Consider the following 72,089-nt stretch of genomic DNA (forward strand, 5'->3'; position numbering starts at 1 on the left):
CACTTTTGTTGACAGCAGTTAAAGACATTAATGGCTGTGTTGAGATTTTTAGGGAACAGCAAATACAAGCTATGCACTAATGCCGCATACACACGATCGGCGTTCTCGTCGGAAAGAGCTCTGATGGTTTTTTTTTTTTTTTCGTCGGAATTCCGACAGAATTTCGCTCAAACTGTCTTGCCTACACACGGTCACACCAAATTCCGACATTCAATTACACCGCGACATACAACACTTTCGTCGGCACTATAAAAGGGAGGTTTAATGTTTCCGAGAATGCGTCCGAATTTTGCGTGTCGGAATTGCATACACACGACTGAAAAATGCGATAGGTTTTCTGGAAAAATTAAGAACAGGCTCTCAATCTAAAGACCGTTGTAGCAAAGTATCATTTCTTCAGCGTTGTCACCTGAAAAGATATAATAAAATATTTACAAAAATTGTGAGGGGTGTACTCACTTTTGTGAATTGTGAAATACTGTGTATATATACAGTATATTTCTTTTCAATTTTGTGGGATTTTTTTGTAGTTTGGCTGAGCTCTGTATTTGTATAACTTTTATATACAAAAACTTATCAGTATTCATTTAGAAGTAGATGTAAAATATCTGATCTGTCCTCATCCATTGTTCTAATTCTTTAGGCTTCTGTTGGTTTCCTAGTCTGTAGAATTACATTTCATGGACACCGATAATAGGACTTTGTGTGACAAAGACTAGTTGTAGCTGAAGGCTGTTTGTTCAGATGTAGGTGAATTGGTTATAAATGACGGGGAATTCATCTCTTGTTTATGAAGGTCTAGCCCATTGCCACACCTGGTTTTAAAGTAGAAAACGCCCTTTAGCTGCATTCGATATAGAAACCACCGTACCTGAGCTGTATTGTTAACAAAAATATTATCCTGTTGCCAAGGTTGATTTTAGGGAAAGAAAGACACTACAGTGCAAAGAATTACTTTTTAAAGTGGTACTCAACTTTTAGAAAAAGAAGCAAAAAAAGATCTAAAAACTAGTCTTTCCAGCATAAGCATCGCTAAAAATGACAAACACATTAAGTCTAAGCCCTTGTACACACGGTCGGACATTCCGACGGAAAATGTCCAATCGGACCGCGTTGTCGGATAATCCGACTGTGTGTGGGCTCCATCAGACTGTTTCCGTCTGAATATCCGACCGACAAAGTTTTAGAGCTGGGCTATAAAAAATTTCCGACAACATGATCCGATCAGACTTTGTCTGATCACTTGTAGAGAATTCCGATTGGACAAAGTGCCACGCATGCTCAGATCAAATTCCTAGACCAAAGCTTTTGGCTACTAGCCTGAACGTAGTCCCGTCGTAACGAAATAACGTCATCACGTTACGAACGATCGGATTTTCCGACAACTTTGTCCGACCGTGTGTATGCAACACCAGTTTCGGACAAAAGATTTTGTTGTCGGAATGTCCGACCGTGTGTACAAGGGTGAAAAGTGGTGGTGTATAAATCCAGGTGCTCAGTGATTTTAACATGCCAATGCGACGGTTCATACCAAAATCATCAGCCACGTAGACATTCAACCATCATCACGCCATGTGATTTCGCTCCCTCTGGGAGTTGCACTCACCAAGTTCCTAATACACAATCGCCTTTGTATAATATGTTCAGCCTTTGTAACCAATATCAAAAGGACATCAGCATGGAAATCCATTATCCATCAACCATAAGTCGCCAGACCAGACAAGCCACAATCCTTTCATACAGCTAGGGCATAAGGAAGGAAAGGAATACTCATGGTGTAAAACTGTTTATTCAACACTTATAAACATATTATCAAAACAAGCATTCAATAGATAATGTACTGCATATATTCAGTATTCAGTTCTGATATTCTCACGACCACTTGTGGAGATAAGATTATCCGTGGTGGTTCCCAGAAGAACTCGGAGCCGATAACAAATGCAGCCAGCCATGTGGTCACGCCTAGACGTGTTTCGTCATTACGTCTTTGTCTGCCTATTGACAAAGACGGAATGACGAAACACGTCTAGGCGTGACCACACGGTGTGCTGCATTTGTTATCGGCTCCGTGTTCTTCCCGCACCAGCTGCATCTAGTGGGAATATCTCCTAAAACAGTGCACCTTTTAGGATATTTTAATTTTAGCTACAGCTATGCTTTATTATAGGCTTAACTGTAAGTACTATATAAAAAAAAAAAAATTAGTTTACTACCGATATTTAAATTGACTGCAAACATTTTAGTTAATTTAATTAGAGATTCATTTTGTTTCTGTTGGGTAGACACTAAAGCTGGCAAAACATGGATTGAAAATTTGGGGTTCAGCAAGAACTGTCCGAATTTCGATCCATCTAGGGCTGTTTCTTTTCACGAAAAATCGATCTATATGAACAGTCCAGCTGGAAAGTTTCCATTCGATCGGCATTTGCAGACAGTAAGCTGCAGAGCTGATCAGTGTATTCTGACGGTGGGGGAGCCCTGCCATCAGAATACAATGACACAGCAGGGAGGATTACTGCATCCATATCAAATATGTGGATAGGGGAACCAAGTCTGTTTTTCTCTTCAGTCGGTTTACCGAACAAACAAAAATTAACCATGTATGGCTAAGGCTTAGTTTACAATTGCAGTGGATGGTTGAGACACATTTTCGCTGTCCCCAAAACTGCCCCCCCTCTTGAGTTGCAAATGCAGCCTGATGGGGTGTACACATGAAGCAGATGTGATTCTTTGCGGAATAGCAAAATGATGCCCCCTGTTGTGTTTGCCAGATGTGACATATTCAAGAGATTGGGAACGTACAACGACTACAAGCCAAAATGCTTGGCTTGCGATTATGGCGTGGTGTTCCTGGCCTGTGTGGCTGTCAAAAAATAAATAAAAATCCTTCTACCAATTTCATGCAAATGTCCTGTTGGGGTTGTCAAATACATTTTGTGGATTTCAACTCAAAACTTTGTAAACCTTTTTACAACTGATCTTCATGCAGATAGCAATCAGGATAATAATGAGGGCATTAGATGGAAAGTGAAATGTTGAGCACATTCAGTATGGCATAATACTGGCTAGGGATGAGCTCGGTGTTCGACTCGAACATTGGCCGTTCGTCTGTTTGGCGAATTCAGAACTTTGTGGACCGTTCGCACCAAATTTGTGTGGCACGAATGGCCCACAATGCATTACGCCATCGCAGTGCATTGCTGGCTCATGATTGGCCAAACATGCACTGTGAACCCACATGCTTCGCCAATCACAGCGCCGGCAGCGAGGAGAGCCATAATTGGCCACAGGCAGGATGCCTGTGGCCAATTATAGCTCAGGGGGTTTAGTACATGCCCCACACTATATATAAGGCTGCCAGCACGGCGGTCTTGTGTAGTGTGTTCCGGCGTGCAGGGAAAGAGCTAGATAGGCAGGGACAGTGTTCTTTTCTTAGCCATCTTAAAGTTAAAGTGGTGTTGTGTGCCTCCAGCACAGTATACACCTGTATCTACCCTTTATTGCTGGTGTTCTATAATACAGGCATCTGCAGGAGTTAAAGTGGGTGTTTTGTGCCTCCAGCACAGTATACACCTGAAGATACCCCTTATTGCTGGTGTTGTCTGTTGCATATCTTGCATATTAGCCTTTAAAATTAGCACTTTTGATTTCAAACGTTCGAGTCCCATAGACTTTTTTTAACCACTTGGGTACCGCGCTATTGCCGAATGACGGCATTAGCGCGGACCTAGATTTCCGGGACTACGTCTATTGACGTCATCCCGGTTACGAGCGGCCTGCGCGCCCCCTGAGGGGCGCGCGCGGCGCGCTCTGTGATCGGCGAGTCCGTGAGACTCGCCTGATCACCGATCCGTGTAAGGGGTCGATCCCGACCCCTTATCACGTGATCAGCTGTCAGCCAATGACAGCTGATCATGTGATAGAACGGAGCCGGTAATCGGCTATTATTCCTCCTCGCGCTGACAGCGCGAGGAGAAAAAAAAAAGCCGATCACCGGCGGCCGTGATCGGGACATCAGTCCCGATTACGGCCAGCAATGCAAGGCACCACATGCCACCTGCCAGTGCCCACCTGCCTCCCGCAGTGCCATCCTGAAGAATAACTAAAAGTAAAAGTAAGTGCCCCCCGTCTGTGCCCATAGTGCCCACAGTGCCACCCACAGTGCCACCCACAGTGCCACCCCACAGTGCCACCCACAGTGCCACCCACAGTGCCACCCAATCTGCCTCAAAGGTGCTGCACCCCAGTGCCGCCCATCAGTGCCCAGCAGTGCCGCCCATCAGTGCCCAGCAGTGCCGCCCATCAGTGCCCAGCAGTGCCACCTATCAGAGCCACCTATCAGTGCCACCTATCAGTGCCCATCAGTCCCATCTATCTGTGGTACCTATCAGTGCCCATCCGTGCCACCCATCCGTGCCACTTATCCGTGCCACCCATCCGTGCCATCTTATCTGTGCCCATCTTTGCCCATCAGTGCCGCCTTATCTGTGCCCATCGGTGCCGCCTTATCTGTGCCTATTAGTGCCGCCTTAACTATGCCTATCAGTGCCCACCAGTGCAGCCTATCAGTGCCCACCAATGCAGCCTATCAGTGCCCACCAATGCAGCCCATCAGTGCCCACCAATGCAGCCTATCAGTGCCGCCTTATCAGCGCACTTCAATGAAGGAGAAAAATGACCCGTTTGCAAAATTTTATAACAAACTATTAAAACATGATTTTTTTTTTTTTTTTTTTGCATCTTTTTTTGTTTGTTTAGCAAAAAATAAAACTCCGAGCTGTAACTAAATACCACCAAAAGAAAGCTCTATTTGTGGGAAAAAAATGATAAAAATTTCATTTGGGTACAGTGTTGTATGCCCACGCAATTGTCATTCAAAGTGCATCAGCGCTGAAAGCTGAAAATTGGTCTGGGACTGAGGGGGGTTTAAGTGCCCAGTAAGCAAGTGGTTAATAGGGTTCTAAAGTTCGTATGAATTTTAGGTCCGTTCAAAGGTTCTGGTGCTAACCGAACCGGGGGGTGTTCGGCTCATCCCTAATACTGGCAAAGTGATCATGATTTTAGCATGTTCCTGATGACCACATGGGAATGACTACTAGAGTACTGACATGTGAATCTGCACTGAAGAATGTCCGAGTTGGCGGTCTCACAGCCTTTTCATTTGTTGTTTCTTGATGCACTCATATACTCTGAATATTGTATGTAGTGTATAGCAGAGAGAATTTCTCTATTATCAGTGCCAGAGATGGGTAGCTAAAATATTTTAAGTCCAAAAAGAGATTATTGTTCACACAAATATTTTTAAAATTCCAAGGTTTAATGGACTCCCTTCATCAGGGCTTGAGAATCCACAATTGAAGAGAATCTGGACACAGGATTGAAATCTTGAGCATGTAATATTACAAAGACATGTAACCTGTTTCGATCTCTGGTTTTCACCATTGACCACCAATGTGGCTGCTAAACCAGTGAGCCAAACAGGTTACATGTTCCTCTGATACTATTTGTCCAAGATGGCTACCATGTGTCCAGATAATCCTCAGATTTGGAATCCCAAGCCCTGATAAAGGGGGGGGGGGTTCGACTACAAAACACATTGGCATTTTTATATGAATTGTGTAGACTAGATTTCTGGACCAAATATTTTTTGGTGCTCTATTAACTCTACAGAAATTACTCCAAGGACAGTTTTGACCATGGTGTAGTAGAAAGCTGTCGGTATAAAGCTTCTACATCATTTGAGATGCCTATCCGGCATGGGTTCAGCACACTGCCACTTTATTTTCCTATCAAAGGGATAGATAGATAGCTGTTTGGCATTTTTTGGTTTGTTTTTTTTGGAGGTCACATCAGTGTACTCTGGAAATTCGCTGATGTTTTACCTTATTCAGCGTGTTCATAATTTGATAATAAACAATTTTGTACAATTTATATAAAGGATCCTGACTAATGATTCTTTATCTTTAACAGACATTCTAACACAATCATAGAATAACACATTTCATCACATCATGAGTTACAGTTCTACATTTACAAGTCACAGCTTGCGGCTAATAGATACGAGAGGGTATACATTAAGGAAGCCAAAAATAATCTCCAGTCTTGCCACATTAAAGCTAATTAAATAAGCCTGAGGTTACGTTCTGGAACGAAAAAGCTCCCCACACTAGTTTTTTCAATTGGGATAGTGATCTTAATTGTGCTGTAATTGTGTAACTGTGCTGTAATGATATGGATGTACTTTTGATAATATTACAGCCTGTTTATCATTTTGCTTTACCAGTGACTTTGTGGTCTGTTTAGCATTGCAAGGGTGCCCCACCCTGCTACCAATGTAAGGGCAAAAGTCCCCACTGGCCTCAATCATATAGGGGGCTTTCTCCACTCACCACTAAAGTAGGGGGGACATCTTTACTGACCACCAATTGGGGGGGGGGGGGGGGTGTTTGGCAGGCATTGTTCCACTGCCCATAAATGTAAGAGGGCGTTCTTAATACCACTGACCGCCAACATAAGGAGACACTTCTTCATTACCATTGCTGTAGGGGTAAATTTCTCCACTGTCCACCATGGTAAGTGAGCGCTTCTTTATTAATCATCAATGTGGTGGTGCACTTCTCCACTGACCACTATTGCAAGGGGGCACAGTTCCTCTGACTATCAATGTAGGAGGACACTTCTTAACCTATTAGTAATGTAGGGGGATATTCTTTGTGCTGCTAGCCACCAATGTAAGGGAACACTTCTTGAGTAATTACTGTGGTAAAGGGACACTTCTCTCTTTATTGCCATTGTGAGAGAGTGCTTCTCCACCGACCTCCACTGGTGGCACTTCTCCCACAGACCACCATTTTAACAGGGCACTATTACCATGAACACCAATGTAAGGGGCATATCTTTATTGGCCACCAATATAATGGAAACATCTCCAGGGATCACCAATGTAAGGGAAACCTTTCTATGAACACTCCAATGACTACCAATTTACAGGGCACATCTCTACTAACCACCAATGTTAGGGGCAGTTCTCCATGTACCACTAATGTAAACTACACTTCTCCACCATCTACCCTTCTAGGGGGGACATAGGGGATCTATGGTGGTGGGTGGAGTTTGAGAATAATCACCTCTAATCAGAATGTAAATACTTTTAATTTCAGGTTTAGGTAGAGCTGACAAAATGAGAACTGCTACTGAGCATTAAGGAGACTGGTCACCCAGCACAGAGCACAGCAATCACCCAGTTGGTCTTCTCCATTGGAAGTCATGTGATCTCACTAGCAGAACACAAAGTAACATTTCTGCACATTGGAAATACAAATCTGAAATCTGTTAAGTAAGGGCACATAAGCCATTCCCTACTTTTTTTTGTATTGTGCCCAGAGATTACCTTTTAAGGAAAGATTGTTTAGTACTTTACTCAGGATTTCTCTAAAAGGATGCAAGGGAGAATCAGAATTACAATTTTGTTACAGAAGTCTCAGCTAGAGTCCTAAAATTTGAACTTTGTTTATTATCTGTCCCTTTCCAGTTGGGAGGATACCATTCTTTTACTTTGACATTAAATGAAAATATCATGACCAATAAATCCTTTTTCCTCACCTCTCAATATGCCTCTGTTCTATAGACCAGTGGTTCTCAACCCTGCCCTCAAGTACCCCCAACAGGCCATGTTTGCAGGTTTTCCTTTGTCTTGCACAGGTGCTTTAAATCAGAGTCAATGGCTTGGTATTTTAGACAGCTATTTTATCTAAGAAAAATTCCCAAAACCTGATCAGTGGTCATCAACCCTGTCCTCAGTGCCCACTAGCAGGCCAAGTTTTCTAGATAACTGAAATACATCACAGGTGATATAATTTGCTGCTCAGTGATTGCAGTATTCTTGTCTGCATCTCCCCAAGGTAATACATAAAACCTGGCCTGTTAGTGAGCCCTGAGAACAGTGTTGATGACCACTGCCTTAAATAAAATGGCTCTTATCAATACCATGTCATTGATATTGATTTAAAATAGCTGTGCAAAGTAAAGGAAAACCTGCAAACATGGCCCATTGGGGATACTTGAGGACTGAGGTTGAGAATCACTGGTCTAGGGCATTCAGAGACTGTCCCTGACAAAACTGGGGACAGCTTTAAATTTAAGTTTTGTTATTGGTACGTGTGTTAAAGAGGAAGTAAACCCTGATGAGTTTACTTCCTCTTTCATTCCCTGCAAAGGCAAAGCATAATGGACTACTATGCATTGCATAGTAGCCCATTATGTGTCACTTACCTGACACAGGAGCCAGCGAATTCACCGCCGTCCCCTGTAGTCCGCCGCATCCATCCTCTGTGGGTCTCGCAGCTCCGCCGCTGTCATTCGGCGAAGCCGCAATGACGTCACTCCCGCGCATGCACACGGGAGCCGAGACGCGCAGCAAACTTTTGTTATTGAGGATGCCAAACTCAGTGCGCCTGCGCGCCGCTGTCTACGGCGCATGCGCTGTAGACAGCGGTGCCCATCTTCGGGCAAATATCTCCTAAACCGTATAGGTTTGGGAGATATTTCTTGGACCTACAGGTAAGCCTTAATCTAGGCTTACCTGTAGGTCAAAGTGGTTTGTAAGGGTTTACAACCACTTTAATAACATATGTTATTTCATATGCCCAATGAAAGGGAGTTGGATACCTTGCAGTTCTTTTCTCCATCCCTCACTTTTAATGACCACCACCTTACAGACACTTCCACCCAATCGTTCCTTATCGACCTAGACAAAAGAAACATTTTTCATATTTTTTTTTCTTTGTAACATATAATAGTATACATGTTGGGAAGCATAGCTGTACAGTAACAGGGAAGAATTGGTGGTTGCTGAAATTCAGCCTCTAGTTCATGGATAGAGAATGGACTCGAAAATCGGCCGTTGGTCTGGTCGAATTCAGAACTTTGTGGACCTTTCGCACCAAATTCATGTGGCACGAATGGCCCACAATGCACTACGCCATCGCAGTGCATTGCTGGCTCATGATCGGCCAAGCATGCACTGTGACCCCGCATGCTTGGCCAATCGCAGCGCTGGCAGCGAGGAGAGCCATAATTGGCCACAGGCAGGATGCCTGTGGCCAATTATAGCTCAGGGGGTTTAGTACACACCCCACACTATATAAGGCTGCCAGCGCGGCGGCTGTGTGTAGTGTGTTCCAGCAGGCAGGGAAAGAGCTAGATAGGCGGGGACAGTGTGTTCTTTTCTTAGGCATCTTAAAGTTAAAGTGGTGTTGTGTGCCTCCAGCACAGTATACACCTGTATCTACCCTTTATTGCTGGTGTTCTCTAATACAGGCATCCAGGGGAGGGCTGGCAGCCTTAGGCCTGGGGGTAAGTCCAGTCAAGTGGCCCATTGAACCCCCGAATCAGCTCACCATCCATCTACACCACATTCCCTGTACAGAGAGGGAGGGAGACTGCTCCACATTGCCCCAGAGAGAGACTGCTTGACACTGCCAGTCACTCTCTCTGTGCGGGCAGAGTGAAGCGGTCGCTCTCTGTGCGGGCAGAGTGAAGCGGTCGCTCTCTGTGCGGGCAGAGTGAAGCGGTCGCTCCCTGTGGGGGCAATCATTTTGGAGCAGTCTCTCAGAGAGACTGCATGATTGCCCCCAGAGAGACTGAGAAAAAACTTGCCCCTCCCCCACACCCAGTACAAAGACCAATAAGACTGCAGGAAGATGAAGACTGAGGACTGTGCTGTCACTGCCACCACACTAAGTGCTACCTGTGGAGTGCGGAGCTTCTCTGGTGAGTGAGCTCCACACCACTGGGCAAGCCTGCAGGGATTGATATTTAGAGGGTTAAAACAGGCAGGGATGAAATGAAATATCAACTCCTCACTGCCTGTCAAATGCCACTGAAAAGTGACCTGAGCATGGATCACTTTTTAGAGGAGTGGCTGCTGCAAGCAAATACAAGCCTTTAGTGTGCTGCAGTGCGAGTGTACTGGAGGCATTCACAGTCCCCCAGACTTCTTTTAGATTGCACATTTTTGCTGCATTTTCTGGAATTGCACCAAAGAAGCAGCATGCAGGACGTTTTTGTGCACTTTCAGAACATGCAGTAAAAATGTGCAGCATCTATGGGACGATGGACAACATGCAGGAAGACTGCCAGGACACCAGCACTGCAGCCAAACCGCAGCATGCCAGTGTAAACCCACATCATACCACCTAGAAGGTACTGTTCAGACTGCTTAAAAAAAAAACAAAAAAACAAAAAAAAAACCTCTTTGGCTGCAGAGAGGGGGAGGGAGGAGCTCACTTACTTGGATGGTCCCAGCCTCCCAGGAGCCTCACTGGATTCCAGCCGACTTCTCAGATTGAACTTTCCCGCCCACACATCCTCTTCACAGACAGCACACTGGCTGCCCCGAGTGTGGGCGGGGAAAAAAAGCAGGTTCAGCCTCTGCCAGCCAATGGTGTGGAGTAGGGAGGGGCTGGGCGGGGCTGTGCTGTGTAACAGACTGTCAGCCCTGACATGAAGACATCGCTGGATACTGGACTCGGCCAGCTCAAGACCTGTGCATGTGTGCTCTTGAGCTGACGGCACAGCAGCCTTTGCCACAGCATATCAGAGCAGCCCAGGGGGCAATTGCATCCCTGCCCCCCAGCCCAGCCCGCCCCTGCAGGCATCTGCAGGAGTTAAAGTGGGTGTTTTGTGCCTCCAGCACAGTATACGCCTAAAGATACCCCTTATTGCTGGTGTTGTCTGTTGCATATCTTGCATATTAGCCTTGAAAATTAGCACTTTTGATTTTGAACGTTCGAGTCCCATAGACTTTAATAGGGTTCTAAAGTTCAGATGAATTTTAGGTCCGGTCGAAGGTTCTGGTGCAAACCGAACCGGGGGGGTGTTTCGGCTCATCCCTATTCATAGACCTACTTGTCCTTGGGACATGGCTGACACAAGGGTAACATATATTGCAGTCGTGTAGAAAGGTCAATCAGTTCCAGGATAGCAGAGCTTAGGACTCAAAACTTCTTTTTCCATAATCTCAGCTAACATTTCACAGTTTCATTATTTTACCATTTCCAGGCCTATCACAGCAATTACAGGTCTATGAACTATTTTCTCAAGTAGAGCAATCTTCAGATTCATGTTGCAGTAGACAAGATTATAAAGGGACACTTTTTGATTTGTGCATACTATGTTTAAAAATTTACATGTTGAGTATTTTGTACAAATTAGACTATCATTTGTATTGATAACATAGGAAAAAATGTGCCTTAGATGTTTGCTATGTTACAGCAGGCAAAACTTATTTTTTAAGCTGTGAAATTAATATTGAGTTCTTTGTACCTGCTGTCACGTATGAATCATTGCTTTCCTTTTTCTTGAACATCAGCAAAACTATATAAACTTGCATTAATAAATGAGATATGTACAGTTTATTTTACTATATGTACTGTATGTTTGTATAACATTTTTCACTGCCTGTCAACCTTTTGTTGGTAGATTAAAAAATGTGGTTAAAACACTACTCCCACCAGTTGCGTCTGGTGTTGCCAACTGTTAGTATTTTTACTGGCAGCCAATAAAAAATGGGCACTTTTCTCCTGCCAGCAAATGCCAGCGACAGGATAAGGTTGCCAGTAAAAAAATATGGCCGTGACGCTTGGCCTGGCCATGACCATTTGAGTGCCTTCTACAGTTATTCGGGCAGCGCTGGCGGGGTGGGGGGTCTGGTGGAAGCAGTGCCTAAGCATTTTGTGTGATGTCATGGTGCAAGGGAACCAAGCCAAGCGTCCAGAACCTTGTGTGAGCAAGGCAAGCTGGGAGTGGCATTGTCAGTGCTGTTTGCACTGGAGTGGACTGAAGGGACCATCTGGCGTAGACAGAGACTGTCACTGTGACTCAGGAGGGGACGTGTCGATGAGGTATCATTATCCTCTGTACTGCTGCACACTGCTGTCAGTGTTAAGGCCCATACACACGATCAGACTTTTTGACAACAAACATGCAAATTAGCTGTTTTGGAGCAACATCCGACTGTGTGTACGCTCCATTGGACAAACTTTTTTGGTTTTCATCTGACTTTTGTTGGCTGTGCGAACGGACAAATTTTCTGGCAACAAAAGTCCAATGGAGCAAAGTCTGATCGTGTGTACAGAAAACCATAGGACTTTTGTACAAAGTACAAACAGGCATGCTCAGAACCAATGCAAAAGATCAGACAACAATACAGAAGTTGACCAAAGGTAGCGGTAAAGAGCAGAAAAACCGCATGATTTGGTGAAAGTTGGCTGAAAAGGTCCTGCTGTGTGTATGCAATACAAGTTCACGGCCGACGCCCTTTGTACAAAAATCCAAGGGAAAGTTTGTACAAAGTCCTATCGTGTGTATGAGGCTTTACTGTGAGTCATTTTCATGTGTGTGTGTGTGTGCCGCCTATTCTAATTTCTACATGAAATCACATTGCTAATTGTATATTGTATTTTCTTGTAGCCTAAATACTAAAATGTGTGCTTAAAACTGTAATTTTGTTACTTTTGAAAATACCAGTACATTTTGGGTGTTGTGTCGGTAAATTTCAATCTGGTAGGTTGGCAACACCGTGCTAAAGAATGACATTAGAGCACAACCAATCAAAGCACAACCGATCAAGTATAAGCTAAAGGTCATTTTAAAGAATCACACAAGAAAAATAGACTTAAGGCTTTATTTGCAAGTCATCATGATACATAATTTGGGATTTTGTACATTTAATCAAAGAAAATATATTTAAAATATTTTTTAATTTGATAAATCAGTTAAACAACAAAATGCCAGCTCTGTACATAGATTCACTTCTTGAAGCCACCTTTCACTTTTACTGTTGCCTTTTCACCAGCATCTTTTGCAGCCTGACATCCTTTGTCTATAGCTAGAGAGAGAGAAAAAACAGTGTTAACAGAGGCTGGGTGACTACCAATATATAACCAATTAGAGTTGCATAACAAAACGAAAACCAATAAATTCATTACTTAGTCAATTAAAGTTGAACATTTGCAGTGAAAAAGGTTTGGAACCCACATCGGGTTTTATTGTTGAACCCTGGCAAAAACTGAAAGGGGTTTTAGGTGGAGTTCCTTTTAATAAATAGCTGAGCCACACTTTAGCATTGTGGTATCACGTGTTTAATCCTTGAATTTTGTAGAGCTACCAGTAGTTGGATAACCTTAGGCCGCGTACACACGGGCGGATTGTCTGCCCAACTAAGTTCGTCAGACAATCCGACAGACAGTCCGTCCAACATTTGAATGAACGGACTTGACCACACACGATGAACAGACAGTCCGCTGAAAGCTTGCGCGATGACGTGTACAGCACGTATGACGGGACTAGAAAAACGACGTCCAATACACTGCAATGCAACCTTCGGCCGTGTAAATCCTTTCTGAGCATGCGCCATACTTAGTCCGTCCAACCTGCCTACACACGAGCGGACTGTCCGCTGAAACCAAGTTTGGACGGACAAAACCAAGTTTGGACGGACAAAATTACGAAAATTCCGAAAGACTTAGTCCGTCAGACTGTCCGCTGAAAAAGTCCGCTGAAGCCCACACACGAGCGGATTGTCCGCTGAAACACGGTTCAGCAGACTAAGTTGGGCAGACAATCCGCCCGTGTGTACGCGGCCTTAGAAGAACTCCACACCAACCCTGACCTCTCTAAATTTTTGGAGGCAATCCCAGTTAACCCATTTGTTCCACTCCCGCTTGAAACCTCACCAGTTTCTTAGGACTGTCTTTATATTTGAGGAGCTGTGCAAGGGGTAAGGTTCCATATAAAAGTCACTCTCTACATCTTTTTGTTGCACTCTTAAAGCGGAGGTCCACCCTAAAGTGGACCTTCCGCTCATTGGATTCCTCCCCCCCTCCGGCGCCACAATTGGCACCTTTTCAGGGGGGAGGGGGGTGCAGGTACCTGTACAGTACAGGTATCTGCACCCACTTCCGGGATAGCTCTCTGCGGAAAGGGGCGTAGATTACGCCCCATTCCGAAAGTCCCCCGTTGCCTGCTGGGAAACACACAGATCCCAGAGGCAGCGGGTCCATCCTTATTGCGCAGCGCGACTCGCGCATGCGCATTAGGGAACCGGGAAATGAAGCCGAAAGGCTCCACTTCCTGATTCCCATACCCAAGATGGCGGCGGCAGCACCCGAGAGACGATCGAGAGATCGGCTTCGGGTGCGGACATCGCGGGTGCGCTGGACAGGTAAGTGTCACTATTTTAAAAGTCAGCAGCTGCAGTATTTGTAGCTGCTGGCTTTAAAAAAAAAAAAAAAAACGCGGACTCCCGCTTTAAGCCTCGTACACATGATCGGATTTTCCGCAGACAAAGCGTCTGACTTTTGTCCAAAGGGCGTTGGCCAGGAACTTGTCTTGCATACTAACGGCACACAATTGTTGGCCAACAAACACGGACGTAGTGAAGTACTACATGGTTTTTCATCTCTTTAGCGCCACCCTTTGGGCACCTTCTGCTAATGTTGTGTTTTGGTGAGCACTGATTCCGAGCATTCGTGTTTGTACTTCGGACTTGTGTACACACACTCGGAAAATCCAACAACACGCCGTTGTCCGGAAAATTTATAAACCTGCCACCCAACATTTGTCCACGGAAAGTTGGCCAACAATTGTCCGATGGACCGTACAAACGGTTGGATTTTCCGCCAACAGCCTGTCATCACACAATTCCTGTCGGAAAATCAGATCGTGTTTACTGGGCTTAACTCCTTGCCAGAACTCTCATTCTTTTGATAGTGGGAAAAAGACATTACACTTACAAATTATCAAAAAAATTTAAGGCACTACTTTTTTTACCCATAAGGCATCTATCTGCAGTAAATATCATGAGATCAAGATTACAGCATCACTGATTTGTACAGGATACAATCCATTCTTTCCAAACTCTAGCCACAGCTGGGAGGCCAATGCTGGTGTTTCAGTTTAGCCAAAGATATCTCCTGGGGCTGAATTCTGACCAATATCATACACTAGTTCACTAACACATTCCCATCTACATATTCAGGAACAATTTCTTTGTAAGTGATATTTTTGTCTAGGAGCAACACAAAGTAATTCACAAGAATTTGGTACTATTGGATCCAATTCCAATACTCTCAAGAATATTTCAAATGTACAGGGCTTTTTTTCAGGGGGAACTTGGTGGAACTCAGTTCCACCACCTCTGGCTCAGACCCTTTGGTGCCTGCTCACCTCAATCACTTGTAAACACAGAAGTCTGGTTTCTGTGTTTACAAGTGACAGCTCTGCACTCTGTGTGTAACCCCCCATGAACTCTACACTCTGTACGTAAAGCAATCCTGATATTTAATGCCCCTTTAAGACCCTTCTACTGTTTGTGAAATATGACCACACCCATTATTTGATGTAATTTGGAGGGTTTGTTTGGGGGGAGGGGATTTGAGGGGTCATGGTTGAGTTCCAGCACTTATTGTTTGAGAAAAATAAGCCCTGCATATGTATAAACTCGGAAAGGGCTGTTGTGAACCGTTTTGAGTGCTTTGATTTTGCACACACTCACTGCTTCCCCCTTCCTTTTTTTTTCTTTTACTTAATCTCACCAATCCCCTTTCTCTCTTTCTATTTGTCTCCCATGCCCCCCTTTCCCTCACTTTCCTCTACTCAGGTTCTCGGCTCCCCCTCTCCTCAAGTTTATCCTATTAAGTCCTTGATACCGCATTCCCTCAAACGTATTCTTCTCCTCCCCATTACCCCATCCTTTTGTTGGCCACTATATAAAATATATGAAAAATGTCTTGTTTTCACAGTTTTATTGTTGCAGTCCATGGAACATGGCCTTCTCAGCAGGTCTTTTTTTGAACAATGTTAGCGTGAGTCTTTATTACAATACTATGCATGAAGCCTAGCCTGTTAGTAAATCAAATCTAGTTACAACTGATAAGGACAATCTGCTTGCACAGTACAGGCCAGGTTAATTATGACAAACACGGCTGGCCAGCCGCCTCATAAACAAAGAGAACCCTCCAGGATTTTTCCTTGCTGGAGGGTCCAAAATAGAGCTAAATATACATTTTTAAAGGTTATGTTATAGTATGTGAATGGGAACATGTAACAAATATAAAGTAGGTGTTATTCCAATTTGGCTGTAACAGTGGAATTACACTTTAGGCCTAGTTAATCTTTTCTAAGCCTCCATCCAGCGCCCTAAGCCTCTGAAGGATCTCATTATTTTTTTGAACTGACAGTTTGGTAAGCAGGAGGCTCTGCCTGATCTGCCTAACGGCAGACATGCGCAATGTATAAGTGACCAAAGGCAGAACAAACACAACAGCAATCTTTGTGCATGTGGGTCTTTATATTGACCAGAAGTGGCTTCCCAGCTTGTTCATACAAACTAAGCATGAGGTACTTTAAAGTACACTCACCGGCCACTTTATTATGTCCACCTGTTCAATTGTTTGGTAACAAAAATTGCTAATCAGCCAATCACATGGCAGCAACTCAATGCATTTAGATGTGGTCAAGACGACTTTCTGATGTTCAAACCAAGCACTATGAGGAAGAAAGGGGATTTAAGTGACTTTGAACGTGGCATGGTTGTTGGTGCCAGAGGGGTTGGTCTGTGTATTTAAAAAACTGCAGATCTACTGGGATCTCTAGGGTTTACAGAGAATGGTTGGAAAAAAACGAAAAATATCCAGTGAGCGGCAGTTGTGTTGACGAAAATCCCTTGTTGAGGTCAGAGGAGAATGGGCAGACTGGTTCAAGATGATAGAAAGGCAGTAACTAATAACCACTCGTTACAACCATCAAACCTTGAAGCAGATGGGCTATAGCAGCAGAAGACCACAAGGTGCCGCTCCTGTCAGCTAAGAACAGGAAACTGAGGCTAAAATTTGGACAATAAAAGATTGGAAAAATATTGCCTGGTCTGATGAGTCTCGATTTCAGCTGCGACATTCAGTTGGAAGGGTCAAAATTTGGCATACACAACATAAAAGCATGGATCAATCCTGCCTTGTATCAGAGGTTCAAGCTGGTGGAGGTGGTGTCAATGACAATGAGTTCACTGTACTCCAATGGCCTCCATAGTCACCAGATCTCAATTCAATAGAGCACCTTTGGGATGTGGTGGAATGGGATATTTGCATCATGGACATGCAGCCGACAAATCTGCAGCAACTGCGTGATGCTATCATGTCAATATGGACCAAAATCTCGGAGAAATGTTTCCAACACCTTGTTGAATCAATGCCACAGAGAATTAAGGCTGGTCTGAAGGCAAAGGGGGGGGAGGGGGGTCAAATAGGTGCCAATTGTGGGCACTGCTGGCAGTGGCATTGCTGGCACTTAATTGTAATCAGGGCACTGATGATCAGTGCCAGGATTGTTGGAAGTTGGATGGAAAAAAAAATTCTTGATTGATCAAATTTCTTTCTTTTTAAGTTTCTTATAAGCATCTTAAAAAAAACAGAAAAGCCTAATTCTGCTTAATTAAACAAAGATGTATAAACCAAAGGAATTGGCATTTGGTACCAGTACCCTAAGGCAAATCCAGAATAGGGTTGCCACCTGTCCAAGATTCACCCGGACAGTCCGAGTTTTGAATCATGAGTCCGGGTTTTAATCTGCTTGAAACCCGGGCACATTGTTCAGACTGGGCTGTGGCTCCCCAAGTATCGGAGATAGTTGCACAAAAATCTGCTGCTGTCTGGGAGCTGTGAGCCACTATCTGGGGGCAGGTTTGGCATCACTGAGGGGGTGCGGGGAGATGATGTCAGAAAGAGCAGTTTGGCCACACCCACTGTTCACCGCAGCGTGCTGCATTATTACTCTCCTTGGGTCACCCAAAGGTGTCCCCCAGGTCTTTATAATCCTATAGTATATACTAAAAAAACTAAATTTCAGTATATATTAGAAGTACTATGGTAAAGACTCAAATGGTGATATAAAACTATTTACAATTTACTAGAAGTACTAAGGTAAAGACTTAAATTGTGACATAAAGCAATTTACTATTTACTAGTAAATTAGTAATTTTAATTTACTGTTTACTACTATTTACTAGAAGTACTATGGTAAAGGCTTAAATTGTGATATAAAACAATTTACTATTTACTAGAAGTACTTTGGTAATGACTTGAATTTTTGTATAAAAATTTTGCCCTATAACATTTAGAAACCATGACGTTGACGGTACGTGTAAGAGGAGCTATTGCCACTTTTTTTTTTTTTTTTTGGTGGTGATAGTGGGGGAGCTACAAAATATTTTTGCAGGCAAAGATAAATAGTTTTAAGGAAAAATTTAAGCACACATAGGTTTAATATACTTATACAGAAAACCACTTTCAGACAATTTTATGTTCTAATATTATTTAGAAGTAACTTGCCTTCTTGAGCAATTTTTTGGCCCTCTTCTGCACACTGGTGGGCAGTTTCCTTCGCGGCATCTGTTCCTTGTTTCACTACAAGAATATAAGAACATTTATGCAAATAGAATTTCACTTTTCTTTAAAAATAAAATGTTAAGTAAAAATGAACACAATTAAATTTTTTTTTTTTTCCTGTTTATATACAGCTGTGTGCATCAAGCTGTAGCTGCATTTAACACTTACAACATGTTTTTATAGCATTTTTCATAAGAACTCCAAATCAAAATAAGGACTATAATGCTCTTCTTTTTTTTTTTTTTTTAATAGATAGCTCTCTGTTAGGCTGGATTCACACTTATGCATTTTTAGCGCTTTTTGGATTTTTCAGATTTGCACAACAGAACGCGTTTCCATAGGAAGCCATGGTAAATGGACTGTAGTGCAAATCTGCAAAAAGCGCTAAAACTGCATAGGTTTGAATCCAGCCTTAGGTGCATTCATTGTTCTACAGTGGTTTGGTTCTCAAGTTATAAAAGGAAAAGGAAACCTGTTGCAGTACAAACATACACAATGGCCTGCTCCCTCTGCTTTGAAAATGCAAGTTTCCTGGCTGCTGTGCTGACTTGCGTGCTTGCTTTTACAGTTTGATTTGTTGACTTGTCTTTGACTCATCTGATCTGTGTACTACTTATCAGGAGCTCCCCGATGGAAGCCCCAAGATGACTCTTATGACAGGTTTACTCTGCTGACCGCCAATCCTTTCAGATCACTGCAGTTTAAGACTGTAGTATGATGTATGTATGCACTGAAACTTCAAGAGGAAGTAAACCCTGATGGGTTTACTTCCTCTTTGTCTCCCTGCAAAGGTAAAGCATAATGGGCTACTATGAATCGCATAGTAGCCCATTATGTGTCACTTACCTGACACAGGAGCCAGCGATGTCACCGCTGTCCCCTGTAGCACGAAGCATCCAGCTTCTTCCGGGTATCACTGCTCTGGCCACTCACAGCGCTGGAGCAGTGATGACGTCACTCCCGCGCATGCGCAGGGAGCCGCCACTAACGGCATATCGCCTGCGTGCCGCTGTCTACGGTGCCTGTCTTTTTGTAAATATCTCCAAAACCGTGTAGGTTTAGGAAATTATTTCTTGGACCTACAGGTAAGCCTTAATCTAGGCTTACCTGTAGGTCAAAGTGGTTTGTAAGGGCTTACAATCACTTTAAGTTTAAATTTGTTATGCAGAATTCTAGTATCTGTTGATGTTTAGGAGCTGACAATTGTTATAGAAAAAAACTAAAAAAAACACACACACACATATATATATATATATATATATATATATATATATATATATATATATATATATATATATATATATATATATATAATAAATAAATTGTATTTTAAAATAAATAAATAAAATATAATATTTTTTTTTTAAAGCTATAATCAGTTTGTATCTATTTTAATTTACCAGTTCTAAAAAGACATGCATTACAGCAAATATTAAATGTCAGTATTAAATGTCTTGCTAGTTTTTATGGGTTCAGATGCTGTCTTTTGAAGCTTGCACAGGTGAGATAATGAATGTTTTAGTAGTACATCTAGGTGTGGTGAGAGTGAGTATGAGTTGCAGCATTGATGACATGGGTAGAAGGATGAAGAGCCAATACCATCGCCTAGATCTGGGTGCGGTTACACCTGCAGAGAGAACAGCACAAGACATAGCAAAGCCTGATTCCTGACGGCACACCCTAAACGGAGGCAGCAGAGTGTACCGTTGGCAAGCTCCTATTCATATTGTCACTTTCATACCTCTCAAATTTTTGAGATGGGAATGAGGGACACCTATCAGCAAAAGTATGCAGGGATAGGACACACCCCTTGCCACGCCCCCTTAAAGGAGAATTATACAAAAAACAAGATTGGTTAAACCCACAAGTGCTTTTTTTTTTTACCACCACTATTCCTTTATATTGGCTTTTGGAATTTACAAATGCAGCAATTTAAAAATCAGATGAAAGGTTTAGTACTGGAAAACACTTTTTGATGTATATAAAATGCACTTTTTATCCATCTATACAGATCAGATCAAAATGAGGAGGAATCGGGGACAGAGGTACATTGTTCCAAATCAGGGACAGTCCCTCGCAATCAGGGACAGCTGGGAGCTACTGTCAGTTTATGCTAGGCTGTGATTCAAGCATCCAAGGAAGTACGTTTTTCCTCACAAACATGTGCTTCTATGCGGCATTATATAAAAGATGACCCTAAGCATAGCCTGGCAGCAGTTGATAGATAAATCCATAGCTATTTTGAACACTGGTGCATTTAAATTGGCACATTTTAGTATTATTATTTTCAGGGCCATCAGCATCATGGGCCCCTGGGCAAAGTAATGCACTGGGGCTCCTACAAGCCTGTCCCAATTTTCACACCTCCTCTCAAGAATTAAAGTATAATTCCTCACTGTGCCCAACATTGCAGCCCCACTGTGCCCAACATTGCAGCCCCACTGTGCCCAACATTGCAGCCCCACTGTGCCCAACATTGCAGCCCCACTGTGCCCAACATTGCAGCCTCACTGTGCCCAACATTGCAGCCTCACTGTGCCCAACATTGCAGCCTCACTGTGCCCAACATTGCAGCCTCACTGTGCCCAACACTGCAGCCTCACTGTGCCCCCCATTGCAGCCTCACTGTGAAAGAGCAGAGCCGGAGATCACAGAGCAGATAGCACGCAGTTGCAGCTTACATGAACTTGCCTCTGCTCGCCGTCACACACAGCCCCACCTCCTCCTAACCCCACGCCTGTGATAGACAGAACACCTCCCAGCATTGGACCCGCATTCTGTCTATCACAAGCGTGGGGTTAGGAGGAGGCGGGGCTGTGTGTGATGATGAGCAGAGCGGAGGTAATTTCAATAGCTTAGCTCTAGATCCGACCGGCCCTGATGGGGCCCCATGTGCATCTGGGGCCCCTGGGCTGTGCCCTGGTGTGCCGGTTGGAAAGACGGCCCTGATTATTTTATACATCTGTAGTGGGTTTGCCTTTAAATTGTACCTTTTAGGCTGGGTTCACACGATTCCCCACATCTATCAGTTTCTAATCAGTTTATTTACATCCACTACCAAAGCAAAAACGGATGGAAAACGGACCATTTGTAGGTTTACACCTGTTTTTCATCCAATCTGTTTTGTTTGTTTTTTAACAGAAGAAAAATAGGGCTTTTATCAGTTTAAAAAAACTGTTTTTCCATAAAAATGTATTGATGTCCATTTTTCCGTCAACCGACAAATGAAAAACAGACTGCACGCATAAAAGGGGCCTTATGCCGCGTACACACGATCGGAATTCTCGTTGGAAAAAGCTCTGATGGTTTTCCTGTCGGAATTCGCTCAAACTGTCTTGCCTACACACAATCACACCAAATTCCGACCGCCAAGAACGCAGTGATGTACAACACATACGACGGGACTAGAAAAAGGAAGTTCAATACCTAGTAGCCAATAGCTTCCGTCTCGTAGTTGACTCTGAGCATGTGTGAGTTTTTGCGTGTCGGAATTGCATACACACAATCGGAATTTCCGATAGAAAGTTTTTCCATTGGGAAAATTGAGAACCTGCTATCAAATTTTTGATGGCGGGAATTCGGCCATCTAAATTCCAATAGAGCATATACACGGTCGCAATTTCCGATGAAAAGCTCTCATTGGTCTTTTTCTGGCCGAAATTCTGATCGTGTGTACGCGGCATAAGTCATAAATCGCTCATAGGATTAAAGATGTATTAAACCAATCATTAGATGTGGTTACTGCATTAATTTTCTATCTTAAGGCTCCTTTCACACATGTGGACCGTTTGTCCATTTTTCTGTTGATGGATGAAAAACGTACATCATTGCATCTCGATGGAATAATAATAATCATCCACTTACATCAGTTTACATCCGCTTCAGTCAACATCCGTTTTTTGAAACTGATCAAAGCTGTATTTTTCTTCTATTAACCACTTGCCGTAAGCCATTCTGCACGACGATATACGTCGGCAGAATGGCACGGGCAGGCATATGGGCGTATATGTAAGTCCCTGCCTTCCCGCGGGTGGGGGGCCCGATCGGGCCCCCCCCGGTGCCTGCGGCGGTCGGCATTCGTTCGGGAGCGATCCGGGATGAGGGGGCAGCCATTCATTCATGGCCACCCCCTCGCGATCGCTCCAGACGAATAGAAATGCTCCACGACATCACTTCCTCTCCTCACAGGAGAGGAAGTGATGTAATCTCTCCTCCGTGTCGGTATTTTTCGTTCCGGCACCGAGGAGAGAGGATCGGTGAGTTGCACAAACACTACACAATACAGTAGAACATGCCAGGCACACTCACACCCCCCCTTTACCCCCCGATCACCCCCCCAATTACCCCTGCCCCCCCCCCCCCCCAGTCACAGTGACACCAATTTTTTTTTTTTTTTGCATTGGTGTCATTTGTGACTGTAATAACTGTTAGGGCAGTTAGGGTTAGCCCCCTTTAGTTCTAATGTGCCCCCCTAACCCCCCCAATAAAGGTTTAACCCCGTGATCACCCCCCCTCGCCAGTGTCACTAAGGCTGGGTTCACATTGCAGCGGTTTATGAGAACGAATGTGATTCGCACCGCACTGCAGTGCAAATCACATCCGATCTCTGTGCGATTCGAGTTCAGCCATACAGATAGTATGGCTGAATTCGCGCCGCACCCGCCACAAATTCGCACGGGACCCTTTTTTTTGGTCCGCAGCAGAATCGGATCGCATGGGTGTTCACACCATGCGATCCGAGTTTGCAGATCGCACTGCGATATGCGAACTGATCTGGGGGTGTCATTAACATTTCACTGACACTCCCAGCAGTTCGCATAGGGCAGTGTGAACTGCCGCCGGGAGGCATGCGATGCGGGAACCCGCCGCGGATTCGTGGCGTTCCCGCATCGCTCCAGTGTGAACCCAGCCTAATAAGCGATCGTTTTTCTGATCGCTGTATTAGTGTCACAGGTGACGCTAGTTAGGCAGGTAGGTATTTAGGTTCGCCGCAACTTTTTATAGCGCCAGGGACCCCCATATACTACCGCATAAAGCCCCCTGATTGCCCCCTAGTTAACCCTTTCACCAGTGATCACCATATAACTGTTACAGGTGACGCTGGTTGGTTAGTTATTTTTTTATAGTTTCAGGGCACCCGCCATTTATTACCTAGTCTCACTAGTGTACCCCTAAATTTAGGGGTGTCTACTTTCCAAAATGGGGTCATTTGGGGGGGGGTTTGTGCCATCTTGGCATTTTATGGCCTTCAAAACTGTAACGCCCTTAGAAAGCCTGAAGGCGGTGCTTGGTTTTCGGGGCCCCGTACGCGGCTAGGCTCCCAAAAAGTCCCACATATTTGGTATCCCTGTACTCAGGAGAAGCAGCAGAATTTATTTTGCGGTGTCATTTCACATATGCCCATGGCATGCGTGAGCAATATATCATTTAGTGACAACTTTGTGAAAAAAAAAAAAAAAAAAAAGTTTGTAATTTTCCCGCAACTTGTGGCAAAATATAAAATATTCCATGGACTCAACATGCCTCTCAGCAAATAGCTTGGGGTGTCTACTTTCTAAAATGGGGTCATTTGTGGGGATTTTGTGCCATCTTGGCATTTTATGGCCTTCAAAACTGTAATAGGTAGTGAGAAGTGAAATCAAAAATTTACGCCCTTAGAAAGCCTGAAGGCGGTTCTTGGCTTTCGGGGCCCCGTACGCGGCTAGGCTCCCAAAAAGTCCCACATATGTGGTATCCCCGTACTCAGGAGAAGCAGCAGAATTTATTTTGGGGTGTCATTTCACATATGCCCATAGCATGTGTGAGCAATATATCATTTAGTGACAACTTTGTGTAAAAATTATTCAATCGCTTAAGGCAAAAAAATAAAATATTCAATGGGCTCAACATGGCACTTATCAATTTCCTTAGGGGGTCTACTTTCCAAAATGGGGTCATTTGGGGGGGGTTTTGTACTGCCCTGCCATTTTAGCACCTCAAGAAATGAGATAGGCAGTCATAAACTAAAAGCTGCGTAAATTCCAGAAAACGTACCTTAGTTTGTAGATGTGACAACTTTTGCGCAAACCAATAAATATACAGTTATTGACTTTTTTTTTTACCAAAGACATGTGGCTGAATACATTTTGGCCTAAATGTATGACTAAAATTGAGTTTATTGGATTTTTCTAATAACAAAAAGTAGAAAATATCATTTTTTTTCAAAATTTGCGGTCTTTTTACGTTTATATCGCAAAAAATAAAAATCGCAGAGTCAGTCAAATACCTTTAAAAGAAAGCTCTATTTGTGGGAAGAAAAGGACGCAAATTTCGTTTGGGTACAACATTGCATGACCGCGCAATTACCAGTTAAAGCAGCGCAGTGCCAAAGTGTAAAAAGACCTCTGGTCATTTACCAGCAAAATGGTCCGGTCTGAAAGTGGTTAAAAAAACGTATCGGATGAAAAAAACGGATGTAAACTGACAAATTTCGTTTTTCATCAGTTTTTGCATTGGTAGTGGATGTAAAAAAAAAAAAAAAAAAAACTGACGGCAAGCTGCCAAGATCTTCCTTCAGGGCCAATTCACACCAGAATGCAATGCAGGAAACCCGTCCCATACATGTTTCCTGCACTGTGTTTAAAACGCATTACACTAAGGCTTCATGCACACGAGACGCAGATGCAAACGCTGCTGGACACATGTTGAAACCGGCGTTTAGAAACGCGCGTTTTGCCGCGATTTTTACCGCGATTTAGCGGCGTTTTACCGCGTTTGCGTCTAGAAGCGTTTAGTTAAGCTAACATCATAGACCCTCCCCAGCTCAAAAAAACAGTATTATTAACTATTTCAGCAATTTTGTGAGACCAGAGTGAGTAGCAGCAGCTGTGAGAGCTGCAGTGTACTTGTATTTAGCGTGTCACTTGCCACGGCACCTGCCACAAGTTGTGGATTGTCCACTTGCCACGTCACTTGCCACGTCATCTGCCACAAGTTGTGGATTGTCCAACTGCCACATCACCTGCCACAAGTTGTGGATTGTCCACTTGCCACGTGACTTGCCACATCACCTGCCACGTCACTTGCCACGTCACCTGCCACAAGTTTTGGATTGTCCACTTGCCACGTCACTTGCCACGTCACTTGCCACAAGTTGGGGATTGTCCACTTGCCACATCACCTGCCACGTCACCTGCCACAAGTTGTGGATTGTCCACTTGCCACGTCACTTGCCACATCACCTGCCACGTCACTTGCCACGAGATGTGGATTGTCCACTTTCCACGTCATCTGCCATGCCACCTGCCACAAGCTGTGGATTGTCCACTTGCCACGTCACCAGCCACATAACCTGCCACAAGTTGTGGATTGTCTACTTGCCACGTCACTTGCCACATCACCTGCCACGTCACTTGCCACATCACCTGCCACAAGTTGTGGATTGTCTACTTGCCACATCACCTGCCACGTCACTTGCCACGTCACCTGCCACAAGTTGTGGATTGTCCACTTGCCACGTCACCTGCCACAATTTGTGGATTGTCCACTTGCCACGTCACTTGCCACGTCACCTGCCACAAGTTGGGGATTGTCCACATCACCTGCCACGTCACTTGCCACATCACCTGCCACAAGTTGTGGATTGTCCATTTGCCACGTCACTTGCCACATCACCTGCCACGTCACTTGCCACAAGATGTGGATTGTCCACTTTCCATGTCACCTGCCATGCCACCTGCCACAAGTTGTGGATTGTCCACTTGCCACGTCACCAGCCACATCACCTGCCACAAGTTGTGGATTTCCACTTGCCACATCACCTGCCACATCACTTGCCACGTCAACTGTCACAAGTTGTGGATTGTCCACTTGCCACATCACTTGCCACCTGCCATTTCACTTGCCACAAGCTGTGGATTGTCCACTTGCCACGTCACTTGCCACGTCACCTGCCACGTCACTTGCCACGTCACCTGCCACAAGTTTTGGATTGTCCACTTGCCACGTCACTTGCCACGTCAGCTGCCACGTCACTTGCCACAAGATGTGGATTGTCCACTTGTCACATCACCTGCCACATCACTTGCCACATCACCTGCCACGTCACCTGCCACAAGTTGTGGATTGTCCACTTGCCACGTCACTTGCCACATCACCTGCCACGTTACTTGCCACGAGATGTGGATTGTCCACTTTCCACGTCATCTGCCATGCCACCTGCCACAAGCTGTGGATTGTCCACTTGCCACGTCACCAGCCACATCACCTGCCACAAGTTGTGGATTGTCCACTTGCCACGTCACTTGCCACATCACCTGCCACGTCACTTGCCACATCACCTGCCACAAGTTGTGGATTGTCTACTTGCCACGTCACTTGCCACATCACCTGCCACGTCACTTGCCACAAGATGTGGATTGTCCACTTTCCACGTCACCTGCCATGCCCCCTGCCACAAGTTGTGGATTGTCCACTTGCCACGTCACCAGCCACATCACCTGCCACAAGTTGTGGATTGTCCACTTGCCACACCACTTTCCACGTCACCTGCCACAAGATGTGGATTGTCCACTTGCCACGTCACCAGCCACATCACCTGCCACAAGTTGTGGATTGTCCACTTGCCACATCACTTTCCACGTCACCTGCCACAAGTTGTGGATTGTCCACTTGCCACGTCCCTTGCCACGTCCCCTGCCACGTCACCTGCCACAAGTGGATTGCCCACTTGCCACATCACTTGCCACATCACCTGCCACAAGCTGTGGATTGTCCACTTGCCACGTCACCAGCCACATCACCTGCCACAAGTTGTGGATTGTCCACTTGCCACGTGACTTGCCACATCACCTGCCACGTCACTTGCCACATCACCTGCCACAAGTTGTGGATTGTCTACTTGCCACGTCACTTGCCACATCACCTGCCACGTCACTTGCCACAAGATGTGGATTGTCCACTTTCCACGTCACCTGCCATGCCACCTGCCACAAGTTGTGGATTGTCCACTTGCCACGTCACCAGCCACATCACCTGCCACAAGTTGTGGATTGTCCACTTGCCACACCACTTTCCACGTCACCTGCCACAAGATGTGGATTGTCCACTTGCCACGTCACCAGCCACATCACCTGTCACAAGTTGTGGATTGTCCACTTGCCACATCACTTTCCACGTCACCTGCCACGTCACCTGCCACAAGTTGTGGATTGTCCACTTGCCACGTCCCTTGCCATGTCCCCTGCAACATCACCTGCCACAAGTGGATTGTCCACTTGCCACATCACTTGCCACATCACCTGCCACAAGTTGTGGATTGTCCACTTGCCACATCACCTGACACAAGTTGTGGATTGTCCACTCGCCACGTCACTTGCCACGTCACCTGACACAAGTTGTGGATTGTCCACTCGCCACGTCACTTGCCACATCCCCTGCCACAAGTGGATTGTCCACTTGCCACGTCCCCTGCCACAAGTGGATTGTCCACTTGCCACGTCACCTGCCACAAGTTGTTGATTTTCCACTTGCCACGTCATCTGCCAGGTCACTTGCCGGGTCACCTGCCAGGTCACTTGCCACGTCACCTGCCACAAGTTGTGGATTGTCCACTTTCCACGTCACTTGCCACTTCACCTGCCACGTCACTTGCCACAAGTTGTGGATTGTCCACTTGCCACATCACTTGCCACCTGCCATGTCACTTGCCACAAGTTGTGGATTGTCCACTTGCCACGTCACTTGCCACCTGCCATGTCACTTGCCACAAGTTGTGGATTGTCCACTTGCAATTGCAATTGTTTAAAATATTTTTCTAATGGTTTTTCATCATTTGCAATCATTTTTGAGATTTTTAATGTAAAAAAAGGTCACCTTTAAAAACGCATATAAACGCAAACGCGGCTAAACGCTGTAGCGGCGTTTTGACGCGTTTTACCGCGTTTTGCGTCTGAAACGTGGAAATTTTTGCTTCTGAACGCATTTTTTTGCTTCTGGAAAAACGAGATTAAACGCAACTGCATAAAAACAGAAAAAAACGAGACTGTGTGCATGGACACATAGGATAACATTGAATGAGTTCAGGGGCAGTTGAAAAAACTGTCCAACTGCATCTGAACGCACGTTTAACTGCGTCTCGTGTGCATGAGGCCTAAGACCTCTTTCACACTTGGGAGGTTTTCAGGCGTTTTATTGCTGGAAATAGCCTCTGCTAAGCGCCTGAAAACCGCCTCCCATTCATTCAAGTGTGACTTTTCACACTGGGGCGGTGCGCTTACGGGATGTTTAACGGAAAATCCTGCAAGTAGCATCTTTGGGGCAGTTTGGGAGCACTGTATTTAGTCGCTTCCAAAACGCCCTGCCCATGAATAAATGGGCAGCGCTTCCGAAGTGCCTGAAAAGCTGTTCTCAAGAGCTGCAACACGGGAGTTTTTAACCCATTTTTTGGGGTTAAAAAGCGCCCCGCTAGCGGCCAAAAAAGCGATGCTTAAACAGCGCTAAAGGGCCGTTAAAAGCAGCGCCGCTTTATTGGCAACGCAGCCCCAGTGTGAAAGGGGTCTTAAGATCTGCAGTGGATGTCAGTGTTAGCTTAAAAAACAAAACAAAAAAAAACGTATTTTTCTGCCATCCCTTTTCTATAAAGTAGTGCATGCACTATTTTTTTGTGCTGTCTGGCATGATTTCAGCTCATTCAAATGAATGGGCTGAACTTGTATTGCACCCGGATCGCATGTGAATTGCATAGGAACGCACAGTGCAATTCATAGTGTGAACTGGCCCTCATAGAAAATCCTGAAATTTCAGTGCCTCTGTTGGAAACTTTGAGAATTAATTTATCATCAATGCCTATAGCTACAGACCTGAATGATGGCTTATTTTAACGTGCTTTCACTGCTTGGTCAAAATATTTTTGCATAGTTCAGTGATTAATGCTAATCCTCTAGGACAGCCTTTCTCAACACAGAGGAACCCTTGAAATAGTTCTCCAGTCTCGGGGAACCCCTGCTAAAATTAGAATTCTACAACTCATAAAACATTAGTGTGATGGTCAGTGGGAAGAATGCTCCTTACACTTGTGGTCATTGGGAAGAATTACCTCCTTACAGATAGCTAAAATGATCAATGGTGTCAGAAGGAACTTTTCCGAAAGGCAGAAATGGCCCAATGCTGAAGAAACCCCTAGTAACCTCTGGAGGAACCCGGGTTCCATGGAACCCTGGTTGAGAATCGCTGCTCTAGGACAAGAGAGTTTAAAGGTTGTGCTAGCGCATATTGAGAATCCAAGTGGTCTAGGTGTTCACGTACTGGTCATGTCTATCATGTAATTGGGCTGTTAAGTTTAAAAAAAAATGATGGAGCTTGCAAAAATCAAATTAAATTAAAGACATATGATCTGCTAGTATGGTCAGTGGAACAAGAGACAGGCTACTCTCCAGCAAAGTTGGAAGTTGTACAGGTACCTTAGAGCATACAGGTATATTAGGTCCCTCTAAAATGACACACTTTATATATGTTATGTTGGCACCCAGAAAACTGTTAATTTCATAGACCTGGGCAAGTTAAATCTTACATTAACACACAGGAAACATTTTGAAAAAGATAGAAACAGACCGAAACCTGACTTTACAGTCTTTATTGTGATCTTTGAAAATAACTTACTTTACAGTACATGCAGCTTAAGAGGTGAGTGAGGGCTTGGTGAGCACTTTACTGTTTCTGAGAGGTGAGTGAGCACTTTACTGTTTCTTGAGAATATGTAAATAGTTTAATGTCTATAATCAGGGCACAAATGCCCTTTAAAGTGTTTTAACCTAGAATGTAAGTGGTTGAAAAGGTAGAATTTTGCATGCTCCGCATTAAGGTCAAAAACCTTCTGTGCCCCCTCACCCCCCTTTTACTTACCTGAGCCCTACCTCGATCCAGAGCTGTGCCCGAGAGCAGTGGCTCTCTCTGCTCTCTTTCTCTCCTCACTGGCCATTGAGGCAGCAGTGGAAGCCAATGGCTTCTGCTCAGTGGCAGCTGGTGCACCTACAGCCAACCCCCCCCCCCCCCCCCAGTCCAGTCGGTTGGGTCCAGAGTGGAGCATTTACCCCATCTATGGTGGGCATCAAGGGTGGCAGGAATCACGGGTGGCTTTCCCTTCCACTGCTCTCCTCTGTGAGCATCACAGGCGGCTTCCCCTGCTCAGTGGCTTCCGTCTCCTCCCTCCTCCAATTGAAATGCTTCTCCTTTCGGCCAATCGGGAAATGGGTCTCAGACCCGCTTCCTGATTGGTTGGGAGGAGATTTATTGTGAAAATAGGGAATGTTCATTCGCTATTAGATAATAAAAAAGAGAGGTTTGAATTCTGCTGAAAATCTCTGAAACGTGTTGGTGTTTGGTTTTTTTGTATCAATCTCCAGTACCACCATTGAGTGGCTTCATTTTTGTCCTGTGGCTTCCAACCACTCATTCTTTCTATGCAATTGTGTACTGTACATGTTAAATTTTATATTTTTAACTACTTTTAAGAACACTAAATACTTATATTTACACCTTGTTTTCCTTGTGTTTGTACATTCCTGTTAGGAGAGTTATTTTTCTCTCATTGTTCCGCTATTGTCACACAACTGGATGGGCTCGGTTTGCAGTGCTCTGCGACCCGCGACCACCCTATTTTGAAGCCTATTAGATCCTCCCGCTCTAATCACTTGCTTTAAAAAAACACCCCCCCACAATTGGAATTCATGCATCTGGCGTCCTGCATGGGGGCTGGATGCATTGATAGGGGGTGCAGCTCCCATGCACCCTTGAAGAGGAAGTAAACCCTGATGGGATTACTTCCTCTTTGTTTCCCTGCAAAAGCAAAGCATAATGGGCTACTTTGCATCGCATACTAGCCCATTATGTGTCACTTACCTGACACAGGAGCAGCGATGTACCCAATTTCCTTGCCGGCTGGAAGCGTCCATCTTCCTTCCAGAGTCACGGACTCTGGCTCTGTGACTAGCCGGAGTAGCGTGATGTCACTCCCGCACATGCACGCGGGAGATGGCAGTCACGGCATGTCCTTTAATGAAAGTGCGCATGTGCCGAATGAATCCTCGTACGGGAAAAAACCTACATGGTTTAGGAGATATTTACAGCACCTACAGGTAAGCCTATAAGGCTTACCTGTAGGTGAAAGTGTGTTGTAAGGGTTTACAACCACTTTAATGGATGGGCCACCCCTGCTCCTGCCAATTACAGCCTGTGCAAAGAGACCGGGGGTGGAGCGGAGCCACACTGTGTGTGTGTCTATGGATGCATACAATGCAGCTTGGGATAGAGCCCACACAAGTGTCCCATAGTAAGGGGATTTCTATGGGGTAATTGGCTAGGGGGAACCAGGAGCGACAGCCGGGGAACCGCTGAAAAGGAGGATCGGGGCTGCTCTGTGCAAAACTATTGCACAAGGCAGGTGGGTATAACATTTGTTATTAAAAAAAAAAAAAATTACATCCACAATCACTTTAACTGAAAACAAGGCGGCCATGTCTTTAATCCCCAACTCACTGCTTTATTGTTAACCGCTTAAGGACGGCCTCACGCTGATGTATCTTAGCAGAATGGCACGGCAGGGCACAATCACGTACCTGTACGTGGCTCTTTAAGTGCCCAGCTGTGGGTCGTGAGCGTGCCGCTGGCGGCGCACTCGTGACCTGGTCCTGAGCTCCGTGATCGCCGCCGGTGTCCCGCGATCGGGTCACAGAGCTGAAGAACGAGGAGAGGTAAGTGTAAACAAACCTCTCCACGTGCTTCCTACTGAGCCTGACACTGATCGTCTGTTCCCTGTTATAGGGAAAGACGATCAGTGATGTCAGACGCCAAGCCACGCCCCCTTACAGTTAAAAAAAAAAACACACACTTAACTCCTACACTGCCCCCTAGTGGTTAACCCCTTTACTGCCAGTGACATTTTTACAGGAATCAGTGCATTTTTATTGCGTTTGATTGCTATATTAATGCCAATGGTCCCAAAAATGTGTCAAAATTGTCTGACGTAATGTCGTAGTCACAATACAAATCGCTGAGCGCCGCCATTACTAGTAAAAAAAAAAAAATTTATAAAAATGCCATAAAACTATCCCCTTTCTTGTAGGCGCTATAACTTTTGTGCAAACCAATCAATAAACGCTTATTGCGATTTTTACCAAAAATATGTAGAAGAATACGTATCGGCCTAAACTGAGGAAAAAAACGTTTTTTATATATATTTTTGGGGGATATTTATTATAGCAAAATGTAAAAAATTAGTTTTTTTTCAAAATTGTCGCTTTTTTTTGCGCAAAAAATAAAAAACCGCAGGGGTGATCAAATACCACCAAAAGAAAGCTCTATTTGTGGGAAAAAAAAGGACATCAATTTTGTTTTGGAGCCACGTCGCACGACCGCGCAATTGTCGATGCAGTGCCGAATCGCAAAAAGGGGCTTGGTCCTTTAGCTGGCAAATGGTCCGGGGCTTAAGTGGTTAATTAGAATATCAGCATCAAAATGGAAAAATAGAATGCATCTGCTTCACCCTTACTTTGATTTTTATTATGCACAGAAAATAAGAGCTGTTACACATTTGATATGGGCAGCACAGGTGTTATTCTTTGTAGTTTTCCAACTTCAGGCTCAGTATAATATTGTACTACAAATACAGAATACAGGCATATGGTATGCATTTAAAGCAAAGCTCAGCGTTACTGTTTGTGGCTGATAGGGTAACCAGTCTTACAAGTCTTCTTTTTACTGGAATTCCCATAGTCTATATACGTAGCCTATACTACAACCTTTGTGCCTGGGGTGCAAAAATTCTGACCATTCTCAGGCTCTTGCATCCAACGTTATCTTCATAATCATGAATGCTCAGCTCCACCGGGTATTTATGTTTATACTGTGAAGAGAAGCGGTGGAAGTGCTAGCAGAAAATTCTAGCACCTCCCTACCTGATAGAAAACAGTAGCAATCAGTTAAGATCTTCTAAGCGGCTTGCTTAAAGCGTATGGCCGGCCATACACGGTTCGAATCTCGGCCAGTTCAGCAGGAACTGGCCGAGATTTGAACTGGTAATAGGCAGACTGGCTGTACCAATCTTATCAATCAATCAACATGGGTACAACCAGCCTGCCGGATTCTTTTGCGATTATCGCTAGCGGTTGCTATAGTGGGTGCACCTGCCTGCCCCACAATTGCTTGGCGGGAGGGATTCCCCTGTCAGCACTGACTGTCTTAATGGGGGAACAGTGCAAATTTCTTTCCTGCAACCCATGGTTACAGGAAAGAAATTTGCACCGTGTATGGCCTGCCTATATATATAATCCAATGAGAGCGCCAAATGTTCAAGAGTCCAAGGTCATTTAATGATAAAATTGATTCATAGCAGAATAAAGCCAATGCATTTGGGGGGGGGGGGGGGGGCAAATCACACTCCCCCCTTCATCAGGGCTTAAGAATTTTGACTGTGGGCAAATCGACTCAGGATAGCAAATAAATTTGCAGTATGACACCTTTCACACCGAGACACTTTACAGGCGCTACAGCGCTAAATATAGCGCCTGCATGGCGCCTGTAAAGAGCCGCTCGTTTCTCTCCAGTGTGAAAGTCCAAGTGCTTTCACACTGGAGTGGTGCGCTTGCAAGATGTTAAAAAAAACTCCTGCAATCAGCATCTTTGGAGCGGTGAAGGAAATCAATGGGGCAGCGTGGCTATACTGCTGGCATAGCGCTTTGCGGTGGTTTTAACACTTTATTGGCCACTAGCAGGGGGGTAAAAGCGTCACGCTAGCGGCCGAATAGCGTTGCAAACTTGATGGAAAAGTGGCGTTAGTAATAGCGGTGCTTTACCGCCGACGCACCCACCGCCCCAGTGTGAAAGTAGCCTATGATTTACTGCTTGGAACAGTTTACACCAGTGTAAGTGAATGAAGCAAAAACTTATCTCAAGACAAAATAGACATAAACGTAGTCAGCACGTCTCTGCAATACATGCACATTTCTCCATGGGATTTTTTTCCCTTTAAGACCCTACAAGTATAGAAAAATAATTGTTGGTCCCTCAGAAATGCACTCAACTCCTAAGTTATGTTGTGGGATGACAGCGCACAGCAAATTGTCAAGTGGTATCAGCCCTGCCCAGCTGTCTTTTGCTAAACTACTGAATCTCACCCTGCCCACCCCCCCCCCCATCTTTATCTCCACAACTAATTGTTCTGTAGTCCAGGAAAACAAATGTGAGGTCTTGATAGGCTAATCAAAATAACACAGAAAGTGAGCACAAGAAACAGGACAGCCCAGAATTTCGGACATAATCCACAAGTTTTTATTTTTATTATGTAGCCATCCAACAGACATAATAAAATGCTGGTGGGTGAATATTTAACAGACCATGAGGCTTTCAGTGTTATGCCGTGTACACACGATTGCACATTCCGACAACAAAATCCGTGGGATTTTTTCAGACGGATGTTGGCTCAAACTTGCATACACACGGTCACACAATGTTGTTGGAAATTCCAAACGTCAAGAACGCAAGGACATGACACGTACGACGAGCCATGAAAATTGAAGTTCAATAGCCAGTGCGTCTCTTCTGCTCGATTCCGAGCATGCGTGGAACTTTGTGCGTTGGAATTGTGTACACACACATTCAGAATTTCCGACAATGGATTTTGTTGCCGGAAAATTGAGATCCAGATCTCAAATTTTGTGTCGGAAATTCTGATGGAGCCTACACATGGTCGGAATTCCCAAAAACTTTTTGCGTTGGAAAATCCGACCGTGTGTACGCGTCATTAGAGTTTACATACGTTTTTATTTGCCTCCAGGGTACTTGGCTCTCATTGCTATGTGTAGCTATAGGCGGGTACACACTATAAGAAAATCGGGTGAATAATCGCCCGGTTTTCCACGATGTTTCACAGCAAGTCAGAACCAAGGATAGGACTAATGTACGAAAATTCTCGTACGACAGCGCTTGTTTTTGTTTATTTGGTTTCTGATCATTCAAAGTCTTTCGTATCGGATATTTTTGTACGAAAATTTTTGTTCTGTGTTGGAGTTTGTCCCTTTGGAAATTTTTGGTTTGTAGTCAGAATAGGATGCCAAAAGACGAAAATCGACAATCGTGCTTCGTACGGAATATTTCTTCTGATTTTCTCATAGTGTATACCCACCTTTTACATGTGCATAAGATGAACCAACAGTTTTTCTTTGGCATGCTTTGATCAATTTAGAACAAAGCTGTGAGCAATTACATAAGTGACTACGTAGACTTCTACACCGCACACATGAATCCTCTACAAATATAATACATGCACCCTTTATGTGGCTTTGATATTTTTCCAAGCTGTAGAATGCGTATCCTTCATAATGCTAAATTATTAGATAAGGGACTTAAATTAAACTTAAACTTCAATTGGCAAAGGTCAGTATGTGCTGCTCAGAGCAGAATTATACATTTCTTTACCTATATGCATAATACAACCCTCCTAGTGTATTGGTTTGTCTTTGCCTTACAAAGTAAACGTGTACTTAAACCCATGAAACAAACTCAACAATATCTGTAACAGGTTAATAAATCAACAAATATTTGCTTGTTATACATTCGTTAGTAAATTGCGCACGCTAGTTGACAGGTGTAAGGGATATAGTGAGTAGTGAATATGAGTGTAAATATAATATAACATAAATTTTTAAATATTTCTTACCTATGTCGGAAGTATTTACATCAATTCCACCTTTTTTTAAAAAAGACATTTTCAAATTTTGAATAAATCGATGCCTCTGGGGGGAAAAAAAAACTGTTGGATGATCAACCAAACTGCTCAGAAGAGACAGCGGTGATGTGCCTTTATTTGTTCAGGATGCCCCTCCTTAAACCCCCTCCAGCAGAACATCATCATGTTAGCGGAACATGGCATCTGCGTAAATGTGATAATCAACAAGTGGCGGAATTAATTTTTGAGCAGCATTGTTTTCTGTTCCCTAGAGGCTGGGTGGAACAGTCACACTGGAAAATTCCAACCCCGTAGAAGCGATATTGCCTCTGGCACAAAAATACAGTTTTGCACATTTCTGATGGTCTGGTATGCTCATTTTACAATCTGCTGTGGATACTCAATGACTGAAAAGCCTTTTGTACTGGCCCATCCTTTCATTCTTTTCTGTTTGTTTGTGTGTGGCCTAATACAATTCAATTTAACTAAAAAGCAATGACCAAAGCCCACTAGCCCATAGTAACCAAACATTCTACTCCCATTTTCCTGACTCTTTAAAATCAACAACAGATTGCTGGACCTGGTGGATTCTCTAGCTCTTAAGTGATATGTACCCTGCTTTCCTTGCTATTTTATTATGCTAGGAAAATTATTATCTTATTGTGGAAATGTAGCTTCTACTGTTTCCTCCTGGAAGGTTCTATAAAACGATACCATTATATAAAGCTATGTAGTATAATCCCTAACTTCTTCCAGTCTGTAGCACTAACCCCCGAAGGAGCTGCTGAATTTTTCTTGGCTTACCGATTACCTCCTCCTGCTCGCACTCGTTGTCCTTGTCTAGGGGTTCCCAGGGTTGATAACCCAGTAAAGCTCCATACACACTATCAGATTATCTGCTGAGTTTTTCCTTCAGATTTACCAAAACCATGTAGTAGAAGGGCCTGCCTGATTGCATACACATTGAAACTCCTAAGGTTTGTCCTTATATTATATGGTTTTGGTAAATCTGAAGGAAAAACTCAGCAGATAATCTGATAGTGTGTATGGGGCTTTACTGTAGAGACCGACACTTGAATTCCCTGTCAGGATTTTTATTTTGCATAAAACGGTTGAACAAACTCAGTCTCTAAGTTGGGAATAGAGGGCATCAGGGTAGAGTTTAGCTCAGGTGCTTGGAAGTGTTGACTTCAATAACAGTCTCTCTCTATGTACACAAACCAGGGAACAGCCGCTTGCAACTGAACTCTTTAACTGTTGGATAAATCCTTAAGTTTTGGGTTTAGTAGCCAACAGGTAATTCTAGCTTTTCAAAGTCTCTCACACAGACTTGGTTGGAAACTTGGAAACTTAGTTACAACTGGAAGGGTAGAAGTAGGAACTTTTCTTACTGTACCAGAATCTTTCAGCCAGACCGGCGATACTGTAATAATTGTGGATTCAATCAGAATGTCCATGGCAGCTCAGCTTCTAGGCTCTTACCGAGCAGCCAGCCTTGTGCGTGGCTCTCATACTGAAGAGTCCTCCCCTGGTCGTGTGTAGAGTTGCTTGGCCTCTCCAAAACCCGCGACGGCACCAGAACACCTTAGAATCCTCCTTCCAGTTACTGTGCCTCGAACTAGCCAATTCTGATGGATCCACACCTCAGGCCATGAGGACCCCCGGGGGCTGGTCAGGAGGACCAGGACCAAGGAATCGGCGACAACTTCTGGGCGGGAACCCCGAACCACGTGACTTCGGCACCTTAAGTATCCCTTTCCGGATTATGCAGTGAGACAAATGCGCCCACTGATTGGTTCCGAGATAGAGATTGGTGCCAAATGCGTCCGACCAGACTGCGTTCTATAGCCTCCCACAGGTGTACAACCCCGCCTATGACCAGGCAGAACTTCTATACAGCCCAGCCAAACTGATGCCAAAGTACAAATTAGCACAATTAGTCCCAAAACTCATTACAGTTTTGGGCAAAAACTAAATTTAAACATATAGCACGTACTCGTTAGGAGTACCGGCGCTACAAGTCTAATGAGAACCTTTGAGGCTTGATATATATAATGTGTGCATTTGTACCACTAATGCTCCTTTTTGTGATGTTTTTGTATGCATTGATCTTCAAAGCTGCGCTGGCTACTAGTGCTGTATGTTTATGTTGTCGTTGTAACCATTTAGGATGTTACTGTATGTTGTTCAATTTTTGTTGAAAGCAAAAAACAGAATAATAATAAAAAAAAAAACAACTGATGGAATGTGATTGGTGAATATGAAGTAAGCCAAATAACTAAAATCTATTAAGCTTTAACATGTAGATATATTTTAATTTTCACATCTGCATCATTCATTAACCACTTTCGGACCACCCACTGTAGATATACTGTGGCAGGATGGCCACTATGTGCCGGATCACATACCCAGTATGTGATCCGCGTGCAGGGGCAGAGGGCGCGCTGACGCCGTGCTGCGATTGGCACCCGACGATCGGCTCCAGACATTATTGAAGAGAGCCCTGTGTAGGTAAACAAAGAGCTTAGTAAAAACAGGACACACAGTAACACGCTGGCCACATATTTAAACCTTGATTGCCCTAGATATAGTAAAAGTATATGAATTTTACAAAAAATACAAGACCCAAAGACCCAATCTCCCTTTTTGATGGCCTCCTCACCTATAAAAGGGCACACCATCTAAGGGAATGGCTGATCACTCATTTCCTGATGGGGTGCCCGGGGTGTCCGTGTGACCTCCCAAAACTAAAAATTGGACCAATGCCAGCATCCAGTCAAAATGTCAGGTTGAATTGGTGAGGTATAGAAATCACATTGGGACAAAAAAAATAAAAAATTTGAGACACTATAGATTATTTCCAGGTGTATGTAATTTTAGATATATCCATATCTGTATTTATTATTTTTTGATTTATATGTATATTCATATCTATTTACAGTTTATCTACTAGATATACCGACTACTCCTGAAGAAGCTCGTTTCGGAGCGAAACATGTTGAGTGGTATATTCTATAAGCCTCATAAGCTGTATTCAATTCGCTAATCAATGATGCGAATACTTTGTTTTAACTAAATGTTTTGTAATTATATTTTGTATGTATTGTGAAATAAAATATCTCTGTGCTTTTTATGATATTTCCTCTTGGCTACTATTTCTATCATCATATACCAGCACCTTTAAAGTCCCTAAGGGCTAGATCCCTTATCCCTGTTTTTGTTTTTGACAATTTTCTTAGTTTCTGTCAGTAAATTTTGAAAATAAGTAATTTTTCTCCAATGATGGCCACTGACGAGGTGGCACTGATATGTGGCACTGGGCACAGATAGGCATCACTGGTGGGCACAGATAGGTGGCATGGATAGGCAGCACTGATGGGCATTGATGGGTGGCATTGCTGGGTAGCACTGATAGCCAGCACTGACCGGCATCACTAATGGCCATTGATTGCAGGCACTTGTGGGCATAGAGTGATGATAACTGTGGGCACTGGTTGGCATGATTGCTGGCAGTGGCGGGCATTCATTGCTGGCACTGGTGAGCACCTATGATCACTGCCCTGATTACATACCTAGCTGTCCCCTGTGAGGAGATGCTGCTAACTGGCTCTCCTCTCCTCACGCTCTGTCAGTGTGAGGTGAGGAGCGCCGATTACCGGAATCTGTTTTTTACATGCGAATTGGCTGTGATTGGACAATGCCTATCACATGGTTAAAGAGCCGGGCCCGTGACTCTTTACACAGATCGGGGTCGTGCTGTGTCCTAGCAACACGGCACGGTTGCAATCGCCGTGCTGCTTGCCTCCGGGGGCGCACGACAGCTGTTGTTCTGGGAGGCCATCATATGACGTCCACCCACAATGAGAGCTGCACCGCTCAGCCGTCATTTGATGGTGGGCAGGCGGCAAGTGGCTAAAAATATTGCTTTTCTAGTGTGAAGGGGAATTGACGTAGAGGAAATCATCATCTTTGAGGCATGTTTAGGTATGTATGGTGGTATGATAGCAGACATTTTTGTGAATTTTCTGCTAGATGGATTAGTATACTTTGATCTCTGATGCTTGGCTTGGTCCAGCTCAACTTTGCTGAAACACAAAGCTTTGCCACTGGCAATAATGCTTAATGCTCTGCTCCTGCCTGGCACTGCCAGCATTGCTGGCTGACTTGATGCGTTTGACCGCACACAGAAGCAAATGGTGTTACCACATGGCTGCTCTGTGCAAAGAGGAAGTGATTTGAAGCTGCTCTGTCCTAGCTCTCTCATTTCCCAGTGCATTCTGGGATACAGTAACCTCGAAGGCCTTTCTCACAATGCTCAGCTAACATTTTACAAATGCTTTACTAACATGCGTAAATGCTATAGGTGCTGTTAAAGCGTTTTTACAGAGTATTACCAATTAAATTAATGAAGGTAGCTGACAAATGGCGATGCCTTATTAAAGAGACATGCTTGTAGGCACTTACATGTTGGATTGTTGTTAGATAGGGAGTCTGAGCTGCCCTGGTGGGGAAGGGTTAATCGTGGGTCTGTCAGTTTCCTGGGTTTTTCTGGGCTCTGCGCTCCTTCCTGTGGTGTTATAAATGGGCAGGAAGGTGGGAAGGACTGCATGGTAAAGAGGAGAAGGTACAACAAGAGGATGTAACCAGGAGTAACTTACAATCTCTATCAAGCGAAGGGAGCCTACCTTCTAAGGACTTTGCCATGCAGGGACTTCTACCTATAAAGGTAGCCTAGGAATAGCTAGTTGGGGCTTAACGGTTCATGGACTGTATTGTTTCAAAGCCTTCTAGTAAAGTTTCAGTAACCACTTCTGACCCTGGTCTGAAGTTACTTTTAAAGGGGTGCATGATGGTACATGGTGTATCAGAACAGAGCCACACACGTGGTACAAGAGGAAGGCCACCACAAAGGGTAAATTCGGTAGGAGAGTAGGTGGAGGAGAATAGTTGCCATGGGTAACCATGAACTGGTGTGGGTGAACAGCAGCCAGACAGTGAGGAGTGGTACTGGGCATAGGTGACAGGTCGGTCCTCTGGTATTCAGGGGGCCCGTGTTCTGTCTCTAGGACAGAGATAAACCTTCTTGCTCTATAAACTTCAGATACCATATTTCTTTGATCTTAGATTTATTGGAACAAGTCAGATGAAACTACAAATTGATAAAACAAACATCAATCAGTAAAACATTGCATAGAATAAAGAAACAATGCTCTATACCACAGAATGAGATAACGAGAACTCACTCGCTGAGGGGTGATGGCGAAGGATTGAACAAACAGCTTGATGTGCATCCCTAAAATGGCGGCTGATTCACTTCCTCTAGAGAATCTCCCAGAATACACTAGTTCCTAACAAGTTTATTAACACATTCTAAAGAATTACAATATGTGACTAAAACAAGCAGCTAAAGCTATACCAGAAAGGGACAGTAGGCGGCGCCTACGCTCAGCTAGCTTGGTGTACTTTAAGATAACCAACATGTTATTTCAAACACAAACACAGTAACTGAATAAAGGCCCAATGGGCAGAACACTCCCCGTCTGACATCATGTGACATCACTAACAGAGTCTTCTGCAGAAAGCAACAGAACAAGTTCGGCCACTGGTCTGAGGATATTTTGGCCTCATTCTGCTGGAAGATCTTGACTTCAACTTTACAGATACACTTGTCCTCACTTGGCATTACTCTGGTGACCAGACCTAAAGGCCACTCATTCCTTTGTACCTGGCAATCTCTCATGATCACAACATCACCAGGTTTAAGAATAGGTTTTTCAATGTGCCACTTTCTCCTTGGTGGAAGAGTAGAAATATATTGTTTCCTCCACCAACTCCAGAAGAGTTTGGCAAGGGTTTGTACTCGTCTCCACTGACGTTTGTAAAGGTCCTTTTCACAAAACTCTCCAGCTGGCGCACCAACAAAACCAGTCTTTTTGAGTAACATAGCAGGTGTGAGAATCACTGGATTCTCAGTCACTTGAAATTGATGTTGGAATTCCAAACTCTATCAGAACATGATAAAATGAGCCTTGAGGCACCACTCACTTTAGAAGAATTAAAAAATGCAGTAGCGGAAATGCCTAATCATAAATCCCCAGGCCCAGATGGACTGCCAATGGAAATTTATAAACGCTATGGTGAAGTGCTTTTGCTGGAGCTCTTGGAAACATTGAGACAAGCATTGGATATGGGCGAGCTTCCCACTTCAATGTTGGAAGCCAATATTACCTTAATACTTAAAGAAGTGAAAGATCAACAGGAAGTCTCCTCGTATCGTCCAATCTCCCTATTATGCTCAGATGTTAAAATCTTAGCTAAAGTATTGGCGATTCGCTTAAATAAACATATCCATAAATTAATACATCCAGACCAGTCTGGTTTCATTCCTGGTAGGACAACCAGTACTAATATTAGAAGAGTCTTCCTCAACATTCAAATACCAAGGGATAATGATGGGCCTGGCGCCATATTGGCTCTAGACGCCATAAAAGCTTTTGACAGTCTGGAATGGGACTATTTATGGGGAGTGCTGGAGCGATTCGGCTTCGGCCCTCTATTTATTAGATGGGTAAAATGACTCTACAATAAGCCTAGGGCAAAAATTAAAATGGGCACTGTATTTTCCAAGACATTTCAGTTGGAGAGAGGGACGAGACAGGGATGTCCGCTGTCTCCCCTCCTGTTTGTCTTGGCTGTGGAACCCCTGGCTGTCCTGACGAGATTGCGTCCGGATATCCAGGGATTCCGACGTAGGTCTGGGGAAGATAAAATCGCTTTGTTTGCGGACGATGTCCTGTTTTTTATTGGGGACTTGAACTCCACCCTTAGGCCCCTTTCACACTAACGTCCCGTTCAGGCCCGCCTGTCAGTTTTTCAGGCGGACCTGAACGGGTGCTCCATAGAGCTCTATGGAGCGTCGGATGTCAGCGGTGACATGTCCGCTGACATCCGACCCGCTCCGATCCGAAAAAGTGTGACGGAGGAAAAAGCTATTTTTCCATCCGTCTGCGGATCGGATCGGGTGACGACGGGCACTGCGGTCCGTCGTCATCCGATCTCCCATAGGGGAGAGCGGCGCTGTGACAGGTCCGTCCCTGCACAGTGTGCGGAGACAGACCTGTCATCTCCCTGCTCAGCGGGGATCGGCGGAGTGATCCCCGCTGAGCAAACGGACATCCACGGGGCGGATCAGAACTGATCCGCCCCGTGTGAAAGGACCCTAAGCAATGTGATACAGATGATGGGAGAGTTTGGGCAGCAATCTGGCTTAGTAATTGGAGCAAATCAGCTCTTCTACCATTGACCAGATCTGGGGATAAACTACCATCTATAATTACATGCTTAGAGGTGGTGTCAAAACTGAAATACCTAGGAGTTTGGATCTCAGGAGAAGCAAATGATTACGTTAATGAGAATTTAGTACCATTACTGACAAAATTGAAACAGAAAGTGAATACTTGGTGCTGCCTTCCCCTCTCCATGGCGGGACGCTGCAATTTAATTAAAATGATTTGGCTCCCACAAATATTATATATCTTACATAATTCTCCAACTTGGATCAACCAGAAATGGTTCAAGAAACTGGAATCGCTATTCCGGGACCTAATCTGGAAGAAGGGCCAAGCTCGGATCAGCTTGCAAACATTGCAGCTTCCCGCTAGGAGGGGAGGATTGGCAATACCGCACCCGAGATCATATTTTCTGGCAGCTCAACTCCAACATCTAGCTGGGGCGGGGTCTCAAGGTGGAGAATGCCCGAATCATCATAAAATGATGATTGAGAACGCACCCCATAGCTTATTGGTTGAGGTATTGGAGGCCAACTCATTCGCCCATAAGTGCCCTACTAGCGTTTTAATGAGGAAAGTGTGGCAGGTAACAAAGCTACTCATGGGATATGCGGGGGTGACTGATTATACCCCCTTATGGAATAACGGAAATTTGGCCGAATTAAGTAGCATAGATAGACCCTGGGAATGGGAAAGGCAGGGAATCAACAGGTTAACGCAACTATACGAAGGGAACCTCATGAAATCTTTTGAAGTTCTTAGGAGAGAATTTAGCATCTCTAATAGGACGTTCTACAAGTACCTGCAGATTAGGCATGGAATTCAAGCCCAGTTCAGGTCATTAGCTATAGAGAGGGTTGAAACTCCCCTATTCCAGGAATTTGTTGAACGAGCCCAAGCGAAAGGTTTGATTTCCAAACTATATAACAAGCTTAGGGACAAGACCCTGAAGAGAGAGGGACCTGACAGGAGCAGGGAGGGATGGGCTAGAGATATAGGGCCGATAACCCAGGACCAATGGGAGAAGATCCTTGAACAAGGGAGCTTGGTATCAATATCCCCCTCACAGAGAGTATCCCATCTTCTCTTTACTTATAGAGCGTATTATACCCCCCAAAAGATGTGGAAAATGGGTAGGAAATGTAGGGATGAATGCCCTAGATGTAAAGCACCGGGGGATTTTATCCATATGATGTGGAAATGCCCAAAGCTGTACAGGTACTGGATAGAAATGGTACATAGAATAAACAGGACCTTTAAGACTACGCTGAAGCCAGAGGCCAGGATATGTCTTTTAGGGATCCTGGAGGAGGGTAGAATATCCTCCGTAGTAAGGACATCAGTACTAAGGTGCCTGTACCAGGCCAGGCGGTTAATAGCAATGAACTGGCAAGCTAGAAACCCCCCTGCATGTGAATCATGGGTCAAAGTCATTAATTCCACGGTGTGGTGTGAAAGGGTGTTGTATATAAAGCAGAATAACCTAAAGAAATTTGGGGCATTATGGAACCCTTGGCTGAGTGAGATGGGTTACCCCTTGGGCGGGGCGCATGGGGGGGCGGACCTAGCTCCCGCTTGGCTGGCATATTGCCGGCGGGGGGGGACGGGACGACTGCGGGTTTTCCCGCTCCCCCCCCCCCCCCGTTGGCCTGGCCTCCGGGCGTGCCGCCCCCCTTTCGCTCCCGGCGTTGTCTACTCTCTTCCAGCCAGTTAAATACCATTGGAACTGGAGCGGTTGGTGCTAACAGTGTGTGTTCATCAAGGGGGTGGGTTGGGTGGGGATTTGGGGGGGGGGGCAAAATGTAAACTTGTTATAACTTAAGTGTTGTGTAAGGCTCGTCCTTGCGATAGTTGAGTTTGTGATGATGTGAATACTCATGTTAATTTTGTGTCAAAAAAGTTAATAAAGATGATTGAATATATAAAAAAAGAAATTGATGTCAAAGGTCTGGCATTAATGATGGCTGTGACCTCTGCCATAAAAGTCACCAGGCATTCATGGGTAAGCCTTGCAGTTCCTACTTGTAAAAAGATGGATTCCAGAATTCCCTTTCTCAAACATCTCCCATGTGAGAAGAGTGAGGTGGGTTGAAAGTCCATGTGCAACCTTGCTTGCTCAAGTATCTTTCTACACTGGGATTGTCCAAGTTGGAAGGAATTTGCAGTTCCTTTGATGCTCCTACAATGTTAGAACATCTGTCGGAGCAAATGAGTTTCACTGGGCCTCTGATTGCAATGGAATATCTAAGAGCATTAATGAAACTTGAAGTGTCCATTGATTCAATCACTTCAATATGGACAGCTTGGATGGACATGCAGGTGAATATGACTGCCCAGCGTTTACTATTTGAATGTCCCCCCTTGGTGTACCGGGTGGCAACAGACCAGGGACCAAAAACATCAAGTCAAACATTAGGGAAAGGCAGATCCATGCTAAGTCTGTTAGACGGTAAATTGGCCAGCCATCTTTTGTGTCTGTAACATTCCACAAAGTTTACGGCAGATAACACTTGAAAAGGAACCTGCTCACAAATCTCTTGGCTCCAGCTATCCACAGTCCAGCATCTTGTAAAGGACCTTCAGTAAACAGTCAGCCCAGGTGTTTTGTTTGGTCATGATAGTGTTGAATGAGTAAGCAGGTAATATGATGGTGACCTGGAATCACTAAAGGATGTTTCTCAGAAAACTCTAACTTGCCTTCTTTTAAACTGCCTCCTTTTCTCAACAGGCCATTACATCAAGGATTGGATCAAGCATCTTTAAAACACTGTCTTTAGGAACAGGTTTCTGGTTGGCAAGGCCGTTAATTTCTTTGGCAAAGACTTTTCTTTGTACAGCAGAGATTATCCTGTTTTTTTTTTTTTTTTTTTTTATTGTTCTAGGTCAGCTATTGTGTAGACCTATTTACAGTGGTGCCAACCTCTGCAGTTGTCATGAGATAGTGGATCACTTTTGTAGGACTGAGCTATGTGGGTTAGGTAAGTGATAGCTTGAACAAGGGACTTTCAGGTGGAGAACCTGCTAAAACGATGGGTTTTAACCACTTGCTTACTGGGCACTTAAACCCCCCTCAGTCCCAGACCAATTTTCAGCTTTCAGCGCTGATGCACTTTGAATGACAATTGCGCCGGCATACAACACTGTACCCAAATTAAATTTTTATCATTTTTTTTTCCCACAAATAGAGCTTTCTTTTGGTGGTATTTAATTACAGCTGGGAGTTTTATTTTTTGCTAAACAAACAAAAAAAGATGCAAAAAATAAAATAAAAAAATCATGTTTAATAGTTTGTTATAAAATTTTGCAAACAGGTCATTTTTCTCCTTCATTGAAGTGCGCTGATGAGGCGGCACTGATAGGCTGCACTGGTGGGAACTGATAGGCACAGATAAGGCGGCACTGATGGGCAAAGATGGGCACAGATAAGATGGCACGGATGGGTGGCACTAAGGGGCACTGATAGATGGGACTGATGGGCACTGATAGGTGGCACTGCTGGGCACTGGTAGATGACACTGATGGGCACGGATATGTGGCACTGGGGTGCAGCACCTTTGTTGAGGCAGATTGTGGGCACTGCTGGGTGGCACTGTGGGCACTGCTGGGTGGCACTGTGGGCACTGCTGGGTGGCACTGACGGGGGGCACTTATTTTTTAATGATGTTTAGTGATGAGGGGGCAGGTGGGCACTGGCAGGGGGCAGGTGGGCACTGGCAGGGCTGGCCGTGATCGGGACTGATGTCCCGATCACGGCCGCCGGTGATCGGCTCTTTTTTTTTCTCCTCACGCGATCAGCGCGAGGAGGAATAATAGCCAATTACCGGCTCCGTTATATCACATGATCAGCTGTCATTGGCTGACAGCTGATCACGTGATAACGTGATAAGGGGTCGGGATCGACCCCTTGCTCGGATCGGTGATCGGTGATCAGGCGAGTCTCATAGACTCGCCGATCACAGAGCCCGCTTGTGCACAGGACGTCAATAGACGTAGTCCCGGCAAAGGAGATCCGCGCTGTAGCCGTCATTCGGCTATAGCGCGGGTCTCAAGTGGTTAAAAAAAGAAAAATTGTTGTAACTGAGGTAGAAACCTGGGGGCGGATTTCTTGATACTTATCTACATCTATTAAATCAAATGTGGCAAAGTCATTAGTGTTGCAGTCTGGACTGTGCAGAAAGGTGGGACCTGTGAACCATGAAGTACTTTCAAGGTGACTGGCTGCAACAGATCTGGTTGCTAAGTCGGCAGGATTGAAGTCTGTAGGCACAAAATACCATTGTTCTGGGTGGGTGGTCCTCCTCCTTTTCAGGAGGGTTGTTCCTTTATATATACCTGTTTTTAATGTCATATTTCCATGCTTTGATGAAGGCTTAGGCTGAAACTCGTCAGGATTTTGGATGATGATATGCTATAATGCTATTATAAAATTTTCTATGGAGAAGCTGTCGAGTTTCCGGCTTGTACTTGTTATGGATTCACTGTGAACTCAATTAGCCAGAGCACCAACCACTCTGCACACTAACTACATTATACAGTGGCAGAGCTTGGGTGAGTTTTCTTTTGCTACCTTCTCCTTCTCCTCAACACTCTGTTATTGACATAGACCATAGGAACAACTAGTTTCATTGTAGATGTAACCTAGAACTACTTTACTGTCTGTGTAGAACTCAGCTTCTCGAATCTGTATGTTTTTTTCTGTTGCAATTAGTTCAGCTAGCTCTACAGCCAATACTGCAGCACAAATTTCCAATCTAAGTATGGTGTGTTCAGGGAGTGGTGCAAGTTTTGCTTTACCCATTACAAACCTCACATGGCATTGCCCTTTAGTGTGTATGGTTTTGATGTAGGTTACGACAGCAATTTCTTGAACAAAAGCATCAGAAAACACACTTAAGCCCCATACACACTATCAGATTATCTGATGAGTTTTTCCTTCAGATTTACCAAAACCATGTAGTAGAAGGGCCTGCCTGATTGCATACACATTGAAACTCCTAAGGTTTGTCCTCATATTACCGTATATACTCGAGTATAGGCCGACCCGAATATAAGCCGAGGCCCCCAATTTACCCCCAAAAAACTGGAAAACTTATTGACTCGTGTATAAGCCGAGGGTGAGACATGGCTGTCCATCCCTGTGTGTCCGTCCATCCCTGTGTGTGTGTCCGTCTATCCATCCCTGTGTGTGTGTCCATCCATCCATCCATCCCTGTGTGTGTGTCCGTCCATCCATCCCTGTGTGTGTATCCATCCATCCATCCATCCCTGTGTGTGTGTGTGTGTGTGTGTGTGTGTGTATCCATCCATCCATCCCTGTGTGTGTGTGTGTGTGTGTGTGTGTGTGTCCATCCATCCATCCATCCCTGTGTGTGTGTCCGTGCAGCCTTGTGTGTGTGTCCAGCCTACCTGTGTCCCGAGCCTCCGTCCCGTGCCTCCTCCGTCCCGTGCCTCCTCCGTCCCGTGCCTCCTCCGTCCCGTGCCTCCTCTGTCCCGTGCCGTGCCGATGGATCGCCGCTCCGGGATCGCCGCTCTTCTCGGCGGCCATTCTACAATTCAAAAGCCGCGCCTCCGCCTCCGCCTGTGATAGGCGGAACACTCAATTTCCCAGCAGCCTGTGTTCCGCCTATCACGGACATCGTCTCATCCTCGTCCGTAGTACGAGGATGAGACGATGTCCGTGATAGGCGGAACACAGGCTGCTGGGAAATTGAGTGTTCCGCCTATCACAGGCGGAGAAGGAGGCACGGCTTTTGAATTTTAATGTCCGCCGTCTGTCTGCTCGATACACTGATCGAGCAGTCAGACAGCGGTGACTCGAGTATAAGCCGAGGGGGCACTTTCAGCCTCAAAAAAGAGGCTGAAAATCTCGGCTTATACTCGAGTATATACGGTATATGGTTTTGGTAAATCTGAAGGAAAAACTCAGCAGATAATCTGATAGTGTGTATGGGGCTAAAGTCTTTGCATCTGAACTTCTGTAGATGTCACGGGGGCATATGGGCGTGGGACTTTGAGGCTAGATAGAGCTGTTAGTGAGTCCTTCCACTCTACCCATACGTTCTTCCTGTCGGTGGGGAGAGGGTCGTCCCAATCTAATGTCTCACAGGTTCAGTTTCTAAGTGCTGCAAAACCCATAGGATCATACAACCTGTGTTATGGTAGAGAGGACACCTCTACGGGTAAAGGGCTTTTCCTCTGCGTTTACTTGGAACGTAAAAGTGTCAGGTTTTTAAATCCCAAAGCAACCCAAGGCTGCCTTGCATGGGAAGTGAGTCTGTGTAAAAATCGAAGTCTTTTAACTTTTGGGCAGGAAAGGCTTCTATAACTTCCCTACTGTTGGAAGCAATCTTACGGAGTCTTAAGTTGGAGCAAGCAAGCATTGCCTGAGCTCTTTTGAGGAGACTGATTGCGGCTTAATTGGTGGGTAGTGATTTCAAAAGTCATCTACATAAAAGTCCTTGTCCATAAATAACAAACAGACTTGGGGGGCACAACCTAAATGAGTTTGCAATCAAGATGGTGCTGCTAAAAGGCCAACAAACAGTACAAAATAGATTATAGCGCACACATACAAAAAATGACATTAAATCACGCAAGGCTATTTAACCACTTACGGACCCGCCTGCTGTCATTATACAGTGGCATTTTGAAGAGGAATATCGTTGTTATGGTAACAGCTAGCTGCCATAACCCCGGTATCTTTTTCTTCAGCGGGTTGTCCACTTTCAGAAAAAAGTGGTCTCTGTGGTGGATTCACCGCAAGATAACTTTTATCGGTGGTGGAAGAGGGGCCCCCCTCGTTCCCACCTCATTCCGGTGCCCTCTGCCGCTTACTGGAGTCGCCGGCGGCGGCAGAGGCAATCTGATCCTCTTCCCAGTTATGTATGGAGCTGAGTGAGGGGAAGATGGCCCCCACCCAGCTCCATACCATTGCAGGGCAGAAGCGATGTCAAAACGTCACTTCCGCCCATAGCTCTTAAAGAGACGACATTTCTTTTCCTTTTTTTTTTTTTTTTTTTGCATTTTAGTGTAAATATGAGATCTGAGGTCTTTTTTGACCCCAAATTTAAGAGGTCTTGTCATGCTTTCTTTCTATTACAAGTTTTAAAAAGAACAGTGTAAAAATAAAAAATAAAAAGGTAAAATAAATAAGAATTTTTTTTTTTATTGCGCCCCGTCCCGTCGAGCTTGCGAGCAGAAGCGAACTCATACGTGAGTAGTGCCCACATATGAAAATGGTGTTCAAAACACACACGTGAGGTATCGCCGCCATCGTTGGAGCGAGAGAAATAAATCTACCTCCTCTAACTCAAAACATGCAACATGTAGAATTTTTTAAACGTCACCTATGGAGATTTTTAATGGTAAAAGTTTGTCATCATTCCACGAGCGGGCGCAATTTTGAAACATGACATGTTGGGTATCAATTTACTCGGCTTAACAACATCTTTCACAATATAAAGAAAAATGGGCTAACTTTACTGCTGTACATTTTTTATTTTTATTTTCCAAAAAAAGTGCTTGTAAGACTGCTGCACAAAAACTGTCTGACAAAGTATTGCAACCGCCATTTTATTCTCTAGGGTGTTAGAAAAAAAATGTTTGGGGGTTCTAAGTAATTTTCTAGCTAGGAAAAAAAAAATAGGCCCTGTCCTTAAGTGGTAAAACACTTGAACATATTCAAAATATGGGGATTTGGCCACACTATATGGCCAAAAAGTGCAAAGCCCACTACTGCGTCAAAGTACCCCATTATCAGTGAGTCCTACACTACTCTTAGAATGAAAGATACTGCGTCTCAGGCCGGGTTCACACCGCTGCGATGCGGGAACGCCGCGAATCTGCGGCGTTTTCCCGCATCGCATTACTCCCGCCGGCAGTTCACACTGCCCTATGCGGACGGCTGGGAGTGTCAATGTTATGTTAATGACACCCCCAGATCCGTCGGCATATCGCAGTGCGATCTGCCGACTCGCACAGGAATCGGATCGCATGGTGTGAACCCCCATGCGATCCGATTCTGTTGCGGACCCAAAAAAGGGTCCCGTGCGAGTTTGCTGCGGGAGCGCTGCGAATTCAGCCATACTATCTGTATGGCTGAACTCGCATTGCTACGGAGATCGGATGTGATTTGCTGTGCGAATCACATCCGGATCTCCCCCCGCAGCAGTGTGAACCCAGCCTCAACCATGGGAGACAAACTCCTCTTTATGGGAGAACTGCAAGGATTCCTCCTGATAACACAGATGGACACTAATAAGAAGTAATGGCGGGGGGTGGGGTGCTCCAACCCAAGGGATCTGGTTAGGATCCTTGACAATATACAAACAGACTTGCGGGGCACACCCTAAATGCGTTTACATTCAAGAGGGTGCTTAGCACTGTATGGCCATATAGTGTGACCAAATCCCTATATTTTGAATATGTTCAGGTGTTTAAATAGTCTTGCATGATTTAATGTCATTTTTGTATGTGTGCGCTATAATCTATTTTGTATTGTCTGGTCCACAAATTGTCTGACATCTGACCCATACCCTGACTCTCCAACTCTAGCAGAGTGTCTGAGGCCATAAATGAGGGCCCAACGTTGCCTACATATGCCTGTTGGATTAACGCAACTCATGTTAACTAGACAAAAAGGACATTAAGCTCTTTGTGACCACGGTGAATGCCAAAGGAGAGTGCTTGCTTGATCCCGGATACTACTGGTGAAATGTGGAATCAAACTTTTCATCATACTTTGGATTACAAATGTGTGCACCTTGTAGAATCATGGACGCTATGCTGTAAGCCACTTCACCTGTGCACAAAATTTGATGCTAGAGGAGAACATTTCTGAGAGCTGGACAGAACGCTACCGGCAGATACAGGAAGTGCCAGCATGTGCCACGTTGGCTACTACTTGAAGTCGTTGGGGTGATTCACTGTGAAAAGTGACCTGTGAAATTCAGCAGGTGACTGTTTCCCCAAATGGAAAAGGGAATCTTTTCAGCCCCCAGCTGTCATGTGGACAGATTGAGACTATTGTTGCAAGGGGACCTATGTCCCGAAATGCGGTCCCTTGCACCAGGGCTTGGCTGCTTGTTACCTGAATGCAGCCGTGCCTCCTTGTTCCTGGCGTTATCCCTAAAGAAGAAGGGTAAACTGCTGGGAAGTGTTGTTCCTCCAAGTGAAAATTTAATGGACCATCACATGTCAAGGACACTGGGGGGGGGGGGGGGTGTAGTTAAGTAGGATGAGCTGTGACAAAGGGGCAAATTCTTACCATTTGTGTGAATAAAGGACTAATCCATGCATCAGGACTCTGCTTGATATGGAACACTAAGGAAAGTTTGAAAAAAGGGGGTGGCATTCTCGGCTGAGAATTATGTATAGAATGTATTTTTTTTTTATAGGGCATACTTATGCTACTATGCTGTCCTTGGCTAAGGACGAATAATAACTATTTAAACACTTATGTACTTATTGCTATGTTCTCATAGGTATAGGATACATTTGCATTGCAGTTTGTTTCTCTTTCAGGTGTTGATGCATCAGAGTGTCTCCCTTGGACAAGGAGGGACAGGGATTTCATGTGAGAATCACGTTAACCATTTATATCCTTTTATTACTGTATATTTTTATATTAGATATGTAGTTAGGATGTAATGTTATTGTTTATATTTCCTTTAATTATTTGAATAGTATGCTGCATTTGAAATTGTATATAATGTTTGATATCTAACTACTCTGTGTGGATTACCATTCCTTTGTGTATCTGATGTCCATGTTTATTTCACGTGGTACGCCACATGTACTGCTGTTATTGGTATTCTTTCCTTGTTTCCCGACCCATCCTAGTTTTTGCCAGGACATTTGCTCTCAGGCTTGAGTGCTTAAATTATATTTTCCTGCAAATTCAGAAATTTCGTTTTGTAGGCGGGGGGGGGGGGGGGGATGTAGCACCCTGATGTTTAGGCAGGGTTGCTCCTATATTTACCTGTCAGGTGTATTTGCCTTGGCCAATTGCTAGGGATCAATTGAGTTCACCCTAAGTCTGGAGTTGCTACACTTCTCTCTTCTGCCACTGGGTGGCCAGGTACCTCATGGCATTAGATAAAACAATGACAAAGCAAGGACAGATTAGGAGTATGTGGGGTATCCCAGCCAATGGGCAGGGGTCTTCTTAAAACCCTTGGCCTGCTGGGAGAACCTATATATTTGGGTGGAGTTAGGTGATTGGGGTTCTGTGCTGAAAGGAGAAAGAGTTAACATAACTAAAACTTTAAAATAGCTGATAGAAGAATATCTTTAATTTAGGGTCTTGTTTGTCACGATGACCACAGGATAGATAAGGTCTGGTAAGAACTGGTTTTGAAATGATGTCTTCAGACAAAGTCAGAACCATCAGCTAAAATACTAGTTTAGACTATGTCTGAGATGCTATATGTTTGTATAGGAATTATGTCTCATGTGATGAACTCTGTCCTTCTATCCTCCCTCTTTTCTCTTTAAGTTGTGCAATATTCTTTGTCCATAAATTGTATAATTTATGGACAAATTCTTACCATTAAAAGCAAGCAATCATTGAACGACTATCTTGTGCATTGCGATTTGTCCAGGTCTAAGCTGATTTCACCCTTACATGTGCCACCTGGACAGCTGTCTGCGTGGACGTGTGTTGTGCTGCCCGGGCTTCTAGACCGGAGTTTGGGCCTATCCTAGGCACATCTGGCTGCTAGGCTGTCTCAGGGGCCTATCCAGAAGCAAGAAAGAGCAGCGTAGGGTTGGGATTGCGGCTTGCAGTCCAACCAGAAGTGACGGTTCTGCTGGCCAGAGAATCTGACAAGCTTAGAGATAGAGGGGAAGCTGTCGCCACTAAAGGAGCCATCCATCTTGTTACCAGGGACCACAGTAAGTAGCTGAAGCAAGTATTGGAGCAGTATTCTCACCAACCGGGGATGGTGAAGAATCAAAACTTCAGCAGGTGCCAAGCCAGGGACCCAGCCAGTGGGGTGACGCTTGAGGAGTATCTGGACTACCAAGCCAGGGATCCAGCAAGGAAAGTAGGGGTGACGATTGAGAAGATACTGAGTAAGAAGATTGTAAGAGCTCATGGGATTCAGTGGCAGTGAATCAGCAAGTCTAGTGAGAGAGACTGGGATCTCAGTGGGCTGAGAATCTACAAGAAGTGATTGTATAACAGCAAAGGAGTTTTGTGTTTTGTGACAATTTGTGTTAGAAACTGTTCTAAGACTGTTTCCATAGGAGACAATGCTCCTGCACATGCATATGTGGTGCCCTGCTGGGTGCCTTTCCCTGCTTGTCTGTCTACCTGTAGAAGTTTTCGGAGTCTGCCAATTGACATTGCAACTATCTAAGGGTGTCCTGGCCCTAAACCATCTCTGTATGAATGTGTGAAACACATCTACCTGTACCTGTTTGCCTGTCCTGTGGTGTTATTCAATAAAGAGATTCATCACTACCTCGGTGTGCAGCCATCCATTCCTTTTACCTAAATCCTCTCTCCCACAGTTTTGTTCAAGAAAAAATAAATCTCTTTGCATTCAAGACGTGTCTAGCGCCCATGAATCTACCTTACATCACACGCACTATGCCTTGCAACCCACTCTATACAGAAGGATGTCGGCTGTTCCTGGCTCTGGAGGTTCTCAGACTAAAGGAGGCCTGTGACCTTACTATACTTGCATAAAGTTGGCGGCACTGGGTTTCAAGGTCAGCCTTCTGCTTGATGTGCCTCACTGACATCATTGCTTGGGTTAGAGTGTTGGTAGACATAATCTGAAGTATGTTGCATGGAATCTTGGTGGTCATCCTCTGGACCCAGTATGCTGCTACCTACTCTTGACTCAATGTAGGCAGCTGCTTCTAATGCTTCTGCTTCTGAAATTATAGCAGCAGTGTCTCGGTCCACTACCAGCCTCTCCAGGTCAGCTTCTAGGATCGCCTGCTGCATTTTCAGAGATGCCTCTTGCTGAGCTTGTTTAGCCTCCAGGTGTACTTTGTTGTTCACTCTCTGCATCAAGGTGAGCTTTTTCTCTTCTAATCTGCAACTCTTGGTCTGCGAATGCGGCCCTGGCCCTTGCTGCTTTGGCTTTCGAATGGGCGATTTCTGCCACATTTGTGACAGATGGCTTGGATGAGCTTGCTTGTGATCATGTTTTGTAAGAAGATGCTTGACTGTGAGACATGGCTGCAGTGGGCAAACTGTCCTGCTTTGTAGAGACCGCTGTAGTGTCGAGTACAAGTATGCGGTGTCACAGAGCGCTTCTCTGTGTAGCCTGGCTGCTTGCTTCACCTGCTGAAGGCCTGTTTCATCTAAGGCATCTGACTGCATGGACACTGGGTAGCCCCAGGCTATACAGTCTTCCGAAGTCAGATTATCTTCACCTCAGAAGTCAGCAAAAATGTCACTCCTTAGCTTAAAAAAATGTCACTGTTTAACAATTTCACTTTTCTGTCTCTAGGACAGAGAGCTAAGCCTTCTTGCTTTATGTAGCACCCTGATGTTTAGGCAGGGTTGCTAGTAAATTTACCAAGTATAGTTGCCTTGGCCAATTGATAGATCAGTTGTTTCCACCCTAATTCTGGAATTGCTGCACTTCTCTCTTCTGTCACTATATGGTCGGGTATCTGGTGGCATTAGATAAGACAAGGGCATTGCAAGGACAGATTAGGAATAGATGGGGTGTCTCAGACAATGGTCAGGGATGTTCTTGGGTCTCTTGGCATGCTGGGAGAGCCTATTTGGGTGGGGGATCAGGGTTCTGTGCCACCTGGATGGCTGTTTGGGTGGACACATGTTGAATTGCCCTGGGCTGCTAGGCCAGAGCCTGAGGCCTATCCCAGGCACATCTGGCTGCTAGGCTGAGGGCCTATCCAGAAGCAAGAGAGCAGCGCAGGGTTGGGAGTACGCCTTGCAGTCCAACCAAAAGTAACGGTTCTGCCACCCGGAGAACCTGTCATGGTCAGAGGTAGAGGGGAAGCTGTTGCCACTAAGGGACCATCCAGCTTGTTACCAGGGACCACTGAGTAGTTGAAGCAAGTACCAGAGCAGTATTCTCACCAATTGGAGACAGTGAAGAATTGTGAAACTTCAGCAGGTGTAAAGCCAGGGACCCAGCCAGCGGAGGTGATGCTTGCAGAGCAGTTTTGTGTGCCAAGCCAGGGACCGAGCAGGCCAGTGGGGTGACGCTTGAGGAGTATCTGTGAGTACAACGCTAGGGACCCAGCAGGGACACAGGAGTGAGGCTTGAGGAAGATACTCATTGAGAAGATTGGAAGAGCTCTGTAGATCCAGTGGCAGTGGATCAGCGGGTCTAAGCGATAGACTGGGAGCTCAGTTGAGTGAAGATCCAAAAGGAGATTGTAAGGGAAGTGAGAGTTCATTGCAACCTTTGTTAGAAACTATTCAAGATTGTTGCCATAGGAGACAGCGTTTCTACACATGCAGATGTGGTGTCCAGCTGTGTGCCTTTCCCTGTATGGCTGTCTACCTATAGAATTCTCTGAGTCTGCTAATTAACATTACAACTACAAAAGGGTGTCCTGGCCCTAAACCCTCTTTCCCACAGTTCTGTTCAAGAGAAAATATATTTCTTTGCATTAAAGAAGTGTCTGGATCCCATTAATCTTACCTTACATCACACCCATTATGCATTGCAACCCACTCTATATAGAAGGATGTCAGTTGTTCCTGGCTCTGGAGGTTCTCATTAGACTAAAGGAGGCCCCAGACCTTGCTACATTTGGTGCCCAAGGTGGGGCAAAGGCATCTTCCTTGCAGCAGTCACCCATAGCAACTGACCACAGCTCCATCTGGATTTCGTCTGGCTCAATGGGAATGTGGCAAGTAACATTTGTACTTCTCATAGACTGTGTTATTGTGCATTCTAACAATGGCCCACCTCCCTCTCCCACAGTTCTATTTAAGAGAAAAAAAAAATCTCTTTGCATTCATGAATCTACCTTGCATTACACCCACTGTGCCTTGTAACCCACTCTACACAGAAGGATGTCAGCTGTCCCTAACTCTGCAGGTCACGATTAGGCTTGGAGAGGCTCGGGACTTCGCTACATCTATAAACTTCAGATACCATATGTCTTTGATCTTAGATTTATTGGAACAAGCCAGATGAAACTATAAATTAATAAAATAAACATCAATCAGTACAATATTGCATATACCGTATTTATCGGCGTATAACACGCACCCCAAGTTTAGGAGGGAAATTTAAGGAAAAAATACTTACATTTAAATGCCCATCAATGCAGCCTTATCAGTGTCATTAGCAGCCTTGTCATGCAGCCTGTCCGTCATTGCAGCCTTGACGTGCAGCCTGTCCGTCATTGCAGCCTGTCAGTCATTGCAGCCTGTCCGTCATTGCAGCCTTGTCATGCAGTCTTGTGCATCATTGTCCCCTTGTCAGTATTCATTTCAGATTTAAAAAATGGCGCCGCCGAGATTTCCTGTTTATCTCGGCGGCGCCCGGTAGTTCTCGGCCACCTTTGGCCCTTCTCGGCGGCTTTCTGGCGTTCTCTCCCGAAAGCCGCCGAGAACGGCCGAAGGCTGGCCGAAAGGCGTCCAGGGCTCCAAAAATCGCACAAAAAATTTCCCGATTTTTAAGGGGAAAAAAAGTGCGTGTTATACGCCGATAAATACGGTAATAAAGAAACAATGCGATATATCACACAATGAAATAACAAGAACAGCCTTACTGTGCATTCTTAAAATGGTGGCTGACTCACTTCTACTAGAGCAGTGGTCATCAACCCTGTCCTCAGGGCCCACCAACAGGCCAGGTTTGCAAGATAACTGAAATACATCCTAGGTGATATAATTTACTGCTCAGTGATTGCAGTATTCTAGTCTGCATCTCCCCAAGGTAATACATAAAACCTGGCCTGTTAGTGGGCCCTGAGGATACGGTTGATGACCACTGCTCTAGAGAATCTCCCAGAATACACTAGTTCCTAACAACATTATTAACACAGTCTACAGATTTACAATATGTAACTAAAACAAGCAGTTAAAGCTATACCAGAAAGGGACAGTAGGTGGCGCCTACGTTCTGCATAGAACTAGCTTGGTGTACATCAAGGAAACCAACATGTTATTTCAAACACATAAACACAGTAACTGAATAAAGGCCCAATGGTCAGAACAGGTCGTGCTCTGGCTCCCTCCCTAGAGGTTGGTTCCCCAAAAGTAACTGGGACCAAATCTGCGCTACGGAGACCCCATATACCTAGCCACATGGTTCCGAAAAGCTAAAGGAGTTAATTACGCGCACGCATTAGGTCCGCACTTTGTAACCCCAGTCTGTCACTGGGAGTGAGGTGGCAGAGATATGCTGGACTGGTGGAGAGGGCATAGGCCCTCCTAAATGCAACATGCATCAAGCAAAGTTTTGTAGTAACATGGGACATAACGTTTTACAGATGGATTCTGTACATTGCAATACTGCACATTCTGTGTACAGAAAACCTCTAGGTAGCCATATTGCATTACATTTTCAGAAAATTACAGAGTTGCAGTTTAAAAAAGGGTAATTTTTAATAACATTCAACTACAATATGACTTGTATCGCAATTGTGTATGCTATAATATGTTTTCTTTGTTTGCTATTTCCCCCCCCCCCCACAAAACTGGAGTTATCCTTTAAGGACAATTGTACCTAATTGTGTCCATAGATGGGGGCTATGTATTCCAACAGCGGGACTCTTCCTGCCACTGTCAGAAGATATTGACAATGACACGACAAAAGTTTTCCAACATACCCATTCGAGTAGGGACAGCCACACATGGATCAAAATTCGGCTAGTCTCTATTGAACTAGCTGAATTTTGATCCATCTATGGTCAGCTTAAGTTCTTTTGGTAGCCTTAAAACATCACCAGTTTGAACGTACAATTACATATCCATAAATGCAATTCCCAAGAAAATAAATATTATTTTCACAATTTTTTAGCTTATACAAATATAAGATTGTAAATAAACCTACACACCATCCTCTGACACTTTGTCACCCTTGGACATTGGTTTTATGGTCTTTCTGCTTATCCTAGCTGAAAAATGGGAAGAGAGGGAGAGAGGGATTCCAATGTTTTTTTCTTTTTTAATTAATTAATATTCACTATTGTCTTCCCGATTCTTCTCCTGGCCACTCAAGAAGTGGGTCTTGAGACCCGTCACCCCATTGGTCAAGAGGAAGAGCGATCCTACTGGCCAACGAGGAAGAGGAGGGAGGAGATGCAGGGGCAGCAGCGGTAAAGCAAAGGAGGAGGAGACGCAGGGTAAGGCCGCCGCCTGGAGGAAACGCTGCCTGCAACCTAGATGGGGTAAGTGCGGGGCTAATGATCGACCGGGGGGGCAGGCTGGTGACTGATCTGGTGGATTGTTTGCTGCCCCCCCAAATAAATATACCACCAGCAGCCACTGGTGCACATGGTGACATGGTCTCTAATCTAGGCTGAGCAGTGTACTGCGACTGATAAATACTCTGATGTTCTATCTTTAAATGCAAGAGTTTCCACAAAGGTGTGGAAGGTTATAGAGTCTGTCAGTTTGTCTAGAGATTTCCCTGTCTTTTTTTAACATATGTGAGCAACGCAAAGGGGAAGATGATACACAAAAACCCAATGACAGTTGACAGATCTTGTTTGAGTGCATTATTGCTGCTTACTGCATCGTGCTGCTCTTCTTCGCACCTTTGCTCTTTGGACTACCTTATTAAATAAACCTGACAGTGTGAAAAATAATCGTTTTGTTTTCTGATAATAGCACGGTACAGTTTCTATAGCAGTTTTCTTTATTTTCCTAGTGAAAGACTGGCAATGCGTGTCAGACATAATCAGTGAAGAAGGGGTTAGTGTAAATTATTCATGCCTCTTGGAGCACATAATTGGCAGTTCCCTTTCCAGTATACAGAAGAAAACAAGCTGGCCACATTCTTCCCTAGTGAATCATCCCTGAGCTCTATTGATGTGCTTTTACTGATTCTTCACTCTGCATGCACAATGATACAGCACAATTCCTTGCTGATATATATGTTAAAGACACTAAGGGGTTGATTTACTAAAGGCAAATCCACTTTTCACTACACGTGCACTCTAAGTGGATTTGGAAGTGCAGTCGATTTAGATCTGAGGGGTTGATCTGAAATGAGGGGAAGCTCTGCTGATTTTTAATCTAATCATGTACAAACAAAATGCTGTTTATTTTCCTTGCAGTAAATAATCCCCTAAATCTCTGTTATGCAATACTGATGTGTGGGATGTGCATAAAACACATATAAATACATTTCGGCACAAGTGGATTGGAATGATTACATTCTGCAGCTTTGCACAAACAGAAAGCGGATAAGCATTTGAGAATCCAGAAACAGAAGATACTTCAGGGGAGTTTTAAATTATAAATATTTGAAAGTGTTATGAGAAATGTCTATCCCCAAACAGGACAGTGCACTAGATCTGTAGGTAAATAAGAGAACCAGAATCTTTGCTGAGTGCAATAGTGGGTTGGATAATAAAACGGAAAATTGTATACTCACCTTTCTGTAATTTTCCTTTCCTGGTACATCTTCATGGCAGCATACAATGGGTTGTCACTTTGCCCCCACAACCTAATAGAACTGGTTAACGATAAATCAAAGACAGACCCGGCTCACAGCATTCCCTGTAACTCTCACCATTTGAGTGGGCATCTGTATGCTGCCATGAAGATGCACCACGAAAATTTCAGAAAGGAGAGTATACAATTTTCCTTTTTCCTGGTGCATCATGGCAGCATACAATGGGAACTAACTCGCCATACCGGAGGGTGCAAGAAAAATTTTGTAATCATCAACATGGGGACAAGGCACTTTGGGGTGGGCATGCGGCCTGGTACGGCTCAGGAGGGGGGGGGGCACTCGCTCATCCTCACCCCCTTTCCTGATCAGCCGGGTTGCATGCTCGTATAAGGATCTTATATGGACCTTGGGGGGGACCCCCACACCGTTTTTTCGGCGTAGGGCTTCCCCTTTAAGTCCATACCAGGTGACTGGGCCAGCGGCGTGTCAATCTCGCATGTCATTGACTTCCTTCACTAGTCCCGGCTACCTGGAGCCGCGTTCAAAATGAATGGACTTTCCTCCGTGTGTGGGCAAGTCCATTCATTTCAAAAGTAGGGCGGACTCCCGCTATAGTCTAGACTAGGTCCGCCGGAAAAGTCTGGTTGTGTGCGGGCAGGTCTGCTCATTCGGAAAGTCCGGTGGACTTTCCGGCGGTTTGTCCGTCAGACTAAGTCCGCCAGATAGTCTGATCGTGTGTACGCGGCATAAGTGAAATTTTTTGGGGATAGTGACACCAATACAGGGACCATTGCTAAAAAAAATGCACTGATCACTGTATAAATGACACTGACAGTTAAGGGGTTAACACCAGGGACGATCAAAGGGTTAAATGTGTTCCCTGGGAGGTACTTTCTAACTGTGGGGGAAGTGGATGCACTGGAGGAAAAGAGAGATCATAATTCAGCTTAACTGAAATACAAGATCTCTTCTTTTGCTTCCTGACAGAGCAGCGGTGTGCTTTGTTTACATTAGCACACGTTGCTCCGTCTCTCCTGTAAACGATCCGCAGGTTCGCTGATTGGTTCCTGCTGTCACGGCGGGAGCGGCATGCCGGCAGCGGGGCACGCGTCCTCTAAACCGCATGCACTAAATCACGTACAGGTACATGATTTTGCGCACACCAGGTCCGCCCTCCCGCAGTAAATGTATGTGGGGTGGTCCGAAAGAAGTTAAATAAAGAATAAAAAAAAGAACCCTCCAGAACACTGATCAGAGCGGTTGGCAGACCTTTTTCAGTCATGACCCTTTGACAGAAGCCTACCGAATGGTTTCTATTGAACCGGCCAATGCCGCCCAATATTCGGCTCGTCTGTACAGTACTACACTTTAGAGGCAAACTGGTAAGTAGTGTGTACAGATGTGATGGAAAAAGTGACCCTTGTAGGAATCGGCACCATAAAGTGTGGCAATTGTCCTAAATCATATGCTTCTGAATAGTAGAAAATCTCAACCCAAATACTTTGTGAATTGCAACACTACAGTATCTCACAAAAGTGAATACACCCCTTATGTTTTTGTAAATATTTTATTATATCTTTTCATGTGACAACACTGAAGAAATTACACTTTGCTACAATGTAAAGTAGCGAGTGTACAGCTTGTATAACAGTGTAAATTTGCTGTCCCCTCAAAATAACTCAACACACAGCCATTAATGTCTAAACTGCTGGCAACAAAAGTGAGTACACCCCTAAGTGAAAGGAGAACAAATTGTCTCTCTCTTTTTGTTTATAGTTCAAAAAATAAAAAAACGCAGATGTGATCAAATACTATCAAAAGAAATCTCTATTTTTGTCCAATTGGCCGTTTCCCTCCCCGGTGTCATGTGACTCGTTAGTGTTACAAGGTCTCAGGTGTGAATGGGGAGCAGGTGTGTTAAATTTGGCGTTATCACTCTCACTCTCTCATAGTGGTCACTGGAAGTTCAACATGGCACCTCTTGGCAAAGAACTCTCTGAGAATATGGCAAAAATAATTGTTGCTCTACATAAAGATGTCCTAGGCTATAAGAAGATTGCCAAGACCCTGAAACTGAGCTGCAGCATGGTGGCCAAGACCATACAGCTGTTTAATGGGACAGGTTCCACTCAGAACAGGCCTTGTCATGGTTGACCAAAGAAGTTGTGTGTATGTGCTCAGCGTCATATCCAGAGGTTGTCTTTGGCAAATAGACAAATGAGTGCTGCCAGCATTGCTGCAGAGGTTGAAGGGGTGGGGAGTCAGCCTGTCAGTGTTCAGACCATACACCACACACTGCATCAAATTGGTCTGCATGGCTGTTGTCCCAGAAGGAAGTGTCTTCTAAAGATGATGCACAAGAAAGCCAGCAAACAGTTTGTTGAAGACAAGCAGACTAAGGACATAGATTACTGGAACCATGTCCTGTGGTCTGATGAGACCAAGGTAAATATATTTGGTTCAGATGGTGTCAAGCGTGTGTGGCGGCAACTAGGTAAGTATAACAAAAAGACAACTGTGTCTTGCCTACAATCAAGCATGGTGGTGGGAGTGTCATGGTCTGGGGCTGCATGAGTGCTGCCAGCACTGGAGAGACACAGTCAGTGGCATTGCTAGGCAGGTGCGGGGGGAGCGGGCCGCACCCGGGAGACACCCGTGGGTAGTGGCACCACCAACACTGCCTGCTGCACTGTGTACCGCGCCTGGCGCACTGCGGCTGTGTCCCTCAGTAGAGTGGAACTAAGCCGCCTCCCCCTCCTCTGTTTACATCCACAGAGGAGGAGTCGAGCTCGAGGGACACACACCGCTGTGTGTGTATGATTACTGCTGTTCTGAGGTCTGTAAGGGACGTCTGTACTGCACTGGGGGGGGTCTGCACTGGGGGTGGGTGTCTCCACTTAGGGGTCTGCACTGGGGGGTGTCTGCACTGGGGAGGGTGTCTGTAATGCTGGGGGGATCTGCACTGAAGTGGGGGTGTCTGTACTGAGGTGAGGGTGTCTGTACCGATGGGGGGGTCTGCAGCGAGGTGGGGATGTCTGTACTGATAGAGGGGTCTGCACTGAAGGGGTGTCTGTATTGAGGGGGGAGGTTTATACTGAGGGAGGGGGGGTCTGTATTGAGGAAGGGGGATCTATACTGCGGGAGAAGGTTCTGTAGTTAGTGAAGGGGGTCTGTACTGAGGGGGGACTATAGTTGGTGGGGGGCTGGCACCATTTTTTTTTTCGCACCGGGTGACACCAACCCTAGTGACGCCACTGAATACAGTTCATTCAGGGAACCATGAATGCCAACATGTACTGTGACATACTGAGCATTATCCCCTCCCTTCGAAGACTGGGTTGCAGGGCAGTATTCCAATATAACCACCCCAAACACACCTCCAAGACTACCACTGCCTTGCTAAAGAGGCTGAGGGTAAATGTGTTGGAGCTGAGGGTAAATGTATATCCAGACCTAAACCCTATTGAGCATTTATGGGGCCTCCTCAAACGCAGGGCAAGGTCTCCAACATCCACCAGCTCTGTGATGTCGTCATGAAAGTGTAGAAGAGGACTCCAGTGGCAACCTGTGAAGCTCTGGGGAACTCCATGCCCAAGAGGGTTAATGCAGTGCTGGAAAATAATTGTGGCCGCACAAAATATTGAAACTTTGGGCGCAATTATTTTGAGGGGACAGCCAATTTACACTGTTTATACAAGCTGTACACTCACTAATTTCTTTAGTGTTGTCACATGAAAAGATATAATAAAATATTTTAAAAAATGTGAGGGGTGTACTGAGATACTGTATGCGCAAGGTCTATATTATGTTTTACCCATGTGGTGTGTACTATGCGGGCAAGACAAAATGTGAATTTTGGAAACGTATTTATGATCACACCCATGCAGAGAAATTGGAAACATTTACTCGCTTATCAGCAAACATGTGGCCGAAATACATGCAAATAATGTACCTAGATTGACCTTTATAGCTTTAGAGAGAGTCCACCTGGATATACGCAGAAGTGATTGGAATAAAATGATCCTACATAAAAGAATTTAGATGGATTTTTTATTTGACAGCCACTACTCCACCCAGCAAAATAATAATATAAGCTATAAACCCTTTTTAGAGCGTTTCATCTCTGGTACACCTGTGGTATAATCTATGGTTACATGGCCTTATTACTGTATGTTAATGGGGGTTGGTTTAAAGTGGTTGTAAACCCTTACAACACACTTTCACCTACAGGTAAGCCTAGATTAACCACTTGAGATCCGCGCTATAGCCAAATGACGGCTACAGCGCGGATCTACTTTTCCGGGACGATGTCAATAGACGTAGTCCCGTGCACGAGTGCCCTGCACGCCCCCTGAGGGGCACGCGCGGCGCGCTCTGTGATCGGCGAGTCTACGAGACTCGCCTGATCACCGATCCGTGCAAGGGGTCGATCCCGACCCCTAATCACGTGATCAGCTGTCAGCCAATGACAGCTGATCATGAGATAAAACGGAGCCGGTAATCGGCTATTATTCCTCCTCGCGCTGACAGCGCGAGGAGAAAAAAAAAAGCCGATCACCGGCCAGCCCTGCCAGTGCCCACCTGCCCCCTGCCAGTGCCCACCTGCCCCCTGCTTTGCCTGCCTAAATAAACAATGTGTCCCCCCTGTCAGTGCCACCCAGCAGTGCCCATAGTGCCACCCAGCAGTGCCCACAGTGCCACCCAGCAGTGCCCACAGTCTGCCTAAACAAAGGTGCTGCACCCCAGTGCCACATATCCGTGCCCAGCAGTGCCGCCCATCAGTGCCCAGCAGTGCCGCCCATCAGTGCCACTTATCAGAGCCACCTATCAGTGCCACCTATCAGTGCCCAGCAGTCCCATCTATCAGTGCCCCTTAGTGCAACCCATCCGTGCCACCCATCCGTGCCATCTTATCTGTGCCCGTCTTTGCCCATCAGTGCCGCCTTATCTGTGCCCATCGGTGCCGCCTTATCTGTGCCTATTAGTGCCACCTTAACTATGCCTATCAGTGCCGCCTTAACTATGCCTATCAGTGCCCACCAGTGCAGCCTATCAGTGCCCACCAGTGCAGCCTATCAGTGCCCACCAGTGCAGCCTATCAGTGCCGCCTTATCAGCGCACTTCAATGAAGGAGAAAAATGACCCGTTTGCAAAATTTTATAACAAACTATTAAACATGATTTTTTTTTTGCATCTTTTTTTGTTTGTTTAGCAAAAAATAAAACTTCCAGCTGTGATTAAATACCACCAAAAGAAAGCTCTATTTGTGGGAAAAAAAAATTATAAAAATTTCATTTGGGTACAGTGTTGTATGCCCGCGCAATTGTCATTCAAAGTGCATCAGCTCTGAAAGCTGAAAATTGGTCTGGGACTGAGGGGGGTTTAAGTGCCCAGTAAGCAAGTGGTTAAGGCTTACCTGTAGGTGCTGTAAATATCTCCTAAACCTACATGGTTTAGGAGATATTTACTATTCCCCGTACAAAGACTTCTTCTGCGCATGCGTCGATGTACTCGGTGCATGCGCACTTTATAAAGGTCACGGCGTGCAGTTTTTTATTAAACGACATGTCGCGACTGGTGGCTCCCACACGCACGCACGCACGGGAGAGACGGCACGCGACTCCGGCCAGTCACAGAGCCGGAATCCATGACCCCGGATGGATGCTTCCAGCCGGCGAGGGAATCTGGGACATCGCTGGCTCCTGTGTCAGGTAAGTGACACATAATAGGCTACTATGCAATGCATAGTAGCCCATTATGCTTTGCCTTTGCAGGGAAACAAAGAGGAAGTAAAACCCATCAGGGTTTACTTTCTCTTTAAGGCACTGTTTATTTTCTTATTATTATTCTTTATTTTCTGTGTTTGATTATTTGCTTATTAATGTAGAGTTGTTCTTGATGTATCTGGTTTGTACTTTATTGTGTATATTTTGTACATAGTTTATGGCAGGGCTGGACTGGCACAAAAATTTGGCCCTGGACTTCATCCAGACCAGCCCACTTTAATTTTGCAAACAAACACAAAAGCAGTTTATAAAACTATACGCAATTGTGCAAAAAAAACATACGTAGTATACCATAAGGAATCCTCACTAACCTCTTTTATTTCACTTATTCTCCTCCTGTATTTTTCTCATCTTTCTCACATCACTGCGTGAAGTTGGGGGCAAGCCACGCAGCCATTACTTTGTCACTGAAACCGGCCCACTGAGCCATCGGCCCACCGGGAAACTCCCTGTAGTCCCAATGGCAAGTACATGCCTGGTTTATGGGTTGTATTTCTATATATTGTGTACTATTGCTATTTCAGTATTGTTGTATAGGCTGTATTTGTGTTGTGCATTCTTTTGGAGGATTGGATTGACACCCAGCACATGTGGGCCCATCCTGGTTGTCAATAGACATCTTTGGTGGGCCTGTATGTTTCTCCTGAGCAAGCCCCTTACTTTCCATCTGGGTAGATCTTGGGGGTGGAAGTGTCTTGCCCTTTTTCCAGTATTTGGATTAGTATATACAGTACTGTGCAAAAGGTTTCGGTGTGAAAAATCACTTCCAGGACTCCTTGTTCTTTACGCTGAAGATGGTTCCTAATGACATTGGTATGGCATGATGGATAAGTATCTGCCTGTATTTCTCAGCATTGAGGACACCATTGATCCTGGCCATGCTTCACCGTTGCCTGCAGACACTAATTATTGTACCGCTCTTCAGCCCTTTCGGTGAACAAACTCCCGCTAAATGCCAAATATTTAAAATGTAAAATACCTCAGCACCTCATCCCTCAGATCTGCCCAATTTTGGCTACCTTTCCAAGGAGTATTTATCTTTGCTGTCAGATTTGTATTTTATAATGCTGAAAAAGCAGAAGACAGATTGAGGCCGTATACAGAAGAGGGCAGGAACCCTGGAAGCAGGGGTGGACTGACCATTCGGCCACTCGGGCACTGCCCGAGGGCCCCGGGCCACTAGGGGGCCCCATCAGGGTTGCCAGCCTCAGTAAAACCAGGGACAGTATGTAAAAATCACTTTTTTTTACATCTGCCTCTGAAATGTCCCTTACCGACATCCTTTTGGTCGGAAAATCCAGAGATTATAGCTGCCCCACCTCTCCAGTACCGTCTCAGCCAACAGAAACATATCTGTGTATACTGTGTGTACATGTATGTGTAACCTGTGTGATTGTATACTGCGTATGTGTGTGTGTTTGTGTATACGGTGTGGCCCCATAATCTTCTATTGCCCGGGGGCCCCATGAATTGTCATTCCACCCATGCATGGAAGATAAATCATACCTAGAAGTCATAGAAAGTGGGTAATTTTACCAATACGCATCTGCACATAATTGAAATGTCATTCATGGGTGTCCTGATAGTTATAACCCGCACCTTATGTCAGCTGTCACTTGATGATACACAAATACTGTCATATGAAGGGCACAACAGGGCTTATTGTTCACAGTGCCTTAGGCATGGGACAGTTCTATGGTAACGCCCTAGTGTACAGCAATAAATCTTTAGCCCTACCTGTTTTCACCTGTTTAGTTCAGCTGAAAATAATTATCTTTTACATAATTTGTATTTAACATGGGTAATAAATATACGTTAGCACTATAAAACCACACAGTGTTTTACTTGACAATTTCTCAGACATCTGATTTATAACATGCACTGTAAATGTACTCAGTAGATATATGCATTTTGGTGAATAATGAGACCCTTTATGCTTGTCAGGTGTTTAATTGATGGCGCAGTGTCCATTGACTGGCATATAAAAAACATTTTTTATGCATTTTCATTATGTCCCAATATATAATGCAAAGCCTAGAAGCTTGTTATGAAGATCCAGATGCCAAGTGAATTACTTTGAGTGTAATGGGTGAACCAAGTACAAAATCAGTTTACTGGATGTCCACCAAACACTTGAAAAAATTTGCAACCCTGAACATAGTGACCGACCCCTATTGAAGTATGAGGTTGGGTTTACATATATGTGAATTGGATGTGGTTTTTTACCGCGTCCAATTCGCAATAACATGTGAATGTGACCGTCTTTCAATAGAGCCGGTGCACACATGTCCGGGGGCGGTCGCAGTGCTGCTTTGAAAAGTGACCTGCGCGTTTTTAGGTCTGGTTCAAGTGCAAATTAGTTTTTAGGTCCGGTTCAGGTGAAAATGTAGGCAAAAATTTGCACCTGAACCAGTGAACAGAAACACACCAGACTGCGAACTGCAGCTGGACATGTGTAAACCCAGCATAAAAGAGTAGCATGTACTCCAGTAAAAGTGATATTAAAAATACAGTGTGTGTATAATACACATTATAGCAAAAAGTAATATCTCTATATATATATATATATATATATATATATATATATATATATATATATATATATATATATATATATATATTCAGTGTTGTCACATGAAAAGATATAATAATAATATTTACAAAAATGTGAGGGGGGTACTCACTTTTGTGAGATATTGTGTGTGTGTGTGTGTATATGTATGTATGTGTGTGTGTGTGTGTGTGTATATATATATATATATATATATACACACACACACATACACACACACACACACACACACACACACACACACACACACACACACACACACACACACACACACACACACACATTACCAGAAGTATCGGGACATCTGCCTTTACACGCACAAGAACTTTAACCACTTCAGCCCCGGAAGGATTTAGCCCTAATGACCATGCCATTTTTTTGCAATAAGGCACTGCATCAGTTTAATTGACAATTGTGCAGGCGTGCGATGTTGTACTCAAACAAAATTGGTGTCCCTTTTTTCCCCACAAATAGAGCTTTCTTTTGATAGTATTTGATCACATTTGCGTTTTTTATTTTTTGAGCTATAAACAAAAAAAGAGAGACAATTTGGTCTCCTTTCACTTAGGGGTGTACTCACTTTTGTTGCCAACCATTTAGACATTAATGGCTGTGTGTTGAGTTATTTTTAGGGGACAGCACATTTACACTGTTATACAAGCTGTACACTCACTACTTTACATTGTAGCAAAGTGCAATTTCTTCAGTGTTCACATGAAAAGATACAATATTTACAAAAATGTGAGGGGTGTACTCACTTTTGTGAGATACTGTATATACATTTTTTGCAATACTGCACTGTGTCGCTATAACTGACAATTGTGCAGTCGTGCGATTGTTGTATGCAAACAAAAATGTATTTCCTTTTTTTCCTACAAATAGAGCTTTCTTTTGGTGATATTTGATCACACTGCATTTTTTTGTGCTATAAACAAACCAAAAAAAGACAATTTTGGAAAAAAACTTTTTTGCTATAAAAAATATCCAAAAAGAGTTAAACAAATTTCTTCATCAGTTTAAGCCGATATGTATACTTGTACATATTTTTGGTAAAAAAAAAATAAAAAAAAATCACAATAAGCGTATATTGATTAGTTTGCGCAAAAGTTATAGCGTCTACAAAATAGGGGACAGATTTATGGCATTTTTAATATTCATTTATTTTTTTTACTAGTAATGGCGGTAGTTAATGATTTTTAGTGTTTCTGCAATATTGTGGCAGACAGATCAGACACCTTTGACACTTTTTGGGGCCAGTGATATTTATAGAGAGCTAAAAGTATCCACTGATTACTGTATAAATGTCACTGGCAGTGAAGGGGTTAACACTAGGGGACGATCAAGGGGTTAAGTATTCCCTAGGGAGGTATTTCTAGCTGTGGGGGAGTGTAGTGACTGGAGGAGGAGACAGATCACTGTTACTAATCACTAGGGACAGCAGATCTCTCTCTCCCCCCCTGACAGAATGGAGATCTGTCTGTTTACGTTGACAGATCCCTGTTCTGTCTCTCAAGAGCAATCATGGGTGGCCGGCGGACATCACGGCCGCCAGCCACGTGCATCAACTTCGGTGTTGCACCCCCTAGAGCGCTAAAAGCTGCCGACATACAATGACTGCGATTCGCCCAGGAGATCCAACCTGCCGCAGTACAACTGCGGCGGCTGGTCTTTAAATGGTTAAATGCTCCTTCTGTTTGTAAAGAAGGAAGCTGGAGGATCCTGGGTGACATCATTGACCACATATGTCATGACCACATGTGGTTGATAATATCAGCAGGCAGCAAAAGTCTGGAAAGAGAGGGTTCGTCATGTTTGTGTTGGCGGGTTGTCATTCATCGTGATTGATAATGAATCTAAAATGCTGAATGATGTGATTGACACTGTATTTACATGTGTTTCTTTTTTCTTTTTTTTTTATATACTTTTTCTAGAGTGTGTGTGTTTATTTACTTTGTACGTTTTTTGTGAATGAGTGACAAGGGGTACTACTGGTGGCAGATATATGGAGACTCCCTTATCCTAAAGGGGGCTTCCAGATTCTCATAAGTTTTCTTTACAGACCCCCAGGCCAGGGATGTGGGGGAGGCCCCTGTTCTTATCATTAATCTAGGGGCTTGCCTTGACAGTGGCTCCCCTGGAGGGGGAGGGAGGGGGCACGCTAGCTACTCCTCCCTTTTCCTGCACATGCTCGGATAAGGGGCTGGGCCATATGCTCTGCAGGAAAAAAAAAATAACAAAAAAAAATCCAGTGTGGGGTTCCCCAAACTCCATGCCAGGCCCTTGTCCTAGATAGGGCTTGGGTATATATTTTCAAAGCAATTGTGCTGTTTTCTCCTGCCCCCCTTATACTGTTCCCTACTGCCCCCCAAACTGTGCTCTCCTGGCCTCCCTGAACTGTGCTGGGCTCTCCTGTCCCTCCTATACTGTGCTGTTCCCTCCTGGCCGCTCTATACTTTTCCCTCCCGGCCCCTCTAAATGGTGCTGTGCTTTCCTGGCCCCCCTATACTGTGCTGTTCCCTCTTACCCCCAAACAGTGCTGTGCTTTCCTGCCCCCCATACTGTGCTGTTCCCTTGTGGCCCCCCTATACTGTGCGCTCCTGGCCCCCCTATACTGTTCCCTCCTGGTCCCCTATACTGTTCTCTATTGGCCCCTATACTGTTCCCCTGTGATGTGCTCTCCTGGCCCCCCTATATTGTGCTGTGCTCTCCTGCCCACCCTATACTGTTC

At 44.7% G+C, this 72,089-nt stretch overlaps 1 long non-coding RNA gene across 1 annotated transcript; it reads right to left on the bottom strand.

Annotated features, from left to right (window-relative positions):
• Window positions 1–12,671: 12,671 nt before the first annotated feature.
• Window positions 12,672–36,298, bottom strand: LOC143930097 (uncharacterized). The gene is made up of 3 exons (XR_013262708.1): window positions 36,133–36,298; window positions 18,387–18,461; window positions 12,672–12,889 (listed from the first exon to the last, which is right to left on the bottom strand). It is a non-coding gene; the product is annotated as an uncharacterized LOC143930097 (long non-coding RNA).
• Window positions 36,299–72,089: the final 35,791 nt, after the last annotated feature.

Source organism: Lithobates pipiens, unplaced genomic scaffold (genome assembly GCF_037356315.1).
Source record: "Lithobates pipiens isolate NorthernLeopardFrog02 unplaced genomic scaffold, aLitPip1_a1.2 Scaffold_25, whole genome shotgun sequence".
Lineage (NCBI taxonomy): Eukaryota > Metazoa > Chordata > Amphibia > Anura > Ranidae > Lithobates > Lithobates pipiens.